At 45.2% G+C, this 72,089-nt stretch overlaps 2 protein-coding genes across 2 annotated transcripts in view; both read right to left on the bottom strand.

The window, feature by feature from the left end:
- Positions 1-22,714: 22,714 nt before the first annotated feature.
- PSMG1 (proteasome assembly chaperone 1) lies at positions 22,715-56,092 on the bottom strand. The gene is made up of 7 exons (XM_068266035.1): positions 55,862-56,092; positions 42,031-42,140; positions 34,479-34,609; positions 34,073-34,135; positions 29,767-29,965; positions 27,615-27,751; positions 22,715-23,651 (listed from the first exon to the last, which is right to left on the bottom strand). Exons 1-7 carry the CDS (start codon positions 55,990-55,992, stop codon positions 23,577-23,579), a joined length of 846 nt encoding a protein of 281 aa, XP_068122136.1. The 5' UTR covers positions 55,993-56,092; the 3' UTR covers positions 22,715-23,576.
- Positions 56,093-66,116: 10,024 nt separating this feature from the next.
- The window catches only part of FAM3B (FAM3 metabolism regulating signaling molecule B), a 117,788-nt gene continuing 111,815 nt past the window's right edge, over positions 66,117-72,089 (bottom strand). Inside the window, exon 5 of the mRNA XM_068266367.1 lies at positions 66,117-66,696. Coding sequence (XP_068122468.1) covers positions 66,610-66,696 — 87 coding nt within the window. The 3' untranslated portion in view covers positions 66,117-66,609. The remainder of the gene's footprint in view (positions 66,697-72,089) is intronic.

The following is a 72,089-nucleotide window of genomic DNA, read 5'->3' as shown; positions in this document are numbered from 1 at the left end:
GGAAGAAAATCTCTCCAATAATAAGAGCTGAAACACTAAAACATCCTCTTCTATTCCTGAAACCAGTGGTGCACCTAGGGTATTTGACACCCGGGCCCATATGCAATTAACATTTTTTCTTGAGTTTTCTCCTAGGACAGTGATGGCTAACCTTGGCACTCCAGCTGTGACAAAACTACAAATCCCATCATGCCTCTGCCTCCACGAGTAATGCTTAGAGCTGTCAAGAGTATTGCAATGCCTCATGGGACCTGTAGTTCCACCACAGCTGGAGTGCCAACGTTAGTCATCACTGTCCTAGGAGATCATGTTTCATCTTCAATTTAGAATATGATTTCAGCAATTTGCAATGGAAGAAGTAGTAAAAAGAACTATCAACATTTTTTTGATTATTTTTGTGCTTGGTGGTGGTTTAAAAGGCATGTCATTGAAAAGTTTTAAATTATCACCTAGAAGAAAACACAGGAGAAAAAGTCAATTGCATATGGGCCCCAGTGCTGATTATTTACAGACTCCTCCCCCCAACAATTTTTGAGGGAAGGGGGGTTGATGCACTAGTGGTTTCTGGTGGTCTAGTGGTAACCTCCAATGTGACATCCCTGGTGGTCTGGTGGTACCCCCGCCATCCCCCCTCCCCCCCAATCGGTCCCAAAATAGTTTGCCTGGTGGTCTAGTAAGTCCTATGGGAGGGAGGCCAATGTCAATTCTTCCAACCCTCTCCATGGGCCCAACTTCTGTGTCTTCCTGCAGATTAGGGAACAGCGGTGCGGGTTGTGAGCGAATTTCACCTTATCCCGACGTGTAAATAGTCCTCGGCAGACGGCCACTCTATGTCCACCCAATCTCTGCATGTCACATGTAATTACACAACATACAGGAAACCGAAAGTAGGGTGAGCGGCAGGCTGCTGAGGAGCCTCTACAGGCACAGAGGGGGGCAGAGAGGCACAGAGGGGAAACAAAAGGCACTGAAGGGAACAAACATTCATAGAGGGGGGCAGACAGACACAGAGGGGGACAGTGGAGGCAAAGGGGGGCACATAGTAGGCACAGGGGATAGAGGTGGAACTTCGATTTAAGAATGGATTCAGGTTAAGAACGAACCTACAGTTCCCATCTCATTCGTTAACTGTGGACTACCAATATAGTAAAAAAAATAATAATATATAAAAATAATAATAATGAAAAATAAGCAGCTACGACTTTATAGGAGCCCAACAAGAAAACATTGACGTACTGCTGCTTGGACAATTACATACACATAGATATCAAAGCTAATATTTCATTCATTCACTAAAGAAAAAAATGGAAATATAAAACACAATAAAAACAATGCAACATATCCAAGGACACACTAAGGGCTTTTGATATGTAAATTGTACTCGATAAAATATCTATAGAAAAGGGGCTGTAAGGGATCGAGACTCCGTATGTAGCTGTATCATCGGGTATACAATGGTTATTACTATTAGAACTATAAGCAGTCCTTAGTTGAATACCACAATGTCCTTGCCGACACCTTTAGAGATGTAACACCCCCTTTTTCTGATAATGTGCGACATGAACATGAACTTTGGTCTACGCATAGAGTTTTACTGAGAAGCACAATATAGGGCATTAAACGCCAAGTGACAATAGGTCTTTACAAATGTTTGTGCAAAGTTTTTAAAACAGATATACAAGTCCGCTCTTATCCCCACAAAGAACAGATTTTTTTTGTACCGTACATTGGAGCATTCCTGCTGCCACAAGTGTCATTGGGTTCTCCAACGTACAGTAGATACGAGTCCTAAATTAAGCATGGGTATGATATCCAAGATAAACCAACCAGGGACATTGCAGCCATCATTTAATTTTGACATTAGTAAACTTAATCTTAACCCTATGAGGTCCTGATGCCTTAAAAAACTGAAGTGAGGGGGATATGGAGGCTGCCATATGTTTTCCTTTTAAGCAATACTAGTTGCCAGGCAATCCTGCTGATCCTCTGCTTCTAATACTTTTAGCCATAGACCCTGAACAAGCATGCAGCAGATCAGGTGATTCTGACATTATTGTCAGATCTGACAAGATTAACCGCAAGCTTGTTTCAGACACTACTGCAGCCAAACAGACCAGCAGGGCTGCCAGGCAACTGAATGCAAATAAATATGGAAGCTTCCATATCACTCTCACTTCAGTTGTCCTTTAAAGTTGATCCAAGATGAAAAACTAACTATAGCAAGTAACTGGTCTATAAATCTTACCTAAAGTTTAGATGGTTTACACAGTAAATCAAGCTGCAAACAGCTTCAACAGTATATGATTATTTCTTCCTGTGATGCAATGAGAGCAGCCATATTCTGCTTGTCATCATTACACAGGCAAGCTGCTCTGTATCTCCACCCCTCAGCCTGGGAAAACTCCCCTCTCTGCCTCTGAAATCTCATACATGCTTCAACAAAAGCCTCCTCCTCCCCAGGCTGACCTCCCATGAGCACTTGCAGCATGGGTTCAAAATGCCTAGGCGCTGGAGGAGCTGGGGGCGTGGATACATTCATTTACATGCAATTAGGTAATAAATAAAATAGAAAACAGCATTTGGGGGGGAAGAATTCCCAATAAACTATATGTAAGGGGCAGAAAAATAAAGGCAGCAAGTTTGTCTCGGATCCACTTTAAACTTTTCCTGGAGTTATTGTGATGGAGAACATGTACACACACCTACATGCGATTGGCAACTTGACTTTTATGGACACAACTGCAGGTTAGAGTTTCTATACAGCAAATTTCCATAATTTCTTAGACGATATCTGAGCAGAATCAGAGTTTAACATGTCCCACTAGCTAGGTTAGGAGGCCACGTCGTGACATAGCATGGCGCCAGTACAGATATCCAATTGGAAGGACCTTATTGGAATCATACGTTCCACAGCAGAGCAAAATAAAAGTCATCAGTAGAGATGGGCCAAACCTCCGATTTTAGGTTCGCGAACCCCGTTCGTGAACCTTCGCGGAAGGTTCGGTTCGCGGAAAAGTTCGCGAACCGCAATAGACTTTAATGGGGATGCGAACTTTGAAAAATAGAAAAAATTATGCTGGCCACAAAAGTGATGGAAAAGATGTTTCAAGGGGTCTAACACCTGGAGGGGGGCATGGCGGAGTGGGATACATGCCCAAAGTTCTGGGGAAAAATCTGGATGTGACGCAAAGCAGCGTTTTAAGGGGAGAAATCTCATTGAATGCTAAATTGCAGGCCTAAAGTGCTTTAAAACATCTTGCATGTGTATACATCAATCAGGGAGTGTAATTAGAGTTCTGCTTCACACTGACACACCAAACTCACTGTGTAACGCACCGCAAACAGCTGTTTGCATAGTGATGGCCGTGCTGGACTGGTGCACACCGTGGTGAGAGTGTAGGCCGTGGCAGTTTTCAAGCCCATATGGTCGCCGGGCTGTGGTAGCTTAATGATAGAACAGTGACTGTCCAGCTGATCAAATTTTGGGTTCACTCAACAGTAAACGTAGTTATATGCAGTGAGGTGGGTTCACTCAACACAACAGGTAGTTAGATACAGTGAGCTGGGTTCACTCAACACAACAGGTAGTTATATGCAGTGAGGTGGGTTCACTCAACACAACAGGTAGTTATATGCAGTGAGCTGGGTTCACTCAACACAACAGGTAGTTAGATGCAGTGAGGTGGGTTCACTGAACACAACAGGTAGTTAGATGCAGTGAGCTGGGTTCACTCAACACAAAGCTACGTATATGCAGTGATGAGGTGGGTTAAGTAAACACAACAGGTACTGGGTATATGCAGTACTGGGTAGTACAATGTGCAGCTCCCTGTCACACACACAGGTAGTCACTGAATGTGCTGGGCTGCTGGCACTGGCACACACACTATCAATTAGCAAGGCTGTGCATGCAACAAAAGTGTCAGTTTGACACACAGAAAAAAAAAAAAAAAGGACAGGATGAGCTCTGAAAAGAGCTGTTGAGGGGTGCTATAAAAGCAATAATAATCAGCCAGGAGCAAGCTAAGCAGCCAAGAACCTAACTAATATGTCCCTAGAAGAACAAGTCTGCAGCAGCTGTCCCTAGTCTGTCTCTAGCAGGCACACGAGTGAGTGTAATGGCCGGCAAGCCTGCCTTATATAAGGGGGGGTGGGGCTCCAGGGCTTAGTGTAGCCTGAATGGCTACAATGTGCCTGCTGACTGTGATGCAGAGGGTCAAAGTTGACCCTCATAGTGCATTATGGGGCGAATCGAACTTCCGCAAAAGTTCGCCTGGTGCAGGCGAATGCGAACAACCAAAGTTCGCCTGGAACCGTTCGCCGGCAAACCGTTCGGCCCATCTCTAGTCAGCAGCACCACAAGTACTGTATTTTTCGGAATATAAGACGCTCCTGACCATAAGACGCACCTAGGTTTAGAGGACAAAAACCAGGAGAAAAAATATATATAAACTAAACCTGGTGCATCCATGGTAAAGTGGCATCTTGTGGTTTATGCCTCCTTTGTACCTCATGCCCCCTTGTGTCCCCCCTGTGTCCTCCTCTATGCCCCTTTGTGTCCCCTGTGTCCTCCTCTGCATGGTCACAGTACAGGAAGTCCCCGGCATTGTGGCGGGTTAGAGGTTCATATTGGCAGGTGTTCACAAGTCAGGAACTCCCTGCATTTGGACTATAAGATGCAGTGACTTTTTCCCCCACTTTTGGGGGAGAAAAAGTGAGTCTTACAGTCCAAAAAATACAGTAATAAAAAAGTTAGAGACCTGAGCCCACTTTGACTAAACTAGTAAACCATGAACTTCATATCCAGCACGCGTCTCAATTTATGAGGTAGTCACTCATAAAATGGTCATCTGGAAAGTAACAGCCGTTTTCAAATAAAGAAACATTTTATTAATATTATTTTAGGCGCACTATCTTCTGATATTTATCCACATAATCACCTTATATGCATAAATCACCTCCATATTTTAAGCATTTATCACATCTTTTTTTTATTTTTTTTACAAAAATAAACTTAAAGCAAGGACCTCCAAGGTGGTGTTCTCTGAAATACTGCCAGTGCCACGCGCTACATCTGAGAGACAGAGGGAGCTTAGGGAGTTAAATAAGTGGCTGAGAAATTGGTGTAGGAAGGAAGGGTTTGGGTTCCTGGAGAACTGGGCAGACTTTGCAGTCGGCTACAGGTTCTACAGCAGGGATGGGCTGCACCTTAATGGGGAGGGTGCAGCTGCATTGGGGGAGAAGATGGCTAAACGGTTGGAGGAGATTTTAAACTAGGATCTGGGGGGAGGCGGGAGGATAAAGTCTCAATATGTAGACAAGATAAGGTAAAAAGACAGTGGGAGCCTAAAATTATGGGGGGTGGAGAGGGGGGTGGGGACAGTGTAAAGATTAAGGAGGTTGGTAAAACTTCAAGTAGCCCATTTCGTGTAAACAAAATTGGTAAATGTGTTGGTAAAAATATAAAGTGCATGGTAACCAATGCTCGGACCCTTGCAAATAAAATAGACGAACTAGAGTTCATTCTGAATGACAAAAGCTATGACATTGTGGGAATAACCGAGACATGGATGGATGAAAGCCATGACTGGATAGCTAATTTAAAAGGATACAATGTGTTTAGGAGGGATAGAACAGGGAAAAAAGGTGGAGGGGTTTGTCTCTTTGTTAAGAATTCTTTTACAGCTGTCCTCAACGATGAGATGGAGGAAGATTGCGAAGATGTAGAGTCCGTTTGGGTAAATATTCATGGTGGAAATAAAAGTTGCCAATTGCTTATTGGGGTATGCTACAGACCACCTCTTATTAATGAAGCTGCAGAACTGCGATTACTACAGCAGATTGAAAAAGCTGCAAGTAAAAACGAGGTCATAATTATGGGCGACTTCAACTTTCCAGACATTGACTGGGGTATTGAGGCTACCCATTCTGGTAAAAGCAGCAGATTTCTGGCAGCACTACAGGACAATTACTTGACTCAAATGGTAACGGAACCAACTAGGGGGAATGCGTTACTGGATCTGATCATTTCTAATAGACCAGATAATGTATCAAATGTGCAGGTTCAAGAACATTTGGGAAATAGTGATCACAACATGATAACGTTTGATCTGGTGACTGATAGGCCACGGGGCAGCGGGACCACTAAAACTATGAATTTTAGAAAAGCAAAGTTCAATCAAATTAGGCAGGCACTAAGTTTGGTGAACTGGGATAATGTACTACAAGGGGACGACACTGAAGGGAAATGGCAAGCTTTTAAACGTATTCTCAATCAATATTGTAGTATGTATATCCCATATGGAAACAAAATGTCTAGGAATAAAAAAAGGCCTCTATGGATGAATAGAAAGGTTAGGGATAAAATGAAGAGGAAAAAGAATGCCTATAAGGTCCTAAAACAGGAGGGGACTGAGGCTGCACTAAGCAATTATAAGGAGTGCAATAAAAATTGTAAAAAAGAAATTAGGCTGGCAAAGATCGAAGCTGAAAATCAAATCGCTAGGGATATCAAATCTAACCCAAAAAAGTTTTACAAGTACATCAACTCTAAAAAAAGAAAGGTTGACTGTATAGGAATCCTAAAGGATGAGGGTGGGAACTCAATGGTGGATGACCAAGGTAAGGCAGAGTTATTAAATGCTTTCTTTGCTTCTGTCTTCACAAAGGAAACAGCACTGTTGCAAATTACAGAGGCAGAAGAGTCTCAATCTTCTAACTGTAATATTAAATACTTAACGCAGGAAGAAGTAAAGGCAAGACTAAATAAATTAAAAATAGACAAGGCACCTGGCCCGGATGGCATGCATCCTCGGGTCCTAAGAGAATTAAGTTCAGTTATAGCTAAGCCCCTTATCTTATCTTTTGTGACTCTCTTGCAACTAGCAGAGTCCCAGTGGATTGGCATACAGCCCACATTTTCCCATTATTCAAGAAGGGCAAAAAATCTGATCCAGGAAATTATAGACCTGTAAGCTTAACATCAGTTGTATGCAAACTATTTGAGGGGTTACTAAGAGATACTATACATGACTTCATAGTAGAAAATAATCTTATTTCTCAGCATCAACATGGGTTTACTAAAGACAGGTCCTGTTTGACTAACATGCTCAGCTTTTATAAGGTAGTGAATGCTAATATGGATATTGGGAATGCTGTAGATGTGATATACTTGGACTTTGCAAAGGCCTTCGACACTGTTCCCCACAGAAGTCTGGTGCAAAAGTTGAGGATGCAAGGACTGGGGAAGAGTTTGTGTGCATGGATAGGGAACTGGCTAATGGACAGAAAACAAAGAGTTGTGGTCAATGGATCGTACTCAAAATGGGAGACTGTTAGCAGTGGGGTCCCACAGGGGTCTGTACTGGGTCCAGTGCTCTTCAATTTATTTATTAATGACCTAGTAGATGCAGTAGTGAGCAATGTTGCTATTTTTGCAGATGATACAAAATTGTGCAGAATCATCAACTCTCAGGAAGATAGTGTCATATTGCAACAGGATCTGGATAGGATGGCTATATGGGCACATACATGGCAGATGAAATTCAATGTTGACAAATGTAAAGTCATGCATTTTGGTCGTACCAATGGTCTAGCACCATACAAAATAAATGGGATACAGTTGGGAACATCAAACTTGGAGAAGGACTTAGGAGTACTCATCGACAACAAGTTAAATAATCGTACTCAATGCCAAGCCGCTGCAGCTAAAGCGAACAAAATTTTGGGATGCATTAAAAGGGAAATAAAAACTCGAGATGCTAGCATAATATTGCCCCTGTTTAACTCTCTAGTAAGGCCACATCTGGAATATGGAATTCAGTTCTGGGCACCACATTACAAAAAAGATATTGCAGTTTTAGAGCAGGTGCAGAGACGAGCTACAAAATTGATACGTGGGATGGAAGGTCTCGCTTACCAAGAAAGGTTAGATAAACTGGGTTTATTTAGTCTAGAGAAAAGACGCCTTAGAGGAGATCTAATTAACATGTATAAATACATTAGAGGGCAATATAATAGCTTGGCAGATGAGCTTTTTGTCCCTAGGCCTTCTCAAAGGACTAGAGGACATGAGCTGCGCATGGAGGAAAAACGTTTTAGCCATTTATTTAGGAAAGGGTTCTTTACAGTAAGAGTGGTTAAGATGTGGAATGCATTGCCACAGGAAGTCGTTATGGCAAACTCTATACCTGCATTTAAAGGGGGCTTAGATGCTTTCCTTGCGTTGAAAGACATCCATGGCTACAATTACTAGGTTATGCCTAATGATGTTGATCCAGGGATTTTATCTGATTGCCATCTGGAGTCAGGAAGGAATTTTTCCCATTTGGGGCTAATTGGACCATGCCTGGTGGGGGGGTTTTACGCCTTCCTCTGGATCAACAGGGGTATTTGGGGGACGGGCTGGAGTTGTACTTTGTACTGGTTGAACTCGATGGACGTATGTCTTTTTTCAACCTATGTAACTATGTAACTACAAGGTTTTCAATCCCTTTATAGAAGTAGCATCACACTCCTTTACCATGAGTAGGATTATTGGAAGGAGTGCTTCATGTTAATGCTACTGAACAAACAGCGACCAGCATTCTGAAGTCAAATGACAAGCGGAGCGGGGAGAGAAGAGGTTAACTTGACAGATGCAAGTTAAATTACACAGAAATAATACCTTGTGGGGCAGATAAAAGAAAATGGCTGCGATTTTCTGGGTAGGAGGAACTGAGGGTGGTGTCATGTCCATGCTGCTGAACAAACAGTTCCTGGTGTTCTGCAGCGACAAGAGGTATGGGGAGAGAAGACGTTAACCTGACAGATGTACATTAAATTGCCATATAAATTCTGCTATAAGTCGGGGAAATTTAGGACTTATTCACAGTATCAAAGTGTAGAGGTCGCCTTATATGTGAGTCAGCCCACTGCATACCTGTACTGTGATCCTGCCACTGCATACCTGTTCTGTTCAGTGAGCCCTCAGCCCACTGCATACCTGTACTGTGATCCTGCCACTGTATACCTGTTCTGTTCAGTGGACCCGCCACTGTATACCTGTTCAGTGAACCCGCCACCAAAACCTGCACTCTCGCCATGGTGCCCACTTATAGATGGAATGGGGGGGGGGGTTGCATCTCTCTCTCTCTCTCTCTCCACCTTAACCACAATGGCCAGCATAGTTTGTATCCCAGAGGTGGGTGGGCTGCAGGCATCAAAGGGGGGTGGTCCTGTGTGTAGGTAAAATGCAGAGTGAATGCCTCCGTGGAAGCCTATTCACTCCCCACTCCAGCACCAGGTGCTGCATCCTCTCATCTTCTCCCTACAGTTTGTTCCATTAGCGAATCTCTTGCCCCTGAAGTCACATGGCTATGCTATTGGATGGCAGAGCGGATGGGGGCATGGGGACACAAAAAGCGGCCATGCTGAAAGGGGGACATTGATACTGGCCACACTGATAGAGGGCATACTACAGTTTTGAGTGTTAATGACTGCATGTGGGGCCTCAAAGAGTTATTGGCTACACTTTGGGACCAGGAAGGGTTAATGGCAACAATATGCAGTGCAGCCATTAACCCATAGAAGTGCAGCCATTAACTAAACTAACTTTTACTTGAGTCATTAAAAAATTCTATACAAGGTACACTGAAAGTCTACCTTGCGTAGCAGATAAAAGCAAATGGCTGTTACTTTCTGCTTGACCCTTATAGATTCAAGAAAAAATACATTATATAGAGTGAAAAGTTTGTGAACCAAAACCTATAATAATATGAGATCGGTGAGGAAGATTTTTATTGCTTCATGGTGGACCAATGAAAATTCTCCCTGTTGCTAGGGAGAATTAGTCTATTGTCTTAGAACCGCATGCCCCTACATACGAGGGAACAAGCGGAAAAGTAGTTAGCGGCTTAATCGAAAGGACACGAGTGGCAATCGTGATAGAAGCGGATGGCAGAGCAGATGAAGCAGATGGCTCAGGCAGATGCAAAATTGGGCTTACCATGCTTGTTTTGCATCTACTCAAATGGGCACCAACCCCTTAGCCCATGGGTAGGGAACCTTGGCTCTCCAGCTGTTAAGGAACTACAAGTCCCACAATGCATTGCAGGAGCCTGACCACTACAGTCATGATTAATAAAAGCAAATGCATGCCGGGATTTGTAGTTTTATCACAGCTGGAGAGCCAAGGTTCCCTACCCCTGCCTTAGCCAATATATTTTGGTGAATGGCACGAAACGTAACTGCATTAGGGCTTTACTTATCACTCTAAGCAACATCAACAACTATCTATGAATAGTCACATTGTTCTCACATTTACTCCGCCCACCAGAGGCTGCTCCATCATAGACCTTCTCCGTTGTCCGTCCTCCCATTGTCATTGAACGGTACGTCTTTACAGCTGATCAGTGTGTCTGCAGAGTGTTGGCTATCTGCAGTGTCGCCCTATCAAGCCGCATTCATAACAAGCAACACTGAGTGTGGACGTAAATCACAGAAAATATCACTAAGGGCCCATTCACACTTACAAAATGCAAAACGCTAGCGCTTTTGCTAGCGTTTTGCTCTGGCGATTTTTGAGATTAACGCAAAAAAATTGGCATTCACACTTGCCGATTTTTTCACGATCGCGTTTAGCGCTTCTGTAGCACTAAACGCGATTGCCGGGAAATCGCCTGAAAATGGTGCAGGATACAAATTTGCATTTGGCGATTTGCATTAATCGCCAGCGATTAACGCAAATCGCCCAAGTGAGAATGGGCCCATAGGGTATTATAACACCAGCGCTTTAAAAAGCGCTACGCTTGAGCGTTTTGCCGAAATGGCCGGCAAATCACTCAGATTTGAACGGGGCCTAAAGGTGCTGAACACTCACAGACCAAAGGGTATGTTCCCACTTACATAATGGTGTGTGATTTACACATTAGGCACATATCAGATTCAGCCATGGCGGGTTCAAGTTCCAGAAGTAACCCAAGGCCCCTCCCCAACAAATTCAGCCCCGCAGCCAGACACACTCCCCCCTCCCCAGCACTACTGTGCCCCAGGGCACCTGCATTGCAATCATTGTGTCCGTGCCACTTTCCTCTTCTCAGAGACCTGGAGAAGGGACAGGCAGAAGGATATAGCAGCGTGCCGGAACCGGTGACTTAGTCAGGGAGGGAAGGTCTAGCAAAGCTCGTGGGACAAGCAACGCTTGGGGGCCTTTGTCCCCTTTGCCTCAATGATAGCACCAGCCCTGGATTCAGCATATCAATGATGTAAACCATGTCCTTATGTGTATAGCAAGGAAAACCTAGCCCCAAATGCTTATCCTAGGCCCGGACCCACCATTTCTCTCCTCCTCCCTCACACGCTGCCTCTCCTAGCATGCATACATCCACTACACACCAGCATTGGAACATCTGCTTGGCCTCCTATTGTGGAGGACATCCACGTCGATGTATTTGGATGACTGGGACATTCCGCAGGTGGTCTAATTATTAAAATATGGTTTGTATTCACAGCCTGCAATTTTTTTTCCTTACATAAAATGTAGCGGCTTTTAAAATTTTATGCAGAGAGTTGCAGAGTCTGGCAGCCATATGTCAACACCTCGCAGGAGAAACAAATCACGCTTTACGGAGTTTGTTTTATGTCAACTTAGTGGAGTTTCCAGTTTGATATTGTTACGATTCCCCAGAGGCCCGCGGGAGAGGCTGAACCGTGTCTGCCCATTTCAGCATTTGTGTGCAGGAAGAGCGAACATACACAAGAGTCTGGTCCATTGTTTAATACTGCCAGGTCACGCCAGTAAACTGACCGTTATGTGGGGTTGAGGGATCTGCAAAGGGAAATGCCCACTTTTGTCAAAGAAAATACAATTTCCTCAGTTCTGATATAAACATTACGAGGGTTTTGCCAAGCAACCAACTTTCATTTATGAGCAGAACTAAAAACAAAACGGCCGCCTCATACACTTCCAGACTGCTCAGTGCCTGATTGGGTGTGTTAGTTTGCTGATTACTGCAGGTAGTTACTCCTCTAGAGTTGCAATGTCTTCTGCAATGTGCACCGAAGTAGAATTATAGAGGTGTTGATTCTGTGGTTGGTCGGAAAAATGCTTGTGTACCTAAAGGGAAATATAGTGCCCCTAGGTGTTACTTACCTCAGGAGGAGGAAGACTCTGGATCCTAGAGGCTTCCCCCGTCCTCAGAAGATGGGATCCAGTTCTGGCTCCCATGAATGCCCATTGTGGTCGCTCCTCCACAGGCGCACTTGAGGCGTTCCCCCCAGCTCCGGTGGAAATAGCCGATCAGGCTCACCCACCTGCACAGTACAGCGAACCTAATCAGGCTTGGTTATTTCCACACAGGCAGGCCAGCAGCCAGTGTAAATATTATTGTGGATGTTTGCCCGGGGAGCCATCAATAAATGGGTGTGCTTAGATGTACAGGGAAGCCTCATTAGGATCCAGAGGCTTCCCCCTCCCGAGGTAAGTATGTTTTGTTTTTCTTTTTTTAATTAAAGTCACAAGTGTACTTTAAGGAGGAACTTAACTCTGAATTGAATTTGTGGTGAAACCCATCCCACACTGCGATGTTAGGGCCATGCTGTCTATGAACCTCGTCCCATTGTGGGAAACCTCCCTCTGCTTGTATATATAACAACCTTTTAGCCTTTAAAGGGAACCTGAACTGAGAAATATTATTTAAAATAAACACGAGGTAATTTCAAATGAGCATTACATAGTTACCTTGTCATCAGTTCCGCTCAGAAGCTCACCATTTTCTTCTGACAATAATCCCTTCCAGTTCTGACTACATTTTGTCAGAGCGGAAATATATCAGTTGCTGTCAATTATAGCTGAGAGGACAACTGATGTGCCAGGTAATGTCCATGTTTTCCCTATGGCTCAAGTGGGCAATGTTACAGTTTAACAGTGTGCTGACCAGGAAGCTGTTATGGGGTAATGGCCATTTTCAAAATAGAGGACGGTGAATTCCATTGATCACAGTGGACAAACAGGACGCAGGAGAGGAAAAAGATTGAGGAGTAGACTACACGGGAGGCACGTATTATTTGTGTATGTTTATTTTGACTTTTAATATTCAGTTCAGGTTTTCTTTAACATTGTTAATGTGTTTACAGCTAATGGCAGTTGGTGCTGTCTTTTTTTTCCCCTTGCCTGCCAGCAGTAAAGATGATGACCAGTTAGCTCACGGAGGATCAAACAACATGAACGAATTACACAGCATATATCAGTCATTTCTTGATCTATCTTCTGTTCTTGTAACTTCTCATTGTGCAGTGTCTAGATTATTTTTCCCCCCTGCTACTATCTTTTGATAAAGTTCCTCATTAAGCATAAAGGTTTTGGCGTCCTTGTAGGACAACCACAGCTGTCTGCAAGCTAAAATCAAAATTTACAGCTATTATCTCTAAACATGTTTTAACAAAAATGAAATATAACCAATACAGATGAGCACGCAGATGTCATGCAATTTCGAATTCTGACTCCGGCATCGACATTTCCAGTTAAAAGTCAAAATTCCAAACAGTATGCCAAAGTAAGTTTATGTAATGCACAAACCTATGAGGCATACACCGCAAATCAACAGTTTGCCTTATTAAGACTGACATTTATTTGCAATTATTCAGATTGGAGTGAGCATATGAGGTGTCCCACAATGCATTACTGCTGAATATACAAATTATCCTTTGTTGCCCCTGCAAGCTAAACACACCTCCAGAACCGCTGGAATGCAATGATGTGTCAGCTTGTTAATTGAACAGAGCCAGAATAAACCAACGTGCAGGCAGACTGTTTCAGGGTGGCTGATCCTCATCAGTGCACGGCATAGATTAATAAAGGACAATTGAAGTGAGAACAATATGGAGGCTGCCATAGTTATATCCTTTTAAATAATACCAGTTGCCGGGCAGCCCTGCTGGTCTGTTTGGCTGCTGAAGTGTCTGAATAACACCAGAAACAAGCATGCAGCCAATCTGTCAGATCTGACAATAATGTCAGAAACACCTGATCTGCTGCATACTTGTTCAGGGTCTATGGCTTAAAGTATTAGAGGCAGAGGGTCAGCAGGGCTGCCAGGCAACTGGTATTGCTTACAAGGAAATAAACATGGCAGCCTCCATATACCTCTCTCTTCAGTTGTCCTCATGTGCAAGCTCATGGTGAACTCCTAGGAGTGTATAAGGGGCTACAATGGACCAAAACACCCTTACTTGTTCCAGGTACAGTAAGAGGGCATTTTGGCCCTTTGTAGCCCCTTATACACTCCTGGGAGTTCTGGTTCACCATGAGCTTACTGGGTGGTCTGTAACTTTGCATAAACAGCGAAACAAAAATACATTTTGAGATCTGTAGCTCAGGCCTACTAAAGGTGCATATAACAGCAACAATCCACAAGGACTCGACCCTCCAGGAGTGTAATACAGCACAATATTTATTTTTATACAGCGGTGTTACAGCACACTAAAAAGCACAACGTTTCGGGCAGAGGCCCTTTCTCAAGTGCTCAAGTACTCTGGTCACACATTACAATTATATAGTAAATTTAAAATACACGCCACACCCAAATCAATTAGGGGGGCGGGCACATGCTTGCAATTACATTAACCCTTCAATAAACAGAGAGCGGCCAAAAAAACTTACAAGAAGCATCTGAGGCTAAAATCTTCATTGAGGCCATACGGTGACTGAGTCCCCAGTTTTTCCATCCACCAGGCCTCACGTTTTAATAGGGAGGCCCTGCGATCCTGGCCCTCATGGAACTGCACAACCTCCAAAACCAGCCATCTCAGCTGACTCACCCTATGTCCAGCTTCCTTAAAATGTCTTGCTAAAGGGGGATCCCGATTCCTTTCCTCCTCCCCCCTTTTGGTAGTATTGGGGTTCTGTATGTTGCTTCTATGTTCGTTAAGCCGAGACTTTACTTCTCTCTTAGTTTGTCCTACGTAGGCCAGTCCGCAGGGACATTTGATGTAATATATCACCCCTTTAGTGTCGCATGTGGCATAATTTTTAAGGGGAATTGGGGTACCCTGTCGTGGATGTCTCACCTCTGCCCCCCTGATGATGCCATTACAATTTTGACAGTGTAGACAGGGGAAGGTACCAACTCTTGGTGGTCCCAAAAACGTTTGTGTGGGCCCCCCTGTTCTTCCTATATCAGCACGGACCAAATGGTCCCTGATGGATTTCCCCTTCCTGTATACAAATCTAGGTGGATTCCTACAAATGGTGGATAACTGGGGATCAACCTCAATCACCGGCCAAAACTTAGATATCGTGTCTCGCAAAATCCTCGACTCTCTACAAAAAGTGGTCACAAAATTAACCTCATTTTTCTCATCCTGTTTTTCACTATTATATGTTCTTAATGCTTCACGATCTAATCCTCCCACCTCTGCTGCTATCTCCTCGCATCTTTCTTTACTATAGCCCCTTTTAATGAAATCCTGCGTGAGGAGCCGTGCCTGATTAACATACAGTTCATCTGAGGATGTAATTCTCCGTACTCTAACGTACTGACTCTTAGGGAGCCCATTCACCAATGGCTTGGGGTGGCAACTACTAGCCAATAGATATCCATTTTTATCGGTGGCTTTCCTGTATAAATCGGTTTCAAAATGTCCCGATTTTTTCCTCACCTCCACATCAAGAAAATGCAGTGAATTGGGATCATACTCCATTTTAAATTTAATAGTTTCATGTACCCCATTCACCGTACTGAAAAACTGGCACAGCTCCTCCTCTGTACCTGACCATCCAAAGAAAAGGTCGTCAATAAACCTGCAGTAACCTCTGATGCCAGTAGGGGCCCCAGCACCAATGAAATATGTTCTTTCAAAATCCGACATTACCAAATTAGCTACACTCGGTGCATAAGGGGCCCCCATTGGCACCCCGAGGATCTGCAGGTAAAACTCATCCCCAAACCTAAAATAAGAGTGGGAAAGGCAAAATTCAAGCAAAGTCGTAATGAAAACGAGCATCTCATTCGTTACCCTGCTATCACCCTGTAGCCGCTTTTTCACAGATGTCAAGGCTTCCCTATGGATGATATTGTTATAGAGATTCACCACATCCATGCTCACTAGAAAATCCACACAATCAACATTGATCTGGTCTAGCATTTTGAGAAAATGGGTCGTATCTTTAAGGCAGATTTCATCAGCTTTCACAATAGGTTGCAACCACGTATCTACATAGATTCCTAATGGTTCAAGCAAGGACCCCACCGCCGACACGATCGGTCGGCCGGGGGGATGAAACAAATCCTTGTGCACCTTCGGCAAGGTGTAAAACACTGGGACCCTTGGTGATTCCTTTAATAAGGCCCCCATCAGATCTTTGCTGATAATGCCTGTATCAGCTGCATCTCTCAGCAATTCATCAATTTCAACCTTAAAGCGTCCCGTGGGGTCATTAGGCAAACACCTATACATATTCTGATCACTTAATTGCCTTTTGATCTCATCGACATAATCTAAACGATTTTGTATAACGATGGCCCCCCCCTTATCTGCCTTTTTTATAATCACTGACTTGTCGTTCTTAAGCTTATTTAATGCTAATTGCTCTGTCCGGGACAAATTAAATCGCTTTTCCTTTCTTTTTTCCACTTTTGTCTTAATGTCCCTCAGCACCAATTTCTCAAACAGTTCCAATGAACTACTTGTGAACGGTGGATCCGCTTTACTCCGTGGTTTAAGTTTACTGGGAATCTCTTGTATACTGATATGTGGCACTACATCCAGGTTTCCTGCTGCCTTTGTTGGTCTGTTCAAACTGTGCCACACTTTCCAGCGGATATTCCTAGTGTACTTGAACAAATCCACCTTGACATCAAACATATTGATACCACATGTCGGCACAAAACCTAACCCTTTATTCAAAACAGCATACTCAGTGGATGATAGCTGCCTACTCGAGATGTTAATGACAGTTTCATTTCTGTCAGCCAATACATCAGTATTCTGCATATTCTCTGTTACACTTTCAATAGTCTGAGTAGACTGGGGGGCACCCGTTGGCACAGGGCAGAGCGCAGCAACACAATCTCCTTTATGCAGAGTGACAAACTGTCTGTCAACCTCTAGTTCATATATCTCCCTTGCAGCCTGTTCAACCTGGGCTATGTCAGCTCCCATGATCTGTAAGGCATTATCCCCCGCTGTGCCGTGTGGATCAGCAGGCATCACATACCTTTGTCCAGTCGCTGCGCTCTGTCCTGCTACCCCCAAATGCGGTGCAGCCTTCCTCCATAGCGGATCCCCCGCTACACCCTGCGGGGTCCGCGGACACATCACTGGTGGTGCTGGCTGCGGGTGTATGGGCGGTTGTAAGCCTGTGCCCTCGGTCTCCGCTCGGCTCCGCCGCGACCTCTTCCTCTTCCGGCTCCGCCCCTTCCTCTCGGCTGACTGCCGTCTCCTCCCCTGGTCTCTGGAGGCTGAGTATGGGGAAAAGGGGCCGCGTAATCCGGCTCACTGGCGGAGGTCTCTGGATCAGATGCTCCCTCTGCTGACGGGGGGTTCCGACGGAGCTGCCGTGCTAATCGTCGCACCAATCTCCAGGAATACACTCGATTTTTATCGTAATCTTGCGTGTCCCTTTTGAATTTATCAATTTTCCCCTTCAGGATACTCTCTTTAAGGTCTTTGATCGTCTTGTCCAGCTGCAACTTAAATGTATTGTAGGCTTCTATGGTATCAGTGGTAAGGAGCTCTGATGTTAATTTTTCCACTTCCTTCTGTGTTTCCAAAATCTGTGGATGCAGGTATTGTACTGTCAGTAGCATTAGATCTTGTGAGCACTTATTCAAAATGCCATGCCACTTAGCAAGGAATTCAGGATTCTCTTTACACAGCAGAGGTGAGAGGATAATTCTGAGGCCTCTGGGGATTCTGTCAACTTTTATATATTCTGTCAGTGTTGAAGCATGCAATGATAACGTTACTTCTTTTCTTGTTGCAGCTTCCAATTGCACTCTAAGCTGTTCCACAGGGTCCGCTTCTGTGCTGGAAAACGTGTATCTCACAGAATCTCCCAGCTCCAAAATAGCCGCTCTCTCTTCAGAAGAAATGCTGTAAAATTCCGCTTTTTTATCACTTGATCCTGCTATTTCAGCAAACGACATATTCGTTCCTCAAGGCTCCTTGCAGGTAAGATGGATACTCAAATCCAAGAACACGGTGTGCCTGCCGGCCTCAGAGGGATCATTAATCACACGGGGAGTCCAATGCGGTCAGAGGCCCATCACACCTCACCATAAAGTCCATATAACAGCAACAATCCAAAAGGACTCGACCCTCCAGGAGTGTAATACAGCACAATATTTATTTTTATACAGCGGTGTTACAGCACACTAAAAAGCACAACGTTTCGGGCAGAGGCCCTTTCTCAAGTGCTCAAGTACTCTGGTCACACATTACAATTATATAGTAAATTTAAAATACACGCCACACCCAAATCAATTAGGGGGGCGGGCACATGCTTGCAATTACATTAACCCTTCAATAAACAGAGAGCGGCCAAAAAAACTTACAAGAAGCATCTGAGGCTAAAATCTTCATTGAGGCCATACGGTGACTGAGTCCCCAGTTTTTCCATCCACCAGGCCTCACGTTTTAATAGGGAGGCCCTGCGATCCTGGCCCTCATGGAACTGCACAACCTCCAAAACCAGCCAACCAACTACTAAAGGTGCATACACACATCAGACTATAGTCTTTGGAAAATGAAAGATCACAGACCAATCTTACCCCCTTCCATGTAGTATGAGAGCCATACTCTACACAGTCTTTTCTATGGAGCTGAACTCCACATCAGACAGAAATCTTTGCAAGATGCTGCACACACAGATGCTGTACAGACACAAAAGATCAGTATCTGCAAAAGATCTGTTCCTGCCAAAGATCCGTTCCTGCAAATTGCATTCATAGTCTATGAGATCTGCAGATCATCATACACACATGATATAACTGACATTCATCTGCAGATCAGATCCACCAGGATGGATTTTCAGATCTGCAGATGATTGCTTGATCTGCAGATGAATGTCAGTTAAATCATGTGTGTATGATGATCTGCAGATCTCATATACTATCATTGCAATTTGCAGGAACGGATCTTTGGCAGGAACAGATCTTTTGCAGATACTGATCTTTTGTGTCTGTGCAGCATCTTGCAAAGATTTCTGTCTGATGGGGAGTTCAGCTCCATAGAATAGACTGTGTAGGTGTGGCTCTCATACTACATGAAGGGTGGTAAGATTGGTCTGTGATCTTTCATTTTCCAAAGACTATAGTCTGATGTGTGTATGCACCTTAAGAATACTATGGATTATTCCAGAGATTAATATCAGAAGAACACTCAGCACCCTCAATCAGAACGTATCCTCTATTCATACTTGGCTCTGTGCAAATGATTTTTTCCCCATATGTGGGGCTGAAACAAGACCTGGATCTATCTCCAAGCAAACAGCTCATCTCACTCCAGCTACAAGGACCTGAACAAGGGCACTTCATGCTGAGCGCTAATAGGCAACAATGGCGTCAACCTATAAGCTAATACTGCCATCTAGTGGCGATACATAGGAAATACAACAGTTCCCAAACAACAGAAGACATCAGAAGGGAGAAATGGATTTCTTGTTTTACTAAAAACAGAAGTTTGCCTTCTTAAAACAGAAGGTATTTACAATTATTCAGGTTGGAGTGAGGTGTCCCACAATGCATCACTGCTGAATATGTAAATCATCTCTGATGGCACTGAACGCTAAACACACCTCCAGAGCAGCTGGAATCCAATGATGTGTCTGCTTGTTAATATTACAGAGCCGCACTAATCCAAAATGCATACAGACTGTTTCAGAGTGGTTGGTCATCATCAGTGCATGGCATAGATTAATATGGCTCTATGGGGTGGGACTTGATTAGATAGGCTTGATTGGATTAGTGTGGTTTCTGTTTTAAAAAGGAAAACTTCTGTTTTTTTTTATATCATCTTAGTAATAGGGCTTTTTGGTCTCTTTTAGCCCCTTAAGGGGCCCATACACTGGTTGATTTCAGCCATTGATCGATTGGTTCTAATGAATAATCAATCAGAAATCGATTCTTTCAAACCAGAAAATCGATTGATTTGCGATCGATTTGATCTATCTGACAGGGTGGAAAATCTAGGTCGATCTACTGCTGGCAGCAGATCGATGGCCCATAGAGTTGCATTGGATCTAATGCTGCAATAATGTATTTAGATCGATTTTCAATAGATTTCCAATCAATTTCATTCTGAAATCTATTGGAAATCGGTTCCTAGTGCGTTTCACACATCAGATAGATTCCTGTCAGATTAGATTTGACAGGCATCTGCCAGAAATCTATCTGATGGTCAAATCTGCTGCAAATCTATAAGTGTATGGCCACCTTTACACACTCCTGGGAGTTCTGGTTCACCATTAGCTTGCTGGGCAGTCTGTAACGCTTTGTTTTACTAAAAAAAAAAATAGATAACACTCAGGGCCAAATTTAATAAAGTTCTCCATGGCTGGGAAACAAGGTTCAATAAATCTTGCCTAGATCTATTAAAAATCGTCTGCTACTATGCAGTGACAGTTTGCAGCCCTTACCAGGGTCATATCATAAAATAGTGGGTATAACTGTTTAGGGTAATAGCATTCATGTGATTATAGTACACACACCCACATAACTACTATGAAGATTTCAGTAATGAATGCAAAATTGGATTTATTACAGGCTAGTGCAGGGCTGGGCAGACTACGGCCCGCGACCGCTGTGAAGACAGCAATGGAGGGTGGGATTCTGCTCCTCTCCCGTACTCTCTCCCCAGCGTCCTTTCAAAAATATGTACAAGAGAAGCAACCCAATCCTACTCTCCAGCACCCATCTCCATGGCAACGATGGTGTTATTTGACCTGCCGTCTATACATACCAGTGTGTCACATGATGCCATCGCCATGGAGATCGGCGCTGGATAGGGCGATTGGATGAGTTGCCACCCAATCATTTCCTGTGCACTCATTTTCCGATGGAAGGGAGGGAGACAGGCTGTGGGTCAAATTGTAGAGGAATGCAGCCCAATCCAAGAAAGGTTTGCCCACCTCTGGGCTAGTGTGTTCAGTTCAGCTACAATCACACACAAGCTAATTCACTTACTGTTTCAGCAGCTTTCACTATGGCCTGCTATGACCCAGGTTAAGGCTGCTAACGTTTGTTATCTAATAGCAGGTAATTTTCAATACATCCAGGCCAGCTGTGACAAAATCACTGTTCTGCAGTTTTTGCACATTAAAGCAAGCTGAATTGCTCTAAAAAAAAAAAAATGCTACATGCAATTTTCACCTTCAGAAATAGCGGAAGTACTTAGAGCTAGTGAAGGGGAGTCTGTATCGCCGCAGGTGGAATGTGGGCTGCAGGTTTATGATGCACAGAAGGTATAGAGAAAACAAGGCGGAGAAAGACAACCAAGTGAAGAAGCAGCAGAGAGAGACCACAAGGCGGAGGGGAGAAAAAAAAAAAAAGACAGAAAAGTGCCAGGGGGAGAGCAAAGAGGCAGTGAGAAAGTGAAAGCTTGTAGGTGATGATGAAAAAAAACAAAGCACAAGGTGACAGAGAGAGGAAATGAAAGTGCAAGGTGCCAGAGAGAGGAAAGCGCAAGGAGGCAGAGAAAGGAAAGTACAAGGTGATAGGAAGAGGAAAGGAAAGCGCAAGGTGGCAGAGAAAGGAAAGCGCAAGGAGGCAGAGAAAGGAAAGCACAAGGTGATAGGAAGAGGAAAGGAAAGCACAAGGTGGCAGAGAGAGGAAAGCACAAGGTGGCAGAGAGGGGAAAGGAAAAGTGGCAGAGAGAGGAGTGGAAAGCGCAAGGTGACAGAGAGAGGAAAGGAAAAGTGGCAGAGAGAGGAGTGGAAAGCGCAAGGTGACAGAGAGAGGAAAGGAAAAGTGGCAGAGAGAGGAGTGGAAAGCGCAAGGTGACAGAGAGAGGAAAGGAAAGTGCAAATAAGGCAGGGAGAGAGAGAACAAAAGAAAAAATAAATAAATAAATAAAGCACAAACTACCAAGGAGAAAGACACATTTGTGTGTAGTTTCATTTGATTAGGGCTGTGGAGTTGGGAGTCGGAGCAATTTTGGGTACCTGGAGTCGGAGTCGTTGATTTCATAAACTGAGGAGTCGGAGTTGGATGATTTTTGTACAAAATCCACACCCCTGGTAAGTATTAAAATAAAGGAGTCGGAGTCGAGGATTAGGAGCAATTTTGGATACCCAGAGTCGGAGTTTCATAAACTGAGGAGTCAGAGTTGGAGTCGGAAGATTTTTGTACCGACTCCACAGCCCCGCATTTGATGACAATTTGGAACACTTATGATAACAAATGAATAGTAGTTGAGGCCCCCACAGCTCCCCCTCTCCCTCCCTGTGATTCCAGGGGCTGCTCTCCTCTAGTTACACCACTACAGGGGAGCAGCCCCCTGCAACTTTGGCCACACTTGTTATGTGTGTGAAAATGACCAAGGCCACACTTGTTTTATGACGCTTGTGAGATGAGCCTGCAGGCTGTGAGGGTCACCAGGGGTAGGCAAAGAAAATGGTGTGATCATTGGGAAGCACCAACAAAGTTTTGCTGGGGGGCCATGTGATTTGTTGGTTCGCCCCTGAGCATAAACCATTGAGGGAAAAAAAAAAAAGAGAAGTTAGGTAACGAGACAAATATTTAGAATATTAAAAATAACATTTTATTACAATTTTCTATATAAACACTGTAAAAACAAAGACCTATGGCGTGAGGGGAAGGGGGAGGGGGTTGCATACTTGGGCCTAGTTCTCAGTTTTGAACCAAAGCTCTGAAGTCCGTATTTGTCAGAAATCAGAAATGAGAGAACGATAATGTTACACGTGTAGCGATCAGTTGCCTGACTACATCCCTAATCCAGCATATACTACAAGATTCCCAGCAGACATTCCCAAGGTGAGGATCCATAGAATAGGAAAACTGCTCTGTGCCACAAAACAACTCCCCTTACATTTTAAAGGAAACATATAGTGAGCGATAATTAAGCCATCTTTATTTGTTTTTAAAAATCCTGTCATCCCTGGAACAAGCATTCAGAAGAGCAGATTTGAATACTAGTATTAGAAGCAGCGGATGAGCACAATAACCAGGCCATATATTCCTTGAAACTACAGGTTTTCTTTAAAACCCATTATGAGTGACACTTCCTGTTTGTATTTGGTAGTTTTGGTATCTCTATCAGTCTCATTACCCAACCTAGCAGTTTCATGCCCAGCTTGGTAGGGAATCCTGACAAAAGGTGGCCACACACCATACAATTTTTTAAATATCTTTCCAATTCAAGAATTGACATTTTTTTCTGACTGATTGTAACATTTCAAAAATCTGACCAATGTACCACATGTGTGCTCAATTCTTCCCTAATTATGAAAAAAAAAGGATTGAAAACTCGTAAAATCGGATCATTTTATTGTATCATGTGTGGTCACCTTAATTATCCTCACTTTACTACAAATCCCATCATGCCTCAAACTGCTGCATGTGGTGCAGTGTCTGGCGTCTCTATATGTACAGGTTGCTGAAGACCTCCGTGGAGTTCACCGTCTTCCTCAGGGTTTCTTCAATGTTCTCAGCTTTCTAAAGAAACAAAAATGTAGTTTGTTAGGCGATTGAGGACATCTCTGAGAAGAGCCAACATTTAGGCTCGTACACACGCCTGACTGCAGCCAACGACGGGTCCGTCGGCACCTCCCGCTGGGCGGGTTTTCAGCAGACAGTACAGCGTGTGTACAGTCTGTGGGCGGACTGATGAGGCTGTTTCTGAGCGATCCGCAGAAACAGCCTTATCAGTCCGCCGACAGACTGTACACACGCTGCATTGTCTGCTGAAAACCCGCCCAGCGGGAGGTGCCGACGGACCCGTCGTTGGCTGCAGTCAGGCGTGTGTACGAGCCTTTTCCCACCTCTTTCTTACTCTGCAATATTTCTTTCTGTAGCTCTACTGTGTTTATTAGTCACCAGCTAACTTCCAACCTCTCTGCTGTCTTTCAGGTGCCATTCATTTATTGATATTTCTTATCAATTCCTGGCAGATTCAGTCACTTTGATCAAATCTGCTAGAAATCAATGCCCCAAACGTGGCAGCCTAATCAATAATTCCATTGATTTTGGCCAAAACTCGGTTGAGTCCGTCTACTGCACTGGATATAAGTTATCGATCGGTGACAGATAGGAAGGGGTGGTAGATAGACGGCCCATAGTGTTGCACTTCATTGAGCAGGGAAATGCTGCAATTGAATAGATTTTTAATAGATATTACGCTGAAATCTATTAAAAATCTATGTCTAGTACAGGGGTCCCCAAACGTTTTGGGTCGAGGGCCGGGTCAACATACTTCAGACTGCTGGGGCGCCGGAGTATACATAAAAGTCTTTGCGGGCCAGACAGTGATGCATACCCAGGTGACAACCTGCAGTCCAATTGGACAGCAGTGTCACCTGATGTGGAATCTGATTGGAAACCAGCGAATTACTGCTTTCTGGCTTCCATGTGGATGGGTGGTGCCAGCACTGCTGTTCTATATGCGGACCACCAATATTTAAAGATGTAGCTGGCCGCATCTATAAGTAATACATTTTGTGTGTGTGGGGCCAGTAAAAAAGCAGAGGACCGCATTCGGCCCGCCGACCTTAGTTTGAGGACCACTGCTCTGGTGTGTGGAAGGATTCAATTCTTCTCCTCTTCCCTCTTGTGGTCCCGGCTCCGGTAATCCGGCAACTTCGCCTGAAGTCACCCGTGCGCGCCCCCACGCCGGCGTAAAGAGTCCTGCGCATGCACGGTTGGGCGTGATAACAAGCAGCAGAGGCACGCATGGGCAACTTCAGCAGAAGTCGCCGGATTACCGAGAGCCGAGACCAGGACGACGCCGGGGACCTCGCGGGCTACAGGGGGCTGGAGGAAACCCCAGGCAAGTCCAAATTTCATTTTTATGTTGCGCTCAAGGTTCCTTTAAGACATTTTAAGCACATTTAAAACCTATACAGTTAACTCCCAATTAGGCCCGGTTCACACTGGACTGATCAAAAAGTGATCTGTGTAAAACGGATGAGTTTTATCTGGGATCAGTTTTAGAGCCATTGGGTTAGCGACCGGTCAATGCGAGCATCCGTCACTCAGGTATTTTCACAGCTTCCCCAAACTTGCGGTGCTTTTGGCGGAATGTGCCAAATGGATAACTTCTAAGAGAGCACTGTGAACGGATCCATAGGTTGGATCCATTCGCATCCACTAGGATCAGTTCTGGTACGGTTCTCTAAATGGACTGTTTTAGCTGCCAATGTGAACCGGGCCTAATTATCCGGCACAGGCGGGGATTGCCTGATGCTGGATATGTGTAGTTTATGCTTGTTTGAGAAGTCAAGCAACTGGGCTTTAAGGACCAAGACAAAAGAAAAAGTAAGCAGCTAAAAACTGACAGAACTGACAGGTTTTGGACTCGTCCATCTCCTCCAGAGTTTTCTTCGTTTTCAAAACATTTCTTGAATAGCAGTTGCTAAGTCTAACTGCCACAATAGTGTGCAAGTGATGAGGGAGGCTGGCTGTTGTCTTACTATTTTGGCAGGCAGACTGCTGTTACCAGAGATGGATTGGTCCAAAACCTGTCGGTTCTGTCAGATTTTAACTGCTTACTTTTTTTCGTTATAGTGGCCCTTTAAAAGTAAAACTAACCTCCTCCCACATATCAAATGCAGAGCAGCAAGCAACAGAATCACCTGCTTCACCCCTTTCTGCATCCGCTCTGAGGCCCCGTTCACACTGCACGCGTTTCCAGCTGCGTTTTGGAAACACGTGCGGGAGGCCGACACGCACGACATCAGACAGTGCATAGAGTGCACTGTCTGATGTACACACTGCATGCGTTCCGGACCTGTGCGGTCCGGGAACGCATGCTGCACGCATTTTTTGTAAAAACGCGTGGCTGTCCCATTCACTTTTCAGTGATGGGATCAGCCACGCAACGCACACAAACGCGGATGGCGTGCGTGCATGGCCATCCGTGTTTGTGATGTGAACGGGGCATGAGACTTCCGGATGGTCCAGATTGGGTTACCAAAGACTTTACTGCATATGCACTTTTACATACTTTTAAAATTGAGGTAAGATAACCCACTCTATTATAAATTTTTTTTTTTTTTTTAGGTCAATCATTGGGCACCTCGTAAAGTGGATCCGAGATGAATTTTTACTCATTAACCTCCTTAGCGGTATGGACGAGTTATTACGTCCATTACCGCCGGAGGACGCCGCTCAGGCCCCGCTGGGCCGATTTTTATAATTTTTTTTTAAACAGACGATCGCCGCTGATGCGCCGTTACGCGCTGCGTAAGGGCCCCGGCCCCCCCCCCTCCCGAGACCCCTTCGCAGCCTGGCCAATCAGTGCCAGGCAGCGCTGAGGGGTGGATCGGGACTCCGGATGACGTCACGACGTCCTCACGATCGTCGCCATTGCGACGGGGGAAGCCCTAAAGGAAATCCCGTTCAGAACGGGATTTCCTTATGGCTAACAGCGCTGGCGGCGATCAGAAGGGTGGGAGGGGGGCATCATGTAGCTAGCGCTAGGCTAGCTACATGATTGAAAAAAAAAATATTTAAAAAATAGCGCTGCGCTGCCCCCTGGCGATCTTTAATAGAACGCCAGGGAGGTTAAACAATTGTGTTCCTTTCCTATTGTTTATAGGGCATTCCTCAAGCCAAATACTTTTGTTTTAATACTCTTAGTCCCTATAAACTAAACAAGCCTCGCCCACAGGTTTTCAGAGAGCCTTGGCATTTTCAGACAGTAGCAAGGGCTCATGGGAGCTCAGTCTGGGCAGGAGGAGGGGGAGGTATTACTAGCCAGAGATTTCAGAGGCAGAGGGGAGGAGGAGGGGGGGGGGGGGGGGATTAGGTTTTTTTCACAGGCTGAGTGCTCAAGATGCAGATAAGCTTGCCTGCTTGTAATGTTTACAAACAACATGGCTGCTGTCATTGTATCACAGGAAGAAATAATCATATTCTATTGAAGCTATTTGCAGCTAGATTTGCTGGGTAAACGTTAGATAAGATATATAGACAAGTTACTTGTTATAGTTAGTTTTTCATCTCGGATCCGCTTTAAGTTTTCCCTCCACTAGACTTTTTTTACACTGTAATTTGCAATACAATTACAATCCCATTTCCACCAGATGCTGGGAAAACATGGGCCCATATGCAATTAACTTTTTCTGCAGCTAGGACATGATTTTCATATTCTCTTTGAAATAACTAAGCATTTTATCATTGAAAAAGTACCCAACAGTTAATGAAAAACTACTATCAAAATTATTTTGAGCATTTTGTTGCTTGCTGGTGGTTTAAAGGGCATTTTATGACAAGGTGTGTACATATCACCTAGGAGAAAACTAAGGAGAAAAAGTGCACTGCTTATGGGCAAAAGAAAAAACACAGAAAAAAAATGCAGCATTCTGGACTTCACATCAAAATCAAATCACAGCAAGATTGCATGAATTGTATTGTAAAATAGCCCGGAGAGTCACTGCGCTGGAGAGGAGGAAAGCTTACAGCAGCCAGGCGGCTCATGGTCTGACACGACAGCACCGGGCGGAAAGCCTCAATGGTGACGGAATCCAGTTTGGTGATGTCGGTGTAGCACTGGTAATATAGGGCCGGAATCCCCCACACCTGGCAGTGCGCCATCACTGTACGGGGCAAAGGGAAGAGAGGTCAGTATTCATGATAAGCAACAAATTCAGCTAACGTGTTCCTCAGGGCCGGGACGAGATCCTCCAGCACCAGGAGCCAAGACGTCAAAGTGAGCCACAAACCCCCTCAAGCCAAGCTACACGGTGCTGAATGCTTCTTCATTACTGAAGCCACCAGACTAGTGTGGCAGCCAGGCAACTGGCATTTGCTTTAAAAGGAATAAAGAGGACAGCCCCCCATATTTCACGATCTACTGAAAATAAGTAGACAGGACATACACTCTACTCTGCAAATTTCAAAATTCATATCTGAGGCAATTCAAGCCCCTAGAGGTCATGTCTGTCTCTTGCAGCAGCTCCGGTATTCTCCAGGGTCCTGCTGGCAGCCTCTGAAGTATCGCCGGCCCCCAATAGGTTGCGCAGTATGCTCCCGATGTCGTGGGTACGCAGAAGACGTCGACCCATCGGGGGCTGGCAATACTGGAGAGGCTGCCAGTGGGACCACAGTAGAATACCGGAGCTGCGGCGAGGGACAGGTGACCTCTAGGGACTGGAAGAAGCCTAAGGTGAGTAAAGCTATTTTTTTTATTTTAACTAAAAATACCAAATAAAAAGTTACAGTGCATAAAATAGCCCCCAATGAGGCCTACAAGGACAAATATAATCTGCTGACTCTTTATTTTATCATGGTAGCAGCCATATTGGTTTTGTTCTCAGGAGTCAGGATGGCATCTTCCATCAGGGTCAGGGTGACTCTACATGCGAGATGCCACAAAGCTACCCGAGTTGACCTGGAGGTTTCTTTCTAGGCACAGTTCCCTTAATGGAAGCTCTAAATATGCTTTTTACTAATAAATCAATATGAAAGCAGACTGTGTAGGCAAACTTGCAACTGAGGTGTAAAGCTTAATACACACAATGCAATTTCATGTCCGATTGACAGGAATCGGACAATTATTTCTGACATGTCTGATCTGCTCCCGTTCGATAACCGGGTCGATTTTGCAAAGTTGTCTTTGGAAAATCGATCCAGTTATTGGTCAGAAGTTTGGACATGTACACACAATAACAATTCCCATCAGATTACCTGTTGAACAGATGGGAAATTGTAAAGAGTGTACCCAGCATTAGACACTGTAGGATCCGATTATAATCCTCTTAAATTACTGTTGCTGTTCTTTTATCCTGCAAAATATTAATCTCCCTAATCAAGTCAGCTGAAAACTGTGTTGAAAGTGGCCAATAGCCCTGTTTCATTGGCAGCTCCACCCACCCCCCTGCTTACTTCCTCTTCTCTCCCTCCCTCCTCGCCTTTTGCTCTAGTGTGTGCAGAGACAAGACAGCTGTTCTGTGTGTTCAGTGCTATTTGGGAAGTGATCCTGTCTCTGCATAGGAGAGCAAATAACATTCAGAAGAGAAAAGATGATGAGGGAGACAGCAGAGAGACTGGACAGAGCTGCAGATCTTACCATACTGTGGGAGACTCTGAAGCGAGAATAAATCTCGCTTCAGAGCTCATAGTTAGCAGGGGCACGTGTGCCCCTGCTAAACCGCCGCTATAGCGCGGCTTAACGGGGGTCCCTGACCCCCAAACCGACCACTGCGTACCTTGGTCGCAGACTTGGTCGTAAATCATTGCTTCCTGGAGGCAGGGCTAACGGCTGCAGCCCTGCCTCCAGTCACGTCTGTCAGCGGCGCATCGCCGCCTCTCCCCCGCCCCTCTCAGTGAAGGAAGACTGAGAGGGGCGGGGGAGAGGCGGAGATACGCGCTGACAGACGCACGTGGGGCAGGGCTGCGGCGGTTAGCCCTGCCCCAACCAGGAAGCGCTCCCCCGCTGTACGGAGCGGATTTGGGGGGTCAGGGACTGACGTTAAGCCGCGGGATAGCGGCGTTTTAGCAGGGGTACACATGCCCCTGCTATCTATGAGGTCTGAAGCGAGATTTATTCTCGCTTCAGACTCTCTTTAATTCCAACCCATGACATAACAGCATCTGCTGAAATGATGCTTACCGGCAGCTGGAAGCCCATCCACAATATTCGGCTGCTCCAGGGGGCTGCAGGGGGTCCCGTCCGTATAATGTTTTGTCTTCAGCACTTTCAGGAAGGGTACTGGCAGGTTGTACGTGGACTCCGTGGTTTTATAGTCGGACACCGGGCAGGTGGACAGGATAGTAACCTTTAGATTGGTCTTCTGGAGACAGCCGAGGACCTGTCAGACAGCAAATAACAAAATCACAAATGTTGCAAAAATATAACCAGTGAGCAATTCAACCCCAAATGATATACACTTTAGTTACTGCCAAATCTTGGGTGAGACACAAACAATAGAACTCCCACAGTTCTCATGCCTCTACAAGTGGTTCACTCCTTTTCCAGATCTCTGCAATGAGCTTTTTATCCATAGGAAATCACATTTTACGGGATGCCAGGTTGACACCATATATCTCAGATCACAGTCCTGGGAATGATCTATCCGTCGTGCTAGGAACTCTCTGCAATTGCCTCTATCACAGTCCAAAACAGAAATGTTAAAAGTAACAGTGTCCCTAACAACAGGCTTTTCAGCTGAGAATTGAACAGTACATCTGTACAACAGCTGCTCCAGAGAAACTTACAACTCATTTCAGACAAGAAAAGTCTTAAGACACACACACACGCTCAACAAAAGTATTTTAAATGCACGATTATCAAGCAACTTGAAGAAGTTGGACAATTTTGTCAAGTAAAAGACGTGCAAACGACAAGGCGTTTTCACTGATAAGAGGCGACCAATGACTGATAAGACGCAGCGGAAATCAATCCAACAGTTGGATTGACTTGAGTTGCATCTTATCAGTTGTTGGTCGCCTCTTATCAGTGAAACGCCTTGTCGTTTGCACGTCTTTTACTTAACAAAAGTTGTCCAACTTCTTCAAGTTGCTTGATAATCGTGCATTTAAAATACTTTTGTGGAGCGTGTGTGTGTATGGCTTTAAGGTTCATACAAACGTCCAACACGCACACAACCACATGACAAACCACATGCCCTGTACCTACACACGCCTAGATGGCTAAACAACCAACTCACTGCGCATGCAAGAAGACTGACGGACTACATATTCAAAACAAGTACAAGTTTTTCAAACAACTTGTGCACACGCACTAACTGCATGATATCAGACCAACATAGATCTGACAGTTGAATTAATCAAACTGCCTGTTATCAGTTGCTCATCAAGTTGTTTGCACGCGTACACATGCCTGATTATCGTCCTACAGATTAAGGCCTCGTTTCCATCTATGCGCTTCTGTCTGCTTCTGTCCGCTTTTCAGCAACATGTATCAATCTGTAACATTGATGTGCTGAAAAAAAGCGGATAGAAGCGGACAGATGGAAACAAGGCCTAAAGTCAGATGATAATCAGGCTGCAGGTTGGTACTTAGGTTTAAGTGAACCTGAGACAAAAATAAACTGATGAGATAAGATTGCTTTGCTGTACTGAAATTATCAGCAGTTTGGGAGAAAATGAGAAGCTTCCCCTATATCCAGGGGTGAGGCAGAATATTTTCTCTACATTGTTTGCGCAGTAATTACTTAATTACAAGACAATCTGATAATTTGGCCTGCAACTGGCAATTTTATCAATTAGCTATAGCGAAATGTAAATATGTTTTTGAGTGGCAATAAACACATTTCTTTATGTTTTAGAAAAAAAAAAATTGTTTTGAGTTTCATACTACAGTGAAAAAGTGCCCCTAGGGGTACTTACCTTAGGAGGGGGAAGCTTCTGGGTGCTAAAGAGGCTTCCCCCATCCTCTCGTTCAGCCTATCTCCAGCAGAGGGGCCGCCAAAAGTCTGCCAACAAGTAGAGGCTGGCTTCCCCTAATCGTGTGCGCCTCGTGCAGGAGCAGCTCTCAGCTTCGGGCACATGATTCGGGGAGCCCGGGCTGGATCAGCCTGGCTGAGGAGGACGAGGGAAGCTTCATTAGGATTCAGAGGCTTCTCCCTCCCGACGTATCTGTTTTTAAAGTTTCAGTGTGTGCCAAACTTAAGTGGAATTAAACGCTCCATATTGTTCTGTGTCTGCTGTTAGGTACATAAAAGTTTATTTTAAATTGTTCCCTGCTTTTGAAAAAGTTTTTTCCCCTGACAACTATGTACTGTTCTCCTAATCGGCTACAGAAATCATTGCTGGGAAGGCGATTCACTCTGCCTCTCTGCCGGCCTCCTCACTCTTCTCCCCGCCTCCTCTTGTAAACAGAGTGGTCACCATGGCAATGGCTGACATGTCACACTGCTGTTCTGAACCAGTGCCCGGCTTTTATGTGCCAAAAAAGCGGAACACAAATTAAACCAGGATGGGTACACACCATGCAATTTTCCCTTCACATCCGATTTGAGAGATGAATCAGATCGACATACAGATCTAAAAATCCATCAGATATAGAAGAAAGCAGGCATGCACATGTATGCAATTTTTTCAGATTCATATTTCAAAAAGGATATGTTTCAAAAATGAACAGAAAAATGACAAACAGCCATTTTTTCGATCAATATTTCCAATCAAGAAAGAGATTGACTTTGAGCTTGGGATCGGTCACTGGCATTCAGTAGGCTGTATATTTTTTTGCTCGATCTCTGCTCCTCCTGACAGAGCAGAGAGGCGGAGAGAGCAGCGGAGGGGCGGGAAAGAGGCGTTTTACAGGCGTGCCTCTCCTGCTAGGGACGCCCTTCCCCTAGTTATTTAGCAACAATCCCGTTGTCAGCATTTTTGGGGGTCCGCAGTGGAGAGAAGGGGGGATGGAGAGCAACGCACAGAGGACACAGAAGCATTTCATAGTGCAAAGAACATGCCTCTGTGTCCCATTTGTATTACAAAAAATGCCTCGGGTACACTTTAAACTTTTTATGTACTCAACAACAGGTACAGATTTTTTGATGTGGGGAGTTTTAAACCCACTTCAAGACTTCATAACTGTTTACAGTATATGTAGTTAATGTTTGGGATAAAAGTTTGCAGCAAAATTAAAGACATGCTTTAAATTATTTATAAATATACAACTTTGGATATGGATCTGTAATGGTATGCAGCTGTCCTCAGCATTTTTATTTTCCACCCAATTTGAAGGGATAATTACAGGGGATTTAAGGACACACGTTACTGATTAGCCTCAGTTGTATCAAAAAGCAGCCATAGTGGATGAGAGTTTACCACCCACAATCCCGCTGGGATCTGGAGCAGCATCAGATCAGAATAAGGCCTATGCTGTCAGATGGGCTCTACCTCTATTCACCCCCATTAGATGGATGACATCATTATCACACACGCACAATATCACGGAGCTGAAAATAACTCGTCTGCAATCAGATGTATTTACATTACCGGCCCCCTGGCTCTAATGATCCCGCCGCTTCGGATATGCCTTTATGAAAACGTCATCCCTCTCTGATGGACGTGATGACAGGGCGAAGGGGTTGAGGGGGACGGGTAAGACACCTGGCTTAACTTTTCTGGCTGTGCAATATAAGGCAACACAAAGCTATATACAGCCTTACTGATTCCACACGTACATGTAATAAAGGTGCCTGGAAAAAAGGGGGCCAGATATTGCCGGTAGTAAAATAAATTACTGATACTCTACTTCTCACTCTCTCTCACACACACACAACCCTCCCTCTACAGATACCTAACCCTTTAACACCCCACCACCCTCCGGTGGTTCCTAACCATTAATGCTGTCAGTTACAACTGAATGTGCAAGGTAATGTCCATGTTTCCCTATGGTTTAAGTGGGCGATATTACAGTTTAACAGTGTGCTGACCAGGAAGCTGTTATGGGGTAATTGCCATTTTCAAAATGGAGGACGGAGAATTCCATTGATCACAGAGGACAAACAGGACGCAGGAGAGGAGAAAGAGATCGTTGAGTAGACTGTGCGGGGGGTAAGTACAATGTATTTATGATTATTTTGACTTTTAATTTTCAGTTCAGGTTCTCTTTAAGTTCCCCCACATCCCAGTGGAGCCTAACCCTAACGCCCCCCCCCTTCCCTTGTGGTGCTTAACCTTTAAACCTCCCCCCTGCCACACAGCTAAAATAAATTTGGGTGTCCGGAGATGCTCGCTATTTCTTGCCCCAATCAGCATAGCAATTAGCCCCGGCAACCGTTAAATTCTGAGTTTGACTGCAGATTGTTTTCAGGAGGTCCTCATTTCCCACTTATCAGTATAACTGAGACATAATATCTGAACGTAAACACATGTCCGTGTACACTAGCCCTTAGAGAAAAAGTGAGGATGGCTGTGGATATATAAGAGCTGCATCTGTTACCCACCTTCTCGCACAACTGGAACTGCTGGTCCTCCGCCACGTAACTCTTACACTGACACAGCATCACCTGAAACACAACACGCTATATGAATCCCCACATCATCTCACACCACAGAATAATGCATAATGACAAATGTACCAAGATCAGCAGCTGAAGGACCGTCCTCTCTGCCAGTCATAACAGAGGGCAACAGTCCTGTGTCTGTCTATAAGAGTCGGTTCACATTTGTTTTAAAAACGTATCCGTGGCTCCATATTTTGGCCCAGACCAACTCATATCTGTGCTACCAATGCTCTATTTCTTAGCTGTACTACACGCACATACAATTTTATCATACGTTTATTTTCACTTCAGATTCCCTTTAATCCCTCCCCCCTCTCCAGAGAGATGAATGGACATTGCGGCTCACCGTTGGTTCTGTGATAGAGCGGTAGAAGATGCAGGAAGAGGGCGAGGCCTCCCGACACCTCTCATTCCACAGCGTGATATTTCCAGACACCTCCCAACTGCCAGAGCTCAGGATGTGGGACGACACAAACCCTGGAGAGGAGAGACACAACAGTGTGAATAAACCAATCACAGTATGCCTAGCTTCTGGCACATGTATTGTAGCACTAGGAGTGACTGTCTTGGCTATAATAAACTTAAAGTGAAACTCCTCCATTGCTGAGAAGAAAGGCAATCCCTTCAGCTCAGCTCTATACATTATATAAGGATTAATAGCAAGCCCTCTAACATTCCATATAGTCCTGTAAAATACATTTATTCCACAGCAATCCTAATGTCCACTCAGTGGCACTAGCGCTCTTCAGAGTAGGCAGCATCACAATGTGGAGTGAACTCCAATAAAGTTTGGGTTTTGTTCTTGAAATAGACCAATCATGTCATCTGTTGTGAGGCAAGTCCACCACTACCACCTATTTTCTAACTGTTTTTAGTGTATTTTAATTTTTGGCACCTCCGTTTCTCCAAATTCTGCATAGTCCATTTTCCACTCATGCTGGAGGGTTGTTACCCTTTCCTTCCAGTTACTACACAAAGAGAATTCTTAAGCAGCGTAGGGTCGGGTTTATTCTCCCCACCTGCCTGTACAGAGGTTGCCTTTGCGGTAGCCCAGACTTGTATCATTTCACTGTATGGTATCTACAGCCACATTAACGAGACTCAGAGATGAGTCTCACTACAGTTTTTTTTTTACTTACCCGGAGCTTCCTTCAGCCCCATAAGCATGGATGTGTCCCTCGCCGTCCTCCTACGTTGTCCCGTTCAGCCGCGGTGAGCCCTGGTAAGCGGCACAGTGACGTCAGCGGCGGACCTTCGCAGAAGGCCCCGGCTGAAGTCACTCAGTCAGACTGAGTCCAACTGAGCCGCTTACCAGGGGTTGACTGCGGGAGAATTGCAACGCTAAGGAGGATGGCGAGGGACACATCCATGCTTATGGGGCTGAAGGAAGCCCTGGGAAAGAAAAAAACTGCAGTGAGACTCATCTTTGAGTCTCTTTAAAGTGAACCTCCAGACTAAAAATCTACTCAGCAGAACTGAAAAGGCTTGGTGTTTCTTTAACAGTTTCACAGCATCAGAACTTTGTTTTTCTTACCCAAGCCTTATTTTTAGCTGCACAAAAGAAAACAGTCTGGGCATTTTCCCCTGATGCTGTGCAAAGCATGATGGGATTTCTGATCTTGTTGTTCTCCTTCTGCTGTTTTGGCGCAAATAATTTTTTGGGGAATTTTGAATATGAGATTTGAAGCCTAGCGCACGCAGCTGGGAAAGGTGCTCAGGACACAGGACAGTTGGAACTGTGTCTCATGCTCCCTGTCACCTCCTTTCAACCAAAAAGATGGCTGCCCTCATGAAAAAGATGGCTGCCCCCATGAAATCACAAAATATTTGCCTGTTCTTTTAAAACAGGGTGGGTAAGAGATTATATTACCTATCTATTTTAATTAACATAACTAATGTAACTTAATGACAGTATGTTTGTTTAGGCTGACGTTCCTCTTTAAGCCTATACAGGCTACACCAGAGGTGCCCACACTTTTTCAGCTTGCAAGCTACTTCAAAAATTACAAAATTTAAAATGATCCCCCAGGTAGAATCTACCTACAGATGCCGGCCACAACTGCAGCAGAAGTCCTTTGTGATCTACCAGTCAATTACGATCTACGCCAGGGGCGTCAAACTCAATCATGTAAGGGCCCAAAATATTAAACAAAATCTATGTCACAGGCCAAATTGTTTATTAAGATTTAACATATATTGAACTGTCTCAAATTAAGTGGCGTAACTAAAGTGACCATGGGACAGCCTGGCAACCCACTGTTCCCACTTCTTCAAAATAGTTAAATATTTGCCTGCTCCAGTGCCAGGTCTCCTCTGATCTTCCCGACAGGCACACGTTCTATGCTGCATACCTCTGGCTCTGAAAGCACAAGATGGGGAGCTGGAGTTGTGGAAGTGTAGCGTGCACAGCTGCCAGGAAGAACAAGAGAGACACGACGCAGTGCAAGAGCAGGTAATTATTGCACGGTTCTGCTGCACTACTCCATATGGGGAGATGGTGCTGGTGGTAAAGGTGTTTGCGTTTTCCCAGCCACTGGGGTTGGGGCATTGTATCCAAGGAGGGGTCCTGGGGATTGTTTCTGCGCCTAGGCTTACAGAGACTCGGAGATGAATACAATAAAAGTTTTATACATACCTGGGGCTTCCTTCAGCCCCATTCGCATGGATCGCTCCCACGTTGCCGTCCTCAGCCTTCTCTATCGCCGGTACCGGGTCCCCTAACTTCGGCCAGTCAGGGCCAGTCGATGCAAGTACAGTGTGCTCCGTCCGTACTGCGCAGGCGCCGGAGAAAGTCACTGCACATGTGTAAAACCGGCCGAAGTTATGAGACCCGGTACCGGCAATACAGAAGGCTGAGGATGGCGGCGTGGGAGCGATCCATGTGGATGGGGCTGGGGAAGCCCCAGGTGTGTATAAATCTATTATGTTTATTCATCTGAGTGTCTTTAATCTGACAATGTTTAAACCAGAAACACTGTCATCTTCTGGATGGGAAGGCAGGGTGCTGCTGTTCTTTACTGCTTACAATGACGCACATTTGGAGCTCTTGAGGGCCACATAAAACGGCAAGAAGGTACGCATTCTGCCCATGGGGCTTTTGTTTGACACCTGTGATCTACGCAATGGGCAACCCTGGGCTAGACCATAATTGGCTCTTGGGTTTCCCCCTTTGTGTGCGTTTTGTCCAACCTACAGAAAAATGGGTTGTGGGCCACTAGGCTATGGCATAATACACATACAGTAACTAAGCATAGGTCGGCCCCAGCTAATGTACAGCACACGTCATCCGCCTGTCCATATGCGAGATATCCTGTCATTATCACAGCTTTGCTCCTTCTGCACCAAATCAGAGCAGATCCATATATAGACAGAATAGCTGTTATTTCATCTAAAGCCAGGCTATAGAGATCAAACAGCAGCCAGCCAGCTGTGAGGCAACATGTACCAAACAGAGATATCCCTCTTGATATATACAGTGGGTTGCAAAAGTATTCAGCCCCTTGAAGTTTTCCACATTTTTTCACATTACTGCCACAAACATGAATCAATTTTATTGGCATTTCACATGAAAGACCAACACAAAGTGGTGTACACGTGAGAAGTGGAACGAAAATCATACATGATTCCAAACATTTTTTACAAATTTAATAACTGCAAAGTGGGGTGTGCATAATTATTCAGCCCCCTTCGGTCTGAGTGCATTCAGTTGCCCATAGACATTGCCTGATGAGTGCTAATGACTAAATAGAGTGCACCTGTGTGTAATCTAATTCAGTACAAATACAGCTGCTCTGTGATGGCCTCAGAGGTTGTCTAAGAGAATCTTGGGAGCAACAACACCATGAAGTCCAAAGAACGCACCAGACAGGTTAGGGATAAAGTTATTGAGAAATTTAAAGCAGGCTAAAGGTGCATACACACATCAGACTATAGTCTTTGGAAAATGAAAGATCACAGACCAATCTTACCACCCTTCATGTAGTATGAGAGCCATGCCTACACAGTCTATTCTATGGAGCTGAACTCCCCATCAGAAAAATATCTTTGCAAGATGCTGCACACAAATATGCTGCACACACTCAAAAGATCAGTAGCTGCAAAAGATCTGTTCCTGCCAAAAATCCATTCCTGCAAATTGCAATGATAGTCTGAGATCTGCAGATCATCATACACACATGATTTAACTGACATTCATCTGCAGATCAAGCAATCATCTGAAGATCTGAAAATCCATCCTGGTGGATCTGATCTGCAGATGAATGTCAGTTAAATCATGTGTGTATGATGATCTGCAGATCTCATAGACTATCATTGCAATTTGCAGGAATGGATTTTTGGCAGGAACAGATCTTTTGCAGCTACAGATCTTTTGAGTGTGTGCAGCATCTGTGTGTGCAGCATCTTGCAAAGATTTTTTTTCTGATGGGGAGTTCAGCTCCATAGAATAGACTGTGTAGGTATGGCTCTCATACTACATGAAAGGGGGTAAAAGTGGTCTGTGATCTTTCATTTTACAAAGACTATAGTCTGATGTGTGTATGCACCTTTAGGCTACAAAAAGATTTCCAAAGCCTTGAACATCCCACGGAGCACTGTTCAAGCGATCATTCAGAAATGGAAGGAGTATGGCACAACTGTAAACCTACCAAGACAAGGCCGTCCACCTAAACTCACAGGCAAAACAAGGAGAGCGCTGATCAGAAATGCAATCAAGAGACCCATGGTGACTCTGGATGAGCTGCAAAGATCTACAGCTCAGGTGGGGGGATCTGTCCATAGGACAATTATTAGTCATGCACTGCACAAAGTTGACCTTTATGGAAGAGTGGCAAGAAGAAAGCCATTATTAACAGAAAAGCATAAGAAGTCCAGTTTGCAGTTTGCCACAAGCCATGTGGGGGGACACAGCAAACATGTGGAAGAAGGCGCTCGTCAGATGAGACGAAAATTGAACTTTTTGGCCAAAATGCAAAACGCTATGTGTGGCGGAAAACTAACACTGCTCATCATTCTGGCTGGATAGTGTACTGGTTAAGGGCTCTGCCTTTGACATTGGAGACCAGGGTTCGAATCCTGGCTAGGTCAAGTACCTATTCAGTAAGGAGTTCAAGGCAAGACTCCCTAACACTGCAGAGTGGCCTCTTGAGCGCGCCCCAGTGGCTGCAGCTCTTGAGCGCTTTGAGTCCGACAGGAGAAAAGCGCTATACAAATGTTCGGATTATTATTATCATTTATTATTATCATTCTGAACACACCATCCCCACTGTCAAATATGGTGGTGTCAGCATCATGCTCTGGGGGTGCTTCTCTTCAGCATGGACAGGGAAGCTGGTCAGAGTTGATGGGAAGATGGACGGAGCCAAATACAGGGCAATCTTGGAAGAAAACCTCTTGGAGTCTACAAAAGACTTGAGACTGGGGCGGAGGTTCACCTTCCAGCAGGACAACGACCCTTAACATAAAGCCAGGGCAACAATGGAATGGTTTAACCACTTGCCGGCCGCACACTCATACCGTGCGGCGGCAAAGTGGTAGCTGGAGGACCAGCGACGCAGATCTGCGTCGCCAGGTGCCTCCCTAATTAATCAGGAAAGGCCGCTTGGGCGAGCGGCCGTTTCCTGTTAGATCACGGAGCGGGTCTCCGTGAATAGCCTGCGAGCCGCTGATCGCGGCTCGCAGACTAAATGTACACGCAGGAGACGTATGTCTCCTTTGTTTACACTGAACGGCGCAGCGCCGTAAGGCAGATCGGCGATCCCCGGCCAATCAGCGGCTGGGGATCGCCGCCATGTGACAGGGGACATCCTGTCACAGGCTGCACAGGACGGATAGCGTCCTGTGCAGCGTGGATCACCAGGGGGGAGAGGTAGGAGAGGGAGGGGGGAATTTCACCACGGAGGGGGGCTTTGAGGTGCCCCCCCGCAACATGCCTGCCGACCGGAGCGATCAGACCCCCCCTGCACATCATCCCTATAGGGGGGAAAAAAGGGGGGCGATCTGATCGCTCTGCATGCCACCTGATCTGTGCTGGGGGCTGCAGAGCCCACCCAGCACAGATCACAAAAAACAGCGCTGGTCCTTAAGGGGGGGGGGGGGGGGGGAAGGCTGGGTCCTCAAGTGGTTAAAACAAAACATATCCATGTGTTAGAATGGCCCAGCAAAGTCCAGATCTAAATCCAATCGAGAATCTGTGGCAAGATCTGAAAACTGCTGTTCGCAAACGCTGTCCATCAAATCTGACTGAGCTGGAGTTGTTTTGCACAGAATAATGGGCAAGGATTTCAGTCTCTAGATCTAGTGCAAAGCTGGTAGAGACATACCCTAAAAGACTGGCAGCTATAATTGCAGCAAAAGGTGGTTCTACAAAGTATTGACTCAGGGGGCCGAATAATTACGCACACCCCACTTTGCAGTTATTTATTTGTAAAAAATGTTTGGAATCATGTACGATTTTCGCTCCACTTCTCACGTGTACACCACTTTGTATTGGTCTTTCATGTGGAATTCCAATAAAATTGATGCATGTTTGTGGCAGTAATGTGACAAAATGTGGAAAACTTCAAGGGGGCCGAATACTTTTGCAACCCACTGTATGTTAACGAGAATCATCTCTGAATACTATTTTTCTCTCATTCGAGCAATATGCTTTTAAAGAATGCCAAAAATGGCATTTCCGCTGTTAAAAATCATTGTGCATTATGAAGTTTTAATGGGCTTTAAAAGGAACCTGAAGTGAGAGGGATATGGAGGCTGCCATATCCATTTCCTTTTAAACAATGCCAGTTGCCTGGCAGTCCTGCTGATCCATACTTTTATCCATAGATGCTGAACAAGCTTGCAGATTAGATGTTTCAGACTGAAGTCTGACTGGGATTAGCTGCAGGCTTGTTTTAGGTGAGACACCCAGATACTACTGCAGCCGAAGAAACCAGCAGGGTTTTGAAGCCTATGACAGCCGATCACGCTGATTGGCTGGCGGGGGGAGGGAGGGATGCAAAATAAAATAAAACGTTATTTTAATTAAAAAGCAATGACCTAAATATTTATTACAAAAAAAAAAAAAACACATCCTGGGAGCGATCATAGCACACCAACAGAAAGCTCTGTTGGTGGGCAGAAAGGGGGATCACTTGTGTGCTGCATTGTACGGCCCTGCAGCGAGGCCTTAAAGTGAACCAGAGACAAAGCGCCCGCGTGTATTTTACCATATATATCAGTGGGAACATTAGAGAAAACACCTACCCTGCTCTCTGTTTCATTCTTCACTGCACAGCCTGCTTCTTATCAGCCCTGATAAAATCCACAACTGAGCATTCAGTATGGCTTTGCTATAATGACTCAGCTATAATGATTCCTGAGCAGAGCCAGAAGGGGGCAGGCTTGGGCTTGAAAAGACATCAGAGAAGACAGACTCGGCTATAATGATTCCTGAGCAAAGCCAGACTGAATGCTCAGTCAGGGATTTTATAAGGGCTGGTAACAAGCAGGCCGAGAAGTGAAGAATGAAACAGAGAGCAGGGTAGGTGTTTTCTCTAATGTTCCCACTGATATATATGGTAAAATACATGAGGGTGCTTCGTCTCTGGTTCACTGTAAAGCTGCAGTGGCCTAATTAGTAAAAAAATGGCCTGGACACTAGGGGGGGGGGGGTTATTTAAGACCACGGTCCTTAAGAGGTTAAAATGAAATAAAAAATGGAAAAATGGCAGCCTTCATATACCTCCCAGTTCAGGTGTGCTTTAACCATACTGCTGGCTTTGTAAATTCTCATCTGGCTGCAAGCTGAAATGGGAGGCTACTTTTTAATAGCATTGAAGTATAATAGGACTTGAGCAGGACCAGTTTATGGCTATAGCAATATTTCTGGATATGTGTCCACAGCATCCTCCGGGACCCACCTGTGGCATTGTCACCCACCGCCAGGATGAGGCTGCAGCAGGGCAGTCTGTGCTCAGGAGAATTCTCTATAGCCGTGCTGACCTCCGAGCTCCACGTCAGCCTGACCTCCCTGCAACACAAAGCACAGCGTCATACCACCATTACATGATTGCATCATATACACTTACACCTAGTCTTCACACCACAGCCACCGTTTATTAGCCAACAAAAATCAGGTGTACCACTGATAACCGCTACATTCTTCTTAAAGGATATCCAAGGTGAAAATAAACTAATGAGATAAACAATTGTATCTATCCTCCTCCTAAAAATGACTTTTTTAGTTGTCCCACAGTTCTATTTTATATTTAAATCTACTTTTTAAGTTTTTATTGTTTCATGGCCTCTTCTCAATGACACCTTCATTGAGCTATGCCAGAGCTGAAATCTATGAACTATTGATTCTTTTTATCTATTTCCTGCTCTCAAAAGCCATTTTCTGCTAGGAAAGGGTTTTATAGTTGTAATTTCTTATTAGTGAGGGTTACGCTATAGTCCGATCTGGGCCCCACCCAGACAGATCCAGGGCTGTGGAGTGTGAGTTGGAGTCGGGAAAAAAATGAATTTTTGGGTACCTGGAGTCGGAGTCGGGAAAAAAAATGCTCCGACTCTGACTCCTAATGAATTTAAACTGTAATAAAAATAGAAAATATGACAAAATGTTCTATTTCTCAGATAATAATCATAAATAATTTATACATACAGTAATAGCTGTGCTTAGTCCACAAAATCGAAATGAACCAATCGAAAAATAGTTACTTGTGCTGCTTCAATAAAGCAGTCGCTGTATTTTTAAAGTCAGATATACACATCTGATTGTAACTGTATGTATTATGGGTACACAGGAATCTCATATATATACGAAATAACATCTATGCTGTAAGAATAAAGCCTGATGTGTAGCTGTGTCACTAATAGAGATGGTCAATGAGATGGAAATAATTCTGCGCTGATGCTGGTTTATGCAAATGTATGCACTCCCTTTGCTGATGAAATCAAATAATTTTACAGTGGAGGAAATAATTATTTGACCCCTCACTGATTTTGTAAGTTTGTCCAATGACAAAGAAATGAAAAGTCTCAGAACAGTATCATTTCAATGGTAGGTTTATTTTAACAGTGGCAGATAGCACATCAAAAGGAAAATCGAAAAAATAACCTTAAATAAAAGATAGCAACTGATTTGCATTTCATTGAGTGAAATAAGTTTTTGAACCCTCTAACAATAAAAGACTTAATACTTAGTGGAAAAACCCTTGTTTGCAAGCACAGAGGTCAAACGTTTCTTGTAATTGATGACCAAGTTTGCACACATTTTAGGAGGAATGTTGGTCCACTCCTCTTTGCAGATCATCTCTAAATCCCTAAGGTTTCGAGGCTGTCTCTGTGCAACTCTGAGCTTGAGCTCCCTCCATAGATTTTCTATTGGATTAAGGTCCGGAGACTGACTAGGCCACTCCATGACCTTAATGTGCTTCTTCTTGAGCCACTCCTTTGTTGCCTTTGCTGTATGTTTTGGGTCATTGTCGTGCTGGAACACCCATCCACGACCCATTTTCAGTTTCCTGGCAGAGGAAAGGAGGTTGTCGTTCAGGATTTCACGATACATGGCTCCGTCCATTTTCCCGTTAATGCGATTAAGTTGTCCTGTGCCCTTAGAAGAAAAACACCCCAAAGCAAAATGTTTCCACCCCCATGCTTAACGGTGGGGACGGTGTTTTGGGGGTCATAGGCAGCATTTTTCTTCCTACAAACACAGCGAGTTGAGTTAATGCCAAAGAGCTCTATTTTGGTCTCATCAGACCACAGTACCTTCTCCCAGTCACTCACAGAATCATTCAGGTGTTCATTGGCAAACTTCAGACGGGCCTGCACATGTGCCTTCTTGAGCAGGGGGACCTTGCGAGCCCTGCAGGATTTTAATGTGTGTAATGTGTTTCCAATGGTTTTCTTGGTGACTGTGGTCCCTGCTAATTTGAGGTCATTCACTAACTCCTCCCGTTTAGTTCTAGGATGCTTTTTCACCTTTCTCAGAACCATTGACACCCCACGAGGTGAGATCTTGCGTGGAGCCCCAGAGCGAGATCGATTGATGGTCATTTTGTGCTCCTTCCATTTTCAAACAATCGCAACAACAGTTGTCACCTTCTCTCCCAGCTTCTTGCTAATGGTTTTGTAGCCCATTCCAGCCTTGTGCAGGTCTACCATTTTGTCTCTGACATCCTTGGACAGCTTTTTGGTCTTTCTCATGTTGGAGAGTTTGGAGTCTACTTGATTGATTGATTCTGTGGACAGGTGTCTTTTATACAGGTGACTAGTTAAGACAGGTGTCCTTAATGAGGGTGACTAATTGAGTAGAAGTGTCTAACCACTCTGTGGGAGCCAGAACTCTTAATGGTTGGTAGGGCTTCAAAAACTTATTTCACTCAATGAAATGCAAATCAGTTGCTATCTTTTATTTAAGGTTATTTTTTCAAATTTCTTTTTGATGTGCTATCTGCCACTGTTAAAATAAACCTACCATTGAAATGATACTGTTCTGAGACTTTTCATTTCTTTGTCATTGGACAAACTTGCAAAATCAGTGAGGGGTCAAATAATTATTTCCTCCACTGTATATGTTAAAATTTGGTTTGATGACCACGAACTAAAGGGTACCCGAGACGGATGAAAAGACGGATTAAGACATATATATATATATATATATATATATATATATATATATATATATATATATATATATATATATATATATATATATATATATCTCACAGTAGTGAGTGCACCGCTCACTTTTGTGATACTCTGTAGAGCAGTCAGTGTACAGCTTTTCTAACAGTGTAAGGTTATTTGCTGTGCAATAACATCAACACACAGCCATTAAAGGACAACTGTAGAGAAAGGTATGTGGAGGCTACCATATTTATTTACTTTTAAGCAATACCAGTTTCCTTGCTATCCTGTTGATCCTCTGTCTAGAATATACTTAGCCACACTCCCTGAACAAGCATGCAGATCAGGTGACATTATTGTCAGACCTGGCATTAGCTGCATGCTTGTTTCTGGTGTTATTCAAACACTACTGCAGCCAAATAGATTAGCAGGGCTGCCAGGAAACTGGTATAACTGGTATTGTTTAAAAGAAAATAAATATGGCAGCCTCAACATACTTCTCACTACAGTTGTCCTTGCATGTCTAAGCCACTGGCAACAAAAGTGAATACAGCGAGGCAGATTTAACCACTTGAGGACCCACCCTTTACCCCCCCTTAACGACCAGCGCTGTTGTAGCTGATCTGTGCTGGGTGGGCTCTGCAGCCCCCAGCACAGATCAGCGTGCAGGCAGAGCGACCAGATCGCCCCCCTTTTTTCCCCACTAGGGGGGTCTGATCGCTCCTGCCTGCGGGTGTTGCGGGGGGGCACCTCAAAGCCCCCCTCCGCGGCGAAATCCTCCCCCTCCCATCTCCTACCTGGCCCCTCCTGGAGATCCGGGCTGCACAGGACGCTATCCGTCCTGTGCAGCCAGTGACGGGACGTCCCCTGTCACATGGCGGCGATCCCCGGCCGCTGATTGGCCGGGGATCGCCGATCTGCCTTACGGCGCTGCTGCGCAGCAGCGCCGTACAAATGTAAACAAAGCGGATTATTTCCGCTTGTGTTTACATTTAGCCTGCGAGCCGCCATCGGCGGCCCGCAGGCTATTCACGGAGCCCCCCCCGCCGTGAATTGACAGGAAGCAGCCGCTCTCATGAGCGGCTGCTTCCTGATTAATCAGCCTGCAGCTGGCGACGCAATACTGCGTCGCTGGTCCTGCAGCTGCCACTTTGCCGACGCGCGTTATGAGTGTGCGGTCGGCAAGTGGTTAAAGGGAACCAGAGATGAAGGAACTTGAAAAATTAAAAGATTTTATACATACCTGGGGCTTCCTCCAGCCATTCCTTTACAATTTTATGGTTACAAGCACACTTTTACTCTGGTTAGGGGTCATTGACCATGTTTACATGGCCATCACTATACGTGCGGCCAGGGACTTAGATGGCTGAGTGTGGGGCTCTACATATAGGAAGGGTAGTGGGACGCCTTCCGCTTGCGCTTCAGTGTGGCGCGCAGGCGTATTGCCGCTTGGCCGTTGTTGTATCCGGCTTCCTTCATTCTTGCGTCTCAGTTGACGCTGGACGCAGTCGCCCCTCCCCTTGCCCCGCCCACGCTATACGCTGTTGCCCGCTTGCTGTCGGAGTGATGCTGTCCGCATCACTTCCGACTTGGGCTGACGTCAGATCCGGCCTTCCCGGCTTGCGTTCCAGCACTACTACGAGTGGACGCTGGACGCAGCCATTCCTCACCTATACCAGACGTCGTTTGCTTGCCTCTTCCCTATTCCCCGCCCACAGACATGCGCTCTGACAATTTTTGGACGCTGGGGCTCGCTATTTAAACCATCAGTAGCCATTACTCCATGCACTCCCATGTTTGCAGCATGTCAGATCTTCTCGATATCAGGACAGCCATTGGGGTTGTAAGTATCAATGATTTATTTGTATCCCTTCGGGAATGTATTGCTTTATTCATAATGGTGCTGGTTATGCTCATTGATAACATTGTAGTTTGGATATGGTTATAGTATTTGGTAGGTTAGTCTGCCGCTAGCATTGGGGGTGGTTACATAAAGGGCCCAGATACCAATTTGCTCTATTTTTTCCTATTGCCACATTTATCCTTGCATCCTTATGTTGTTTATTGCTTGGGCCAAAGGTTGTGTGAATAGGTTTGTGCAGTATTGTGCCGTTCTGGAGCGGTTAGCTAGAGATTTTTCTATTCCTGGCTGCCTGCTATTTCCTTATGTCATTTTGTGCCTCCTTTTAAGGTGTAAATTACATCTGGTCGGCTCAGATGTTTCCTTGCTCTTCCTTTTTTGATGTTTCAACCGTGCACTGCATACAAGGTTAACAGGTTTGCAGAGACATATTTATGATTTGTAATCTCTATCCTATGCACTATGTCTCTATGGCAACAACGAGGTCGATATTTATAGACCTTTTGGGGTTCGTTGCCACGCTATACTTTGCTATGTGTCTTTTAGTCTTTGGATCCTAGGCGTTTTTGCGGACTGATATTTACTAGCCCGCATGGTTCTTGATACGCCAGGTCCATACACTGCCTCCTCCTCATGTTCTCATGTGTTCTTTTTCTTTATTGACACTACTTCTTCTAGACAAGTGTTGAAAACCATGTATATGGATTTCAGTGTGTACACTGTGTCTCTTCATCACTCTCTGGATTTTCTTTTCTCTGTGAGGTGGTGGAAATTGATTTACACAGTAACATTACTCATATGTAACTGTTATGTGTTTTTTCTATAGACAATACTTTCTGCAACTCGGCCTGATGAAGGGTCCTGCTGGGCCCGAAACGAGCGTGTCGTTGCCCTTTTTTATATTGCATTAAGTTTATGAGTGAAGTACATGTCTGTGCTATATCTTTCGTACTTAAAGCACCTCCAAGGAATTTCTCACAGAGAATTTTAATAGAATTTTTTGGAAATTTATGTCAATAAAATCTTTTGATACTTTTTTGTACTTTGGAAGATTTTGTACGAGTTTTTTCAGAATCCTTTCTATACAATGCAAGCTTCCTCCAGCCCCATCAGCATGGATCGCTCCCACGCCGCTGTCCTCCGCTGCCTCTATCGCCGGTACCAGGTCCCGTCACTTCCGCAGGACACGGCCGGTTGTATGCATGCACAGGGGCTCCCTCCATCTCGCCAGTGCCTGCCTTACGTATGTGCCTGCGCAGTACGGAGGGAGTGCACTGTGCGTGCGTCAACTGGCCCTGACTGGCTGAAGAGAAGGGACCTGGTACCAGGGGATAGAGGCAGCGGAGGACAGCGTTGTTGGAGCGATCCAGGCAGATGGGGCTGGAGGAAGCCCCAGGTATGTATAAAATCTTTTTTTCATTGATCTCTGGTTCTCTTTAAGATCAACTTCATGATCGTTTACACCGAAAATGTGATGGCCCCTTGTACTTCTTTATTGTTGCCTAAGCCTGCCACGTGGCAAATGTGGCTGTAGTGTCTTGTACACACCATTCAATTTCCCATTAGATAGAGGAGTTGAATCAATTATTTCTGAAAAGTCAGAATGATTTTCCAATCATTTTTCTTATCATTTTCTAAACACTTCTATACAAAATTGATCAGAAAAACAATCGGAAATCAGAATCGGATCACGATTGGATCTGTCAGAAATAATCCATTTGACCTGTCTATCTGACGGGAAATTGCATGGTGTGTACCAGGCATTCGAGTTGTGAGGATCTCGTAAAGCAATATTGGCGTTTATTCACTGCAAGACCAAATTAGTCAGTTTTGCTCCCTCATTCTCACTAGTAATACACAGGTCAATAATGCCATTATCATTATTCCATTCAATTGCTTAGTGATCAACCTCTATCACAGCAAGTTTAATTCTGATAGGCTTCAGCAGAACTGTATCAAACTGCAAGTGCTGTACTGCTTAATGCAGAGCAAAGTTAAAGACCATCGATTCCCCACCACTCCTGTCCTGCCCCCATACCACAGAGATTGATAAACAGCACAATATCGCTTAAAAGCTAATCGATTGGATATGTATGAGCAATAGATTACTGGAAGATTCAATCAGTGTTCAAAATGGATGTTTGCATAGCCAGCTTTAGATATTTTTTGGCCAACTAGGGTGATAAAATTAAGGTCAAGTTCAGCAATGACAGGAACCAACTGTAAACATCACCAGCAGTACTCTTATCTCTGTAGAGCATTGCTGCAGAGATCTTAAGCCCCATCTACACCATGGGACATTGAAGCGATCCGGCGGCTCGATTAGCCACCGGATCGCCTCTTCCACGTGCCCGCCGCGACCCCGCCGCATTCGATTCCCCGCTCGTCCCCGCCGGCGCCGCTCATCTCCCGCACGATTCCCTGCCATTGTCCCCTCGCGGGGAGCGAGCAGGGAATCGGCGGTGCGGAGATCCGTCCTGTCGGATCTTATCAATCGAGCCGCATCAGCGGCTCGATTGATAAGGAGCATCGTGGCCGCATCTACGCGTGTAGATGCAGCTTAACCTTTTTGGGACCGGCCACCTACCCCCCCTTAAGGACCAGGCATTTTGCGCGGGAAGGGGGTGCGCGCGTTTGGGGGTGTCAGGCGGCCGGATCCCGTGTGTGGCTGGCTAGAGTGGTGTCCCCCATGGTGGCCTGTGCCTCCCCCTTCTGCCCGCAGCCTTCACTTACCTTCCAGGCTCCAGCGATGAGCCGCACGGGACCCTCTTCTCCGGCCGGCATCTCCATTCTGTCTGAAGATCAGTTCCGGGTCGCGGCTTGATGACGTCATCAAGCCGGGACCCGGCGCTGACGTCAGCCGGAGCGGAGATGCCGGCCAGAGCGGAGGGGGGTGCCGATCGTCGCTGGAACGGCAGGGAGGTGAGTGGATCCTCTTCTTTTCCCCCGTGCCGCCGCAGCTGTCAAACTGATCACTACGATCCGCCGGCGATCGTAGTGATCATGTGATCAGCAGCCATACGCGATGGCTGCTGATCACTCGGGTGAGATGTCGGCTGTCATATGACAGCTTAATCTCCCCCTCCGGGTGCGCACGATCGCGTCGGGAGTGGAAATTGCGGGCCGGCGTAGATCCTACGCCGCATCAGGCTAGAACAGCCACAAGTGCGGCGTAGGATCTCATTAACATGGTCCCGAAAAGGTTAAAGACTGAAAGAGTTGAACAGAGACAATAAACAGAACATAGACAATAAATCTTCATGTGCCTCTTATGTGGGAGATAAAATTAAGGCTAATATGTATAGCAAAGACCGGAACTAAATGTAAACATTACTAACATAAGTCATAGGCTTTTGAGCAAATTATGATGCTACTATGATAAAAAGTTTAACTACAGATGTTTTTGCCACATCAAGTTTCTCTAGCAAGCGGCACCTGTATGAAGAGATCACATTCCAGCACCCAGTCTGTGTCTGACAGCTCTGAGCTAAAGGGGGGGGGGGGGGGGGTAACTGTGTTTGCCTGCTTCTTATCTTTGTAGTAGAGAATTGCTGCAGAGATCTTGTTTTAAAGACTGAAATAGTTACTAAAGGACTACATGAACAGAGGCAAGACATCTTTATGGGGCCCATAAGCAGTTGATTAGTTTGCCTGGTTGAAGATCCGGCTCTGCCTGGGGCTTCCTCCAGCCCCCTTCAGGCTAATCCAGTCGCTGTCCACCACCTGGATCTTCTGCTATGAGTCCCGGTATTTAAGCCAGTCAGCGCAGTCCGGCCGTGTGCCTTTCCCACAGCCAGAAGCATTCTGCACCTGCGCAATAGTGCTGCGGTGTGTGTGCATGTGCACTACGCCCGACTGGCTCAAGTACCTGGACTCATAGCAGAAGATACAGGTGGCGGAGGAGGACAGCGAGGAACTGATTAGCCTGAAGTGGGCTGGAGGAAGCCCCTTGTATGTATAAAACTTTAATTTCATCTGTCTAAGGTTTACTCTGTTATACAGTAGTACTATACTCTACATATGCACTCTCCACAGAGCTGCAGGGAATCCACTGAGAATGTTGTGCACATTGAACACAGAGGTGTTGTCTATCACCCATAAACCTGGTTCAGATTGTGCATGAAGAATGTGTAATAGAGGAAGAATAGCCTCATTCCCCAGCAGAGTACCTGCACATCACTCTTACATGTACCCACCGTTACATTGCCTAGGGCCTGATCCATGTTCTTTGTTCCTGTCCATACCTTCTGCAAGCACTCTTACCAAGGACTAGTTTAAAGGCTCATACACACATCAGATAAAAGTCTTTGGAAAATGAAAGATCACAGACCAATTTTACCCCCTTCCATGTAGTATGAGAGCCATACCTACACAGTCTATTCTATGGAGCTGAACTCCCCATCAGACAGAAATCTTTGCAAGATGCTGCACACAAAGATGCTGTACACATTCAAAAGATCAGTATCTGCAAAAGATCTGTTCCTACAAAAAGATCAGTTCCTGAAAAATACGTTCATAGTCTATGATATCTGCAGATCATCATACACACCTTGTTTAACAGACATTCATCTGCAGATCAGATCCACCAGGATGGATTTTCAGATCTGCAGATGATTGTCTGATCTGCAGATGAATGTCAGTTGAAGGTGTGTATGATGATCTGCAGATCTCATAGACTATGAATGCATTTTGCAGGAACGGATCTTTGGCAGGAACAGATCTTTTGCAGATACTGATCTTTTGTGTCTGTACAGCATCTTTGTGTGCAGCATCTTGCAAAGATTTTTATCTGATGGGGAGTTCAGTTCCATAGAATAGACTGTGTAGGTATGGCTCTCATACGACATGGAAGGGGGTAAAATTGGTCTGTGATCTTTCATTTTCAAAAGACTATGGTCTGATGTGTGTATGAGCCTTAGTCTATGACTAAAAGTATTAGAGGCAGAAGATCCGCCGGATATCCAGGTAACTGGTATTGTTTAAAAGGGAATAAATATGGCAGCCTCCATATCTCTCTCACTTCAGTTGTCTTTTAAAATTCCAAAGCGTTGGCAGTTAAGAGATGCATTTCATGTTATATACTTTAAGTCAACAAGATTGTAATATGCAAATTAGAGGAGTTGAGGAGGCTGTGGAATCCTTACCTGAGGAGTCGGAATCGGTGGATTTTTGTACCGACTCCACAGCCCTGACAGAAACTGTCACTTGCATACCTAGTTTTTAAATCTCAGAGCCCGGTTCACATTGCGTTTTTGAGCCAAATGGATCCGGTAAGCGGATTCGGTCTCCGCTTCACCGGATCCGGATGGCTCTGTGCACACTTCAAAATGGAAAGTGAAAATGGATGTGATCAATGATTGATCGGATCAATTTTCACTCAATTTCGGCTGCAAATACATACCTAATGCTCTGTAGCAGCCGGCGGTAGAGGCTTCCTCTTTTACCCCTGTGACTACACAGCGTGTCATGTGACTAGAAGCCTCTACCGCCAGCTGCTACAGAGCATTAGGTATGTATTTTATCCTCCCTTACCCACCCGTGCGGCTGCTGCACCCTCCCGTCGCTCAGGTTTGCGTCGTCACATGTCTCCATGCCCCGTGGAATGGTCCATTTCTTCACTAGTGTGAAGAAACATTCTGTTTTCCATTGCCCCAATGCTGCAGCAATTTTTGTCCGGAAAATTAGGGCCTGCAGCAATTTTTAAATCCGGGGACCGGAACGTACGAAACGTATCCGTACCAACGGACGCATGTGAATAGATCCATAGGTTAACATTGGATCCTTTCACATCGGTTCCATTTGTGCAGTATACGTTCTGGCTCCGTTCCGCAAAAAAGCGCTGAATTGAATCGGGCATAGTAATTTGTGTGCTTGGCACTGTCCATACATGTCTACCTCATTATGTAAGGTGTCACCTTGGATGTCCTTTAAAACAAACCTGAACCGAACATAAATTTTAAAGAAGAATTATTACGACATTTACAGTAGTAGAATGCAGGAAGTTATTCAGGATTCCAACTTTCACAGTAATATTCCTGGTTTCTGCATCAGAAACACTTCGTATATCTACATATTGCTGTATACTGGTATGTAACCCCACCATCTCAGTGGGGCCACATAGATTTTGACATGATCTGAGCAGATCGTTTGGAGCTGCCATAGGCGCCCACTAAAAAAAAAAAAAAAAAAAAAAAAAAAAAAAAAATGGTTATGAGGGTAATTTTGGGCACAGGAACTACCTGCACTGCTAATTGTCGCTCACCAGGGGAGTCTTAGGCACCACCAGGTGATATCGTTAGTGTTAGGCATCAAGAGGGAGAGTTCTGTGTAAGAATATGGTTAGTACATAGTAAAATATTGGAAAAATTGTACAATAATATGATATTGTGGATAATAGAATATCAGTATAACTACCAATATTCTATTACCATTATTTTGCCCCATAGTGGATAATTAACATCGGTGCACTCGCGCTCTCGCCCGCGCTTTCATAAGCGTTTTAGCTGAGCAATTATTTAAATCACTTCCTGAAGTCATTTGCCCCCGGGAATGAATAAATGTAATCACCCTGAAAATGATACATGCAGCACTGTAGCAAACGGGACGCTTTGGAATGTGGCTGGATGGTGTAATGGTTAAGGGCTCTGCCTCTGACACAGGTGACCAGGGTTCGAATCTCGGCTCTGCCTGTTCAGTAAGCCAGCACCTATTCAGTAGGAGACCTTAGGCAAGTCTCCCTAACACTGCTACTGCCTATAGAGCGCGTCCTAGTGGCTGCAGCTCTGGCGCTTTGAGTCCGCCAGAGAACTATCTCATTGGAAAGCATAGTGTAAGCGCTTTTAGGGCGATTTGTACAAAACGCATGCGCTAAAAAAAAAAAAAAAACACTTCTAGTGGGTACCGTTATTTTGCACCCATTTCTACATGTTTGGCTTTTATATGTCCCAGTAATGTTTAGCTTAGGCTGTTTAGATATGCAGCATTTTCCTCCCAGACCATTCTGGGAACCTAGGTATTATTTTCACTGGCTTTGGAACTCTCACTAAGCAAATATTCTGCAGAGATCTTCTTCCAGGACTAAAGAGATCTACAGCTCCTCTTCAAAATCAAATATTATTATTATTAATTTATATAGCGCCAGTATCTTCTGTGATGCTGCACAACAGAATACAAGGTATAATATTACAAAATAAACAATAAAACAGTTAATACAAGACAGAGATGGATTACAGCTGATACAGTAAACTACAGATTTTTACATAGGGGTGGAAAATATGTACACCCATTGCAAAGCATTGAAAAACAAAAGTTTGCCTTCTTAAAGAGACTCTGTAACAAAACAAAAAAGTTCCCCTGGGTGGTACTCACTTTGGGAGGGGAAAGCCTCAGGGTCCCAATGAGGCTTCCTCCTCCCCTGTAGCTGCAGGCAGTCCAGTGCTGGCTCCCCCGAAGTCTCCGGCAATCCGGGCTGGACAAGCTACATTTATTTCCCTGGCTCCAGCGGGGCGCTGTTGCGGCTCTCCGTTCGAAGATAGGTGGGAATAGCCGATCTTGGTCGGGTCCGCTCTACTACGCAGGCTCAGGAGACTTGCCCTGCGCAGTAGAGCAGCCCGACAGCGATCGGCTATTTCTCCAAGCGGAGAGCCGATACTGCGCCTGCGCTGGGAAGGTAAATATTTACATCCCCGCCATTCCGGGACCTTTCCCGCCACCGCGGGACACAGGACGACGGGGGAAGCCTTGATAGGATCCGGAGGCTTCCCCCACCCGAGGTGAGCACCCCCCAGGGGAACTTTTTCTTGTTACAGGTTTTCTTTAAAACAGAAGGTATTTGTGATTATTCAGATTGGAGTGTGCATATGATGGTATACGGTGCATATACTGTGACAGCGCTAGAAGTCCCCGAACGGCGGGCATGTAAACATGTAAGTCCCCGAACGCAAGCGCAGTAGCGGCTCTCAGCTCGGGCTAAGGTGGAAATAGCCGATCCCAATTGGGTCAGCTCTAGTGTGCAGGCGCAAGTCTCTTGCGCAGTTGAGCAGACCCAATTGGGATAGGCTATTTCCGCCTCAGCCCATGGGGGAGCCGGTACTGCGCCTGTGCTGGAGCCAGGAAGGTAAGTATTGCAAGCACTATAGCGCCATAACACAACAAATTGTCAGCTGTGGTTTCAGGAAGGTCCGGCGCTGCCACCGTGGGATGAAGGAGGACGGGGGAAGCCTCGATAGGATCCAGAGGTTTCCCCCTCCTGAGGTAAGTACCCCCAGGGGCAATTTTTGAAGTTATAGGTTCTCTTTAAGGGATCGAACAATGGGTAAGTTGTGTATGAGTGTGTTGTTGATATAAATTTATTCAAGCACATATCTATTACTGTGCCCCCAATTCAGCATCTTTCTCCTGATGCTGGACTGAAAGCTGCTGCAGCCACAAGTAAGCACACTTGAACTGGACATTGGTGTTCATTATTATTGTCATTTATATAGCGCCAACATCTTCTGCAGTGCTGTACAAATTATTTTGTCTTATCCTTTAACTGTACCTCAGAGGGGCTCACAAGCTAATCCCTGCCACAGTGTCTATGTATGTGCCAATTAGTGTATGTATCATAGTCTAGGGCCAATTTAGGGAAAGCCAATTAAATTATCTGTATGTTTTTGGGATGTGGGGGGAAATCGAGTGCCCGGAGGAAACCCATGCAGACACAGGGGGAACATATGAACTCTGTGCAGATAGTGGCCTGGCTAGGTTTTGAAGTGGGGACCGAGCCGATGCAAGGGGAGAACGCTAACCACTATGCCTTTTCATAATCGAAATTACGAGTACAACTTGCTGGCTGTAGCAAGGGGGTGTTAACTTACCTATGTAGCCGCCTATAGCCGATGTGCTCCACATCGCGTTCCATGTTACTCCTATGCTTCCTTCCTGGGTTTGAAGGAGTAAGCATGGTAATGGCATGGGACCTGAGTGACCGCGACGTGGAGCACACATTACGCTACATGTCGCGTTCACCCAGCCGAGGGTATGTTGCTCGTCGGAATATCGAGTGCCACTATCGCCAATAGAATGGTTCAGCAGTCAATGGATTGTGCTGCAGCATAAACACCAATAAAACTATTATAAACACAGATAACAAGCCCCAGGCTGCCCACCCGAGTTCCAGTATATGTAGCAGAAGAAGCATTGCAACTTCTCCAGAGATACATGTGTGCAGCAGATCAGTGAGATTATAACAAAGACAGCAATAATAATAATGTTACCTCTTTCTCTCCAGCTCCCTCCTGATCTCTCTGTCCTCCTCATCCTCTTCCTCCTCTCTGCCTTCCTCCTCCTCATCATCATCCACTGCCCGGCTAAACACAGACACCACCTCTCCGAAGAAGGTGGCCATCTCTACTGTCTGCACAGATCTCTATGCAGCAGGAAGCCGCTTCCTGATCAGCAGCATGACACACACATTACAGGCCGCAGATTACAGGAGGAGGAGGGACTCTCTGATCACCAGGGGGGAGTGGAGAGCCTCGCTATTACACATGGCTGTGATTATCAGAAGCGGCCGCTAGAGGGAGGCAGGATTCCACTTCCATGTTAACGCTGGTACTTGTGAGAAGCTGCCGCTAGATGGCGATATCACATATGTATGCAATATGGCCATTAAAAAAAAAAAACGGAACAGCGACGAAAAATGACAGTATGCATTAGGGATAAACCTTCGACTTTATGCTTTTTTATTTATTTTTTTTTTTTATTGGAATTAGCAAGGGCTAAATGAGAACTCTGCACAAGGTTGATCAGAAACACAGACCTTATGATGCATTTACTGACAACTTATTTTATTAAGCAAGCTGTCTAGTGATTCAAGAGGAACTGTAGTGAAAATAATGTCATTTATACAGCTGTTTATTTTTGTACAATATGACTTTATATATTATTTAGTCTGGGATATGGAGGCTGCCATATTTATTTCCTGTTAAACAATACCAGTTGCCTGGCTTTTCTGCTGCACTATTTGGCTGCAGTAGTGTCTGAAACACACAGAAACAAGCATGCAGCTAATCTTCTCAGTTCTGACAATACTGTCAGAAACACCTGATCTGCTGCATGCTTTTTCAGGGTCTATGGCAAAAAGTATTAGAGGCAGATGATCAGCAGAATTCGCAGGCAACTAGTATTGCTTAAAAGGAAATCAATATGGCAGCCTCCATATACTTCTCACTACAGTTCTCCTTTAACCACTTGATGACCCACCCTTTACCCCCCCTTAAGGACCAGCGTGGTTATTAGTGATCTGTGCTGGGTGGGCTCTACAGCCCCCAGCACAGATCAGGGTGCAGGCAGAGAGATCAGATTGCCCCCCTTTTTTCCCCCCTATGGGGATGATGTGCAGGGGGGGGTCTGATCTCTTCTGCCTGCGTGTGGCTGGCGGGGGGGGCACCTCAAAGCCCCCCTCCGCGGCGAAATTCCCCCCTCCCTCTCCTACCTGTCCCTTCCCCGGTGATCCGGGCTGCACAGGACGCTATCCGTCCTGTGCAGCCAGTGACAGGACGTCCCCTGTCACATGGCGGCGATCCCCGGCCGCTGATTGGCCGGGGATCGCCGATCTGCCTTACGGCGCTGCTGCGCAGCAGCGCCGTACAAATGTAAACAAAGCGGATTATTTCCGCTTGTGTTTACATTTAGCCTGCGAGCCGCCATCGGCGGCCCGCAGGCTATTCACGGAGCCCCCCGCCATGATTTGACAGGAAGCAGCCGCTCGCGCGAGCGGCTGCTTCCTGATTAATCAGCCTGCAGCTGGCGACGCAGTACTGCGTCGCTGGTCCTGCAGCTGCCACTTTGCCGACGCACGGTATAAGCATGCGGTCGGCAAGTGGTTAAGGTGAAATGAGTGTAGGTACCAGCTTAGGCCACTCCTGCTTGCCACCTGACTACAAGGTGACAGCCAGACCCCTAGGCACTCATTAGGCCCAAGTTATCTGCCTAGGTTGCCTTCTGGATGAACCAGCTCTAATCAGGACAGAGTCACAGTAATGGTTCTGGAGTGTCTCTGCACCCAATCAAACAGCAACAAAATCCCAATGGCAAGAGGTATGGGGAGAAGGCATCCAGCCATCCTGTATAGACAAAACTCCTAAAATCAGGTGGAAAAGTGGCCTCTTCTTCACAGCACTCATTATACTGTATAAATTGAATTATAAAAACCATTCAGTAAGCAAAAAACATTTTCAAGTGGGAAACAAATACATTTTTTCTAATAGAGTTTTTGGTCAGTACTATCGACTAAATGATTTTTCCAATCAAATAGAGGAAAAAGTTTCCAGGCACCAGATGAGTTGCAAGTCAAAACACCACTTTATTTCATCCCACCAAAGACAGATACAGCTACAAAAGATGGCGGCCTGACAGCCGTTTCGCAAGCACAACGCCTGCTTCCTCAGAGACCTGGTCATCTTGTGCTTACGAAACGGCTATCAGGCCACTATCTTTTGCAGCTGTATCTGTCTTTGGGGGGGATGAAATAAAGCAATGTTTTGCCTTGCAACTTATCTGGTGCCCGGAAACTTTTTCCTGTATATGATTGGAGGAATCATTTAGTGGATTGTACTGACTAAAAACTCTCCGAAAAATTATATTTGTGTCTCACATTAAAAACTTTTTTTGCTCACGGAATGGTTTTTATAATTCAATTTATATAATGAGTGCTGTGAAGGTGAGGCCACTTTTCCACCTGTTTTTAGAAGTTTTGTCTATACAGGATGGCAGGATGCATTCTTTCCTCACCTCCGGTCTCTGAGGAAGCAGACGTTGTGCTTGAGAAAAGCTGTCAGGCCGCCATCTTTTGTAGCTGTATCTGTCTTTGGTGGGATGAAATAAAGCTGTGTTTTGCCTTGCAACTCATCTGGTGCCTGGAAACTTTTTCCACTATACGATTGTTGCAACTACTTGGTCCGGACTCCGGAGGCACTGTGAGTACCATATACCCCACAGAAGGTTTGCCTAGCATCTGGTGCCGCTCTTCTTTACTTCTTTTACACTAAATGATTTCTCATTGGCTGTATCATCATCGCTCCGCCTTTGTGTCTGGATAGAACGATCAATTCAATTCTACAATCAAACCGACGTTGTTGCCAACCACACATTTTCTTTTCATCAGTAGCGGATGATGATGATATCCTAACTGTCTTTGTATGACCAGATCATTTAAAAGGAACCCTGAACAGACCTCAAAAATGGAATACTGAACTTACCTGTGGCTTCCTTCAGTCCCCCGTAGCCCATGAGGTCCTTCAGTCTCCTCTGGGTCCCATCTGTTCTCCCCGTTTGCCACTCTGTTAGCCGCACGACCCAACCAGTTGTGCACAACGTTTGAGAACTGTGCAAGCGCAGAACGCTCACAGCAATGGCCGCATGATCGAAATGGGCGCACAAATGGCCCATACACATGCGCAGTTCTCCTGTTCAGGTCGTACAGCTGATGGAGCCGCCAGCGGGAGAACAGAGGGGACCCAGAGGGACCACGCGGGCTACAGGGGGTTGGAAGAAGCCCCAGCTAAGTTCAGTATTCCATTTTTAAAGTCTGTTCAGGGCCCCTTTAATTCATAGTTAAAGTGTATCCAATAAGAACCTTTGTTTTAAAAAAAAAATAGATATTTACCTAATAAGAAGGTAGCCTCTGGATACTGCAAAGCCTTCCAATGCCATCCTCTGAGCTGCCATTGCTGCTTGCAGTCCCACCCCCCAAAGAAATCTAACAAGAGCATGTTGGATTGCAGATCCAGACAGTGCTTGTCTTCATGCATAAGAGAGTGGCCGTGCCTTCACAGTAACTGGGGCGGCAGGGGCGAGGAGGACACACAGGGCCAGATTTATCAAAGCCTTACCAACAGTTTTTTCTTCTTAAACAGTTCTAACTTGCAGGGGGAACTGTTCTGCATGATAAGAAACTTCTTAAATCTTACTAGCAGCAGTTTAGCGTGAATTTCTAGAGCTACAGTTAAAGAGGAACTCCAGTGAAAATAATGTAATAAAAAAAGTGCTTTATTTTTACAATAATTATGTATAAATGATTTAGTCAGTGTTTGCCCATTGTAAAATCTTTCCTCTTCCTAATTTACATTCTGACATTTACCACATGGTGACATTTTTTTTACTGCTGGCAGGTGATGTCAGTGGAAGATGTTGCTTGTTTTTTTTGGCAGTTGGACCCAGCTGTAAACAGCTGTTATTTCCCACAATGCAATGAGGTTCACACGCAGGAAACTGTCAGGACCATGGTCCTGACATCACACTATAGGAGAGTTTTCACCATAATATCAGCCATACAGAGCCCTCTGATGCTCCATTTGTAAAAAGGAAAATAATTATCATAGGAAAGGTGGTATCAGCTACTGATTGGGATGAAGTTCAATTCTTGATCATGGTTTCTCTTTAAGAAACATGTAACTCCATCCCTAAACTGTTGCAGGTTAAGAAGAGCTTAATAGCAGTTCTACAGATAGGCAGGCTAGGCATGATTTGTGAAGGGCTCCTCCCCCCTGCTAAATTCCTCACTCAGAACCTGCCCGTATCAACACAGCAGATGTATTGGTTACCTCAGAAAGAGCAATTTCTTCACACACTGTCTGAGAAACCTTCCTAAGGCCTGAAACACACCAGAGGAGTTTTTCTGAGCGTTTTGACTTTTTAAATCTGCTGCTAATGTTATCCTATGTGTCTGTGCACACTGGAGCAATGAGGTTTTGTAAAAAAAAACCATAGCATTACATTGGGAAGAGCTTTTAGAGGTTTCAAAACCTCTTCCCAATGTAATGCTATGGGGTTTTTTACAAAACCTCATCGCTCCAGTGTGCACAGACACATAGGATAACCTTAGCAGCAGATTTAAAAACTCAAAACGCTCAGAAAAACTCCTCTGGTGTGTTTCAGGCCTAACTCCTATTTTACCACAGTTTTAGAAGGAAACTGCATGATCTAGTGATTTCTTAACCACCCTGGCGTTCTATGAACATCGCCAGGGTGGCAGCGCAGCACTATTTTTTGCTTTTTTTTAAATCATGTAGCTAGCCTAGCGCTAGCTACATGAATCCCCCCCTCCCTGCGGCGTCCCTCCCTACCCTTCGATCGCCGCCGGCGCATTAACCCGTCCGGAAATCCCGTTCTGAACTGCCAGGCACTGATTGGCCAGGCTGCACATGGGTTATGCGGGGGGGGGGGGGCATCCATTTGCGTCGGGTAGCGGCGGATAGGACGGCGATCAAATCCCCCACGCAGCTAGCAAAGTGCTAGCTGCGTGATTTAAAAAAACAAAATTAGGAAAATCGGCCCAGCGGGGCCTGAGCGGCACCCTCCGGCGGTAATGGACGAGCTGACGTTGTCCATACCGCTAAGGAGGTTAAGATGCCAGAGACTGCACGGTTTTCTAAAAACCAACCATTGGCCTCAATTCACTAAGATCATGCTGGATATAAGGCAAGAGAAAATTTAAGGGGCCCACACACTGGTCGATTTCAGCCATCGATCGATCGATTCTATCAAATCAATAGATCAGAAATTGATTCTATCAAATCTATTGATCGATTTACAGCCGATTTCAATCGATTTGATCTGACAGGATGGAAAATCTAGGTCGATCTGCTGCTGGCAGCAGATCAATGGCCCATAGAGTTGCATTGATCTAATGGTCCAATATTGCATTTAGATCGATTTCCAAAAGATTTAATTCTGAAAGCTAATGGATATCTGTTCCTAGTGTGTGGTACACATCAGATAGACTCCTGTCAGATTCAACTTGACAGACATCTGACAGAAATCTGATGGTCAAACCTGCTGCAAATCTATAAGTGTATGGTCACCTTAACCTCCACACATCGACCTTGCCTTATTAAGGTGTAGAGATAAGTTTTCACTGTAAGTTATCTTACCACTTCAGTCCTTAAAGAGGATCTGTCATGAAAATCTTAACATTTAAAATGCATACAAATGAGAAGTACGTTTCTCCTAGAGTAAAATGAGCCATAAATTACTTTTCTCCTATGTTGCTGTCACTTATAGTAGAAATCTATTACATTACCGACAGATTTTGGACTAGCCCATCTTCTCATAGGGGGTTCTCAGGGTTTTCTTTATTTCTAAAAGCACTTCGTAAATGGCAGTTGCTCCGTCCAACTGCAGTCAATTAACAGTCTGTCTTTAACTTTAGAATTCTGGAGTTATTTTAAGGATTGAAGAGTTATCTTTAGAGATCTCTCCTTAACGTAAAGACAGAAGAGCTAAGTTTAGGTTTGCCTGAGGTAAAATGTTTCCTGAATACGACATGCCTCATCACCATGGTGATAACTCTAGAAACGTTAATTACAGACAGGAGATAACCTTAGTAAATTCAGGCCAAATTGTCTCAGACACTCTTGATAAATGTCCCTCAGGCCTTGTTCACAAAGCGTTCGGCCCGCGTGTCCATTTTTTCCCCGCATGTTCTGCGCATTCGCTCGTTTTAGTGGGCATTTTTGTAAGTGCTTTTGCAGAGCGCTTCTGTCTTTTGATCCGGAAAACAATTCGGAAACAGTAAATACAATGCATTTTTTTTTTGTAAACGCACACGCAATCGCTTGTCAAAGCGATTTTGTGAGCGTTTTGTGTTTTTTCCTATACCTTCTATTGAAGCAAATTGCCTAAAAAAAAAATGGCATAAGCACCGCTTTTCAAAGCGGATCGCAAACGAACCGCTCTGATATGAACTCTCTCATAGAGAATCATTGCGCAAGCGCTTTCAGGGCAATTTTGAAAATCGCACACACTCTTAAAATTTAACAAAAACGCCTCTAATGTGAACAAGGCCTCAGAGAGCTACAAGATCCAGCGGCTTCCCTCTTATCTGCTTTTTGACCAGAGATTAGCATCTGGTTCATGTTAAAGAGAACCAGAGATGAAGCAACCTCATGTATTTTACCTTATAAATCAGTGGGAACATGACAGTAAACACCTAATCTGCTCTTTGTTACATTGTTCTCTGTTTAATTTGCCTGTTATCACCTCTAAGATAAGAATCCCGACTAAGCAGTCGGTCTGGCTTTGCTACAGAATAATTATAGCTGAGACTGTGTTCTTTGCTGTCTTCAAGTCCAAGCCTGCCCCCTGCTGGCTTTGCTCAGGAATCATTATAGCTGAGTCATTATAGCAAAGCCAGAATCAATGCTCAGTCAGGGATTCTTATCTCAGCTAGATAACAGACACTTTTAGCAGTGAGGATGGAACAGAGAGCATGGTAAATGTTTTCTCTAATGTTCCCACTGATTTCTATGGTAAAATACACAAGGGTGCTTCGTCTCTGGTTCACTTTAAGCCCTATACCAGACATGCATATCAATCCTCACCACGCACCAGAAAGTCCAAAACAGCTCAGCTGTATGCATGTTTGGCTCTATAAAGTGTATGAGCTATAGGCCAACTACACACCAGTGGTTCTGGTTATTATAAATACCTTCTGTTACAAGAAGGCAAAATTATATTTGGAATCACTTTTTTAGTAAGAAAGCTTTTTCAATCTTTTTTAGCCCCTCATACTCTCCCAGCGGCTCTGGGTCACCATGAGCTATCTGGGTATTCTGTAGTACTGGTCCAAGCCCTATCCCATAGAGCCACATCAATCCCTGCCATGTACTGATGAGGACCACAAAGTCCAACATAAGCTGTATTCATGTTAGATACACACGGCTCTGTAAAATATATACACAAGTTATAAGCTTACTATATACCAGTGGTTCTGAGTATGTGCCTGGCTATCGGGTCCCTGCACACTAGTGTTGGGCGAACACCTGGATGTTCGGGTTCGGGTCCGTTCGCCGAACATGGGCCAGATGTTCGGCATGTTCGGCCCGAACATCCCGCTTTTGGGGGCCCTATGGGGTCGCAGGCATAAGGGGGGAGCATGCCCCGGTCGCGGGAGGGGGGGGGGGGGTCGGAAATTCCCCCCACCCCCTCCGCTAGCGCTCCCCCCTCTGCCCGCTTCCCCATAAAAAAGTTTGATGAAAGTACCGGTGGCTGGCCTGGCAGTAGAGTGAGTGAGGAGGAGGAGTCCGGAGAGTGACGCGTTGAGGCCGGGCAGCGGGCGGTTCAGCGTTGTACCCTTGTGGTACTTCCGCCCTTGTGGTACTTCCGCCCTTTCTCTGACCTCACGTCCTCTACGTGATGACGCGTACCCTCGTATGCCGAGGACGTGAGGTCAGAGAAAGGGGGGGGGGAAGTACCACAAGGGTACTACCGCTGAACCGCCCGCTGCCCGGCCTCAACGCGTCACTCTCCGGACTCCTCCTCCTCACTCACTCTACTGCCAGGCCAGCCACCGGTACTTTCATCAAACTTTTTTATGGGGAAGCGGGCAGAGGGGGGAGCGCTAGCGAAGGGGGTGGGGGGAATTTCCGACCCCCCCCCCCCCCCCCCCCCCCCCGCGTCCGGGGCATGCTCCCCCCTTATGCCTGCGACCCCATAGGGGGGCAGTATTCGGCCGAACAGGGCCCTGTTCGGCCGGGCATTCAGCTGTTCGGGCGAACCCGAACTAAAAAGGCCGAACACCATGAGGTGTTCGGCCGAACTCGAACATCACCCGAACAGGGTGATGTTCTGCAGAACCCGAACAGTGGCGAACACTGTTCGCCCAACACTACTGCACACTAGAACCGCTGGTATACTGTTCCCAGAGCTCCATCAAAAGCATCAGGCTCCCATCGGGTTGCAAAACACCAATGGGAATCCTTCCCAAGCACCATGGAGGATTTTCATTGGCCCACTGCTCAGTGAACTTCCATCACTCCCTGGGAAGTGAGGATTTCCATTGGTCTATTGTAGCCTGCTACTTCTGGGATCGTTTTTTGGGCGTTTCTAGCATGCAGGGACCTGAATGCACGGCGGCAGCAATGGTGGAGGATCTAAATGGATGTGGCAGGTAGCCTAGTGAGATTGGACACCATTTATTTTCATAGGATACCATCGTTTCCATCTGCCTCCGTCGCCATCCGCTTCCTCCAGCAGAGCCAGGAAAATCTTGCATTCTGGATGTGGGACCGGACTGAACTGATTCGTTCCAAACAGACTGATGTGAATGGATCCTTATTGCTTTGCGTAAGATCCATTTGTATCTGTTCTGTTTTTACTGGCAGTGAGAAAGGAGTCCAACACAAATCCATTCGCTTTGTCAGCAGTCCAGGCTGGTAGGGTTTGGCAAGTACATGTGCAGCAACAAATCTGCAGAAATTGTGTGATGTAATCACAACAGGGGGAAGCAGAATCTCAGCAGAAGGCTTCCAACACAGAACAGGATCATCCACAAGGCACCCTAGGCCTAGTGGGTGCCAAGGGGCCTGGCTGCCACCTTCCTTGACCCGCTTTCCCATCTCAGATCACCAGAAAGACTATATGGGGCAGCCAAAACTACTACCTTGCCTTGGGATTAATCCTGCCCTGTTCCAACATCTTGTGATATCCATGCCACGAAGAATTAAAGCCATTTTGAGGGCAAAAGGAGTGCATACACAATACAGTGTTCAGGGGCGTGACTAGAGGGAGCAGCACCTGTGATCGCAGGGGGGCCCCCAGCTCCTAACCTTCCCTCTCTGATACAGGGGACTATACTTCAGATTAGGTGTTTTTGTTGCCACACTTGTTATGGTTGTGAAGATCACAATGGCCACCCCCTTGTGAGATGGGCCCCCAAGCTGTGAAGGGCACCAAGGGAAGGGGTGTGAACAATGAATGGGCCCCATCAAAGTATCGCTCAGGGGGCCCATGAATTGTAGTTATGTCGCTGACAGTGTTGCTGATAAAAATGCTAGGCTGATGTAATCCCAGACTATAAAATAAATTCCAAAACAGTAAAAGTCCAGGCTTAGGGCTCGTTTCCATTAACGCATTTTAGCCGCGCTTAGAGAATCTGAAGCCTTCTAAAAATATTCTTTTTATTTGAAATTTATCTTGAGCAATATCAGCATAGCTAAAACGCCGTATTCCCATGGCAGAACAAAGTAATTAAATACCCCAAATACCGGGGCAAAATTCCACGACTTTACAGGTTGTAGCTCTGCCTCCATCAGCGTCAATCTCCTTGCGGATCTCCGCCTCTCCCAATGACGCGAGTAGGGGCAGAGCTACAGCACAAAGCTCTGCCTCTACCAGGAAGTGATCCCCGCATGTTGCCCTGGGGATATGGGGGGGGGGGGGGTTTAATGACATAGTTGTGCCACGGGAATGCTGTATTTTAGCTACGCTGATATTGCTCAAGATAACTGTCAACTAAAAAGATCATTTTTAGAAGGCTTCAAGTGCAAAAGCGCCGCTGACGCGTGGCCACCTGCGTTGCAAATGGAAACGAGCCCTTGGTTGTAGTAAATAAAACCCCTATATAGCTTTTGAAAGATATTGATTAGAGAACTCCGTTATATTTTGTAGCTATCTTTTTCCAAATACGGTAATCTGGAACGAATGGTTGTTTCTAAACAAGTAATGTTATATGTATTAGACACCTGACTATACGTTTATTAAAATGACCAATAATGGTTTAATATTTTAAATAATCAAATGCTGAACAGTTTAACAGGACAAACCAAAACAAGGACACAGTATTTGTGCAAAGGATTCTGGGTAAGGCCAGGCTTTAACCACCCACACAATAAAACTTTACCAGTCTTAATTAATCATATTTACATTCCGGATCAAAGATTTTTTTTTTCACCAAAAATACAAATAAACCTGTTGCTGTACACCAGTCTAAAATAAAAAGTATTGCCTTATTTCTGGTGCTGTACAAAAATATTTTATTCATCACTAAGAGTCATAACTGAAAATTCCCTGATGGCTGAAAATATATGCTCAGTTCTTCATTCGCTTGTCTGTGTATTTGGAAACAGGAATACTTGTCACCGATTGGCCGAGATCTTCAGCACAGTCTCTGTGGACTTGAGTCACATTCGGCTGAATTTAAATATTTGGCTGCTGCTCAGGATAGGAAAAAACAGTTTATATTTTATCGTTTTTTGGGTAGACAACCATCAATCTGGATTTCTGAGGGCCAACCGGTGTATCGATTTCTGGCATTGTCCGAATGGATGATCTGCAGTGGACAAAGGAGAAAATATTCCAAATGTGAAAAGTAGTAGTAATAGCAGCAAGTTTTTAAGTTACCGTATATTACGGCGTATAAGACGACTGGGCGTATAAGACGACCCCCAACTTTTCCAGTTAAAATATAGAGTTTGGGATATACTCGCCTTATAAGACAGAGCGGTATGGAAGAATAGATTGCGATCCCTCAGCAGGGAGATCTGAGAGGCGGTAACAGGATAGGGCGTATCACCCGGCATCAATGTCCCCCAACTTTTCAGAAGATTTTCAAGGGTTAAAAAGTAGTCTTATACGCAGGAATATACAGTAGTACTAGTAGTAAGAAGAAGCAGTAGTAAAAAGTAATAGTAGTGGTAGCAGTAGTAGTAAGAAGTAGTAGTAGAAGGCTTAAAGGACAACTGAAGCAGGAGGGATATGGAGGCTGCCATATTCATTTCCTTCTAAGTAATACTAGTTGCCTGGCTGTACTGTTGATACTCTGTCTCTAATACGTTCAGTCATAGACCCTGAACAAGCATATGCAAATCTGGTGTTTCTGACATTGTCAGAACTGACAAGATTAGCTATATGCTTGTTTCTGGTTTTATTCAGACACTACCGCAGCCAAACAGACCAGTAGGGCTGTCAGGCAACTGGTACTGTTTAAAAGGAAATAAATATGGCAGCCTCCATATTCCTCTCACTACAGTTGTCCTTTAAAGCAGGGGTCCCCAACCTTTTGCGGCCCGGGGACCGCTTTCTGATCACATTTTTCTCCGGGGCCCGCGGGGGTGGGGGCAGGGTCGTGTGCGGCGGGTTACGGGGGGGGGTGTTTGGGGGGGAATGTTTGGGGGGGGTGGATTCAGGCTGGGGTGTGGCACCATAGCTAGCATAGTTGCCCCAGCATGGGTAGTATAGTGCCCCAGCGTGGGTAGTATAGTGCCCCAGCATGGGTAGTATAGTGCCCCAGCATGGGTAGTATAGTGCCCCAGCATGGGTAGTATAGTGCCCCAGCATGGGTAGTATAGTGCCCCAGCATGGGTAGTATAGTGCCCCAGCATGGGTAGTATAGTGCCCCAGTATAGCTGATCCCCTACCGCTGTTACCTTAGCTGGCGGCCGCTTCCTCTCTTATAGCCTCCTCTCCAGCGTGCTATTTGGATTCACAGCAGCGCGTCTCCCGGCTGCTGTGATGAGGCAGAAGCAGGAGAGCGGCTTACTGTAGCGGCGATCGCCGTTACCGGGGGGAACCACTCTCCCACTTCCTGCCTCATCACAGCAGCCGCGGGCCGCGCTGCTGTGAATGCAAATAGCACGCAGGAGAGGAGAATATAAGAGAGTAGGCGGCCGCCAGCTAAGATAACAGCAGCGGCAGCCGCGGGGGAGGGCAAGATGACAGACCCGCGGCCCAACTGCAAACGCCCCACGGACCAGCAGTGGGCCGTGGACTAGTGGTTGGGGACCGCCGCTTTAAAGGACAGCTGAAGTGAGAAGAATATGGAGGCTGCCATATTTATTTCCCTTTAAACAATACTAGTTGCCTGGCAGCCCTGCTGATCTGTTTGGCTGCAGCAGTGTCTGAATAATACCATATACGAATATGTGGGTAATCTTGTCAGATCTTGGCTAAAACTATTAGAGGCAAAAGGATCAACAGGACAGCCAGGCAACTGGTATTGTTTAAAAGGAAAGACATATGGCAGACACCAAATCCCTCTTGTTACAGTTATCCTTTAAAGCAAACCTGATACATTTATACTTACCAGTGGCTTCCTCCAGCCCCATGTGCTCAGTTAGCTCCCTTGGTGTCGGTTCGATCCCCTCCATTTTTCTGCTGCGGAGTCCAGCTGGGCTGCAGGTCACTGAGCATGTGCAGTCCCAGCCATGCACACCCTCTGATCTCACTCCTGTGGCCGGATGAGTCCTGCGCAAGCGCAGTTACTGCCTTCATTGATTTTGAAATTTGGGGGTGTGTGCAGCAAGCACCGCATACACAGTAGTCTGCAACTGGCTCAGTCAGACTTTACCGGGGCCTACAGCAGAAGAACAGAGGGGACCGGGAGGACGGTGAGGGAGCCAATGGACCACAGGGGACTGGAGAAAGCCCCAGGTAAGTATAAAATAATGTTTTAGGTACACTTTACAGGAAAACTGCAGGTGCAGATCTTGGCGTAATTTTGTATAGGCACTCTGGGGCAGAGCCAGTTTGAGACATATGCATATCTAAAAATATGACAAGATTTTGTCAGAACTGAAATATTCCAGTTGCTGTCAGTTATATATCAGCAGCTGTCAGTTACAACTGAATGTGAAAGGTAATATCCATGTTTCCCTATGGCTCAAGTGGGCGATGTCACAGTTTAACAGTGTGCTGACCGAAAAGCAGTTATGGGGTAATGGCCATTTTTAAAATGGAGGATGGAGAATTCCATTGATCACAGCGGACAAACAGGACGCAGGAGAGGAGAAAGAGATTGAGAAGTAGACTATACGGGATGTACGGTAAGTATGACCTGTGCATGGTTATCTTGACTTTTTATTTTCAGTTCAGTTTCTCTTTAAAGAGGAACTCCAGTGAAAATAATGTAATAAAAAAAGTGCTTCATTTTTACACTAATTATGTATAAATGATTTAGTCCGTGTTTGCCCATTGTAAAAGCTTTCCTTTCCCTGATTTACATTCTAACATTTATCACATGGTGACATGTATACTGCTGGCAGGTGATGTCACTGGAAGTAGCTGCTGCTTTCTCATACCTCCCAATATTTTGAGATAAGAAAGAGGGACAATTAGGCTACACCCCTGCCACACCCCTAACCATGCCCCCAACACACCCATGATTACGCATACCATAAATATTTCATAAGAAAAATATTTTTTATAATTCAAACCACACTGATTCTTTCTATCCTGGTTCATTTTCCTTCATATTAACATTTGATGAAACCAGTGATCTAACAAAGGGGTAATCAACATAATCGCCATGTTAGAAATATGGTGAAGGGGAGATTTTTGGCAGTCTTTTTAAAATAGTGACCCAGATAAAAAAATGGCAATATTTTAAGCCGCAGACCAACAGTTTTATACACATGGAGCTGCCATTATTGCTACAGAAAGAATTTCATTTTTGTGGCAATCATTTCCCTGCAATAAATACATTAGTGTAATAGTTCACCTTAACCCAGCAATGTCCTCTCCGTCCATCCTCCTCATTAGTTCCAGCTGGCCGCACACTGCCTGCTCTGCAAGTCCCGACCTGCAATCTCACCTACACCCAGCAATGTCCTCTCCGTCCATCCTCCCCATTAGTTCCAGCTGGCCGCACACTGCCTGCTCTGCAAGTCCCGTCCTGTAATCTCACCTACACCCAGCAATGTCCTCTCCGTCCATCCTCCCCATTAGTTCCAGCTGGCCGCACACTGCCTGCTCTGCAGGTCCCGTTCTGTAATCTCACCTACACCCAGCGATGTCCCCTCCGTGCGGCGTCATTAGTTCCAGCTGGCCGCACACACTGCTTTCTCTCTGCATGTCCCGTCTGTGTAATAATCACGTGACATGCAGAGGACAGGAAGTAGTGTATAGCCGGCTGGAACTGACGAGGATGGACAGAGGGGATATCGCTGTGTGCAGGTGAAATAAACTGAAGCTGCACCTCCGATCAGCAAATGGAGAGGAGACCCAGAAGGGGGAACCCATGAAGAGGGAAAAATGAATTTGGCCACCCTCTGCCACATCCCTGACTAAAGGGCAGCACTGGCTAATGCAGACAGCCCGGGAAAGCAGAGGGGGTTAAGCGGGAGGCGGGACCACGCCCCCCAACCCGTGACTGTCCCTCCAAAATCGGGACGGTTGTGAGGTCTGGCTTTCTTTTATGGCAGTTGTAAACAGCTATTTCCCACAATGCAACGAGGTTCACAGACCGGAAACTGCCAGGACCATGGTCCTCACAGTTTCCTGTGGGAGGGGTTTCACCACAATATCAGACATACAGAGCCCCTGATGATCAGTTTGTGAAAAGGATTAGATTTCTCATGTAAAAGGGGGTATCAGCTACTGATTGAGATGAAGTTTAATTCTTGGTTACGGTTTCTCTTTAAGGCCCTCTGCACACCGCAAATCCGATTTGTGATTCCGATTTTCCCTGGATGCTATTAAAACAAAAAGAAAAATGCAGAAAAAAATGCAGCATGCAGTGTCACTGCATGTTAAAGTTGATTAAAAATGCAAATCGGAATCGCATGCAGTGTGCAAGATTAAAGCGGATCCGAGATGAAAAACTAACTATAACAAGTAACTTGTCTATATATCTTATCTAAAGTTTATATAGTTTACACAGCAAATCTAGCTGCAAACAGCTTTAATAGAATATGATTGATTATTCCTGTGATACGACAGCAGCCATGTTGTTTGTAAACATTACACAGAGGCAGGCTTATCTGCATCTTGAGCAAAAAAACCTAATCCCCCCCTCCTCCCCCCCCCTCTCTGCCTCTGAAATCTCTGGCTAGTAATACCTCCCCCTCCTTCTGCCCAGACTGAACTCCCATGAGCCCTTGCTACTGTCTGAAAGTGCCTTGGCTCTCTGAAAACCTGTGAGCGTGGCTTCTTTAGTTTATAGGGAATTAGAGTATTAAGACAAAAACAAAAAAGTATTTGGCTTGAGGAATGCCTTATAAACCATAGGAAAGGATCACAATTATGCAATGAGTAAAAGTTCACCTCAGATCCACTTTAGATAACTGTGCTAAAGGTTTTGTCATGTAATCTTCAGCTTTATTGGGGTAAAGAAAATACACAGACCCTTCACTTCAAGAAATTGCTCAGTAAGGGACAAAATCTCTTCTAGAACAAGGGAGTGGCCAGTTGAAGCCATCTTAACCAGTTCACCCCCAAGGGTTTTTATCCTAACGGACCAGAGCAATTTTCAGTTGTCAGCGCTCCTCCCTTTTATTCCCTAATAACTTTATTACTACTTATCACAAGAAAATGATCTATACCTCGTTTTTTTCGCCACCAATTAGGCTTTCTGTGGATAGTACATTTTGCTAAGAATTTTTTTATTCTAAATGCATTTTAATGAGAAAAACAGAAAAAAAAAGAAAAAAAATCATTATTTCTCAGTGTTCAGCCTTTATAGTTTTAAAATTAAACATTCTCCTGTGGATAAAACAAACACGTTGTATTTGCCCAGTGGTCCCGATAATTAAACCGTTTAGATTATGTCCCTACCACAATGTATGGCGACAGTATATTATTTTGAAATATAAGTGGTTATTTTTCTGTTTGTTCTGGCCATAATTACAAGCCCCTATGTAATAAATTAAAATTAATTTTCCCCCATAAAATATAGAATAAAAAAAGCTGAGTCCCTAAGGCAACTATTTTTTTTTTTTTTTTAAGCTG

This window comes from Hyperolius riggenbachi, chromosome 2 (assembly GCF_040937935.1).
Source record: "Hyperolius riggenbachi isolate aHypRig1 chromosome 2, aHypRig1.pri, whole genome shotgun sequence".
NCBI lineage: Eukaryota > Metazoa > Chordata > Amphibia > Anura > Hyperoliidae > Hyperolius > Hyperolius riggenbachi.
The sequence above is the reverse complement of the archived record's forward strand: the minus strand, read 5'-3'. Positions and strand labels throughout refer to the sequence as shown.

Coding starts and splice junctions, on each gene's coding strand:
- PSMG1 (XM_068266035.1), bottom strand. CDS start 55,992: ATGGCCACCTTCTTCGGAGAGGTGGTGTCTGTGTTTAGCCGGGCAGTG. Junction 42,141..55,861: donor AGGGAGCTGGAGAGAAAGAG/GTAACATTATTA, acceptor TTTGTGTTGCAG/GGAGGTCAGGCTGACGTGGA. Junction 23,652..27,614: donor CCATGAGCCGCCTGGCTGCT/GTAAGCTTTCCT, acceptor TTGTTTCTTTAG/AAAGCTGAGAACATTGAAGA.